The sequence below is a fragment of the Rhopalosiphum maidis genome, chromosome 2 (genome assembly GCF_003676215.2).
Source record: "Rhopalosiphum maidis isolate BTI-1 chromosome 2, ASM367621v3, whole genome shotgun sequence".
Taxonomy (NCBI): domain Eukaryota; kingdom Metazoa; phylum Arthropoda; class Insecta; order Hemiptera; family Aphididae; genus Rhopalosiphum; species Rhopalosiphum maidis.
The window spans coordinates 53,162,029-53,234,117 of record NC_040878.1 but is presented as its reverse complement, the minus strand read 5'-3'; the positions used below and the strand labels follow the sequence as shown (position 1 = coordinate 53,234,117).

The 72,089-nt window shown below is 27.8% G+C and overlaps 2 protein-coding genes across 3 annotated transcripts in view; both read left to right on the top strand.

Moving 5' to 3' along the window:
* Positions 1–2,339, top strand: part of LOC113554843 — a 5,317-nt gene extending 2,978 nt beyond the window's left edge. Inside the window, exon 4 of the mRNA XM_026958904.1 lies at positions 2,260–2,339. Coding sequence (XP_026814705.1) covers positions 2,260–2,339 — 80 coding nt within the window. The remainder of the gene's footprint in view (positions 1–2,259) is intronic.
* Positions 2,340–30,682: 28,343 nt separating this feature from the next.
* Positions 30,683–56,468, top strand: LOC113551414 (gastrula zinc finger protein XlCGF57.1-like). Of its 2 annotated transcripts, XM_026953649.1 has the most exons (5): positions 30,683–31,000; positions 44,320–44,481; positions 46,139–46,615; positions 53,253–53,498; positions 54,291–56,467. In XM_026953649.1, the coding sequence occupies exons 2-5, from the start codon at positions 44,320–44,322 to the stop codon at positions 54,993–54,995; spliced, it is 1,590 nt and encodes a 529-aa protein (XP_026809450.1). In that variant the 5' UTR covers positions 30,683–31,000; the 3' UTR covers positions 54,996–56,467. The 2 variants fall into 2 exon arrangements, with proteins under 2 accessions (XP_026809450.1, XP_026809451.1); XM_026953650.1 differs by lacking the exons at positions 30,683–31,000; positions 44,320–44,481 and adding an exon at positions 45,808–45,957 and having other exon boundaries at positions 54,291–56,468.
* The last annotated feature ends 15,621 nt before the right edge of the window (positions 56,469–72,089 follow it).

Here is a 72,089-nt window from a genome sequence, read left to right as displayed (position 1 = left end):
GTCACTTCCTCTTATCTTAATAATTCAATCGTTAGATAAGAACAAAACAAGAGATGGCTTAAAGTATGTGTGCGCCATGTACAGTTTTATTTACAGTTCATTGGCGTGATTAGATATTACCCTCCCCGTAAAGTAGATTCACTTAAAAAGTAATATAAAATAATATCACTTATAAATTAATGATTAGTTTTAACCGATAATTATAATAAATTCCTGTTATAAATTGCAGTGTATATTTTTTATAGTTGCATTCTATTACTAATTATTATTATTATTATCGTATAATGCTGTTATACACCATTTTTATCCGTCACTTATATTATATAAAAACCTAGAAATCTCAATGATAAATTATTATAATACTATAAATATATTTGTGATTTGATGTTTGATTTTTGCACATTGACAATGATTGTGAGGTAAATATTTTCTTTTAGTATATGAAATTAAAAGTGCTGATGTAAATTCAAATCAATTTAACTGTACAAGAAATATTAAAAATATAACTTTTTCTCGAAGTAATGACTTATAATTTAAGGAAAAAATATACATATATATTTAAAACTAACTGAGAAAATGACTGTTAAAATATTATTATAAACGAATCGCCTTGTACGAGTAGTATATAATACATCCGCTGCAGTACCGCCAGCACAACACCCGAATGGCCGCTATGCGGTCTTCGGTCGATTTCATGTTATACGCGCCGTACCTACATAACGCGTCCATATCAGACGTATATTATAATATACAGTCCGGACAGAAATTATTATTAATACAACATTATCATTATTAATATTATATTATATAGGTACTCGGCGTCCGTGCCGTTTTGTGTCGGGCCGGCCTGCGCGCGGCACAGAGCCATTTACGAAACGATGCCAACGATATACAAGAAGATCTCGACCGAGGAGTATTCGTTCTCTTTTCTTTTGCTCCGTACGGCCGTGGTAATAATATCATTAAATTCTATGCCCACGCCCAGTCCATCCGGCGTGTGTGCATTACGGTGCACATTTCATATATTATTATGCTCCGATCGACCGATCCGCTGCAGCTCGCGCGCAAACGTATTATAATAATATAGTCTTGGGGAACGACGTGTGATATGATGATAATATTATTATATTCGATCGATTCCGTTTCGGTCCAGATCGACCAACTAATTGGGCGCGCCCAGTACGACGCGCGTTACACAATGTCGGCTAAATAATATTTATTATTATTGAAATCCCATATAATATGATATAAAGCGGTCTTATATTATAGTTGAGTGCTCGAACTCTGAATATATTTTAATTTTGAATTCAGTGTCTCACAATTTTCGATATTATTTCATTTTGTTTTTGACCGTCCCACATTATGAACGATATAACTATATGTTAGATGTTGGCTGAGCACTTAACACTATGTATACGAGCAAGCCATATTCCATGTTTGTACTTAACACATTTATACTGCAACGCAAAAAATTTCTCAAAATTCAGAATTATACAGCGACGACGGGATATAAATTTACAAGCTGAATTAAAAAATAAAAACTTATTTAATATTAACACGTATAGGATACACGCTAGTATACGTACTTGAAATGGAATATTTAACAGCAGCGGGCCAAATAAAGCACAGTAAAATAAAATAATAACACCAATTAAAAATATATATTTTTAGGTATCATAACCTTTGTTATTTTGCAAATGTAATGCATATACGTATTTTTCTTCTACTGTGTATAGATATAAAATTCTAGCATACATATTATTTTTGAATATTTGAAGTTGCCACAGTATAGAACTGTATACATTCTTCTACAATTCTAATTTACGTATAAACATAAATATTTTTTTTTTATTTTAAGAGTTCATACTGGCTAAATCCATTAAATGTATTTAATTTGATTTTAAAAGATATACTTTTTTTATTTATAAATTCAAACTAATTTAAAATAGTTTTTTTTATTATTATTTGATAATATTTTTAAATATTTCCTAAACAATTAATTCGGCTTTTAAAATTACATTTTTTAGTGGATGTTTGGTTTGGCAGTTTTTTAGAACATTACATTCATAGACCTGATGTTCGTGAAGTCATAAATAATATACTCTCCTCTCTCTCTATCTATCTCTCTCCGGTACATGTACTCATTTCTCTATGCTGCATAAATTTCACACAACATTCTTCCATGTTTACCCAGAAATAAATCAACAATATTCATAATAAATTTAATATTGATTATACGTTTTATTTATTTTTTAACAGTTTGTGAACAAATCTTCAATTCCATCAAGATGCGACTGCGTATTAAGAAACTCAACATAGATAATCCATGCAACAACTAAAATTGAACCAGTCAAGAAATACATGTTTAGGTTTTAGGTATACGTAATAAACATTTTACAGCACAAAGCTTTAAGTATAATAATATGATATATTTCACGTCGATTTAACGTCTTTAAAATATGCGTTTTAATTTTTAATTATATTCACAAAAGTTATGTACAAAAACATATGCACAAATAATAATATTATTTAAATGTATAAAATATTTCTTTAAATTCGTGATTTTCAAAATAAAGGTAAAATATGAACTATTATATTATATGGTATATTGTGTCGACTTTGCGCACACCTTTTCACAGAGTCTATGTTGAGCACTATGTTCAAATCAACGTGTCGTAATGTATGTAATAGTATGTATTATAGGTATAAAATACCTATACACTGAAATTAGTTATTCTGTTACAGAGTTTCAAACTCGTTACACGCGGTGCATAATACCACCACGTTAGAGCATACAAATCAATATACTTAATGAAGTACCAGATACGTGCGAACAAAACATACATTTTAAAGAGTAAAAAAGTTCTTGTAATCACTGTATCACTGTAATTCACCAAGACACGTTTATTTAAAGTTGTAGACTATTGGACTTAATTACATTTTTTTACCATAAAATTCTCATTACGCGCAATTACGCGTGTTTCAGAATAAAAATTAGCTCGGTGAAATGTACAGAAATCAAATAAAAAGTCTAATACGTATTCAAAGCAGTCAAGGCAGTGATTAATAAATGTACTGATCAGAAACATAAACAATTAATATCGAGCAATGCTGTTGATTAATATTCATATTATAGACAGTGATTGTTTATTTATTAATCCATTTGAATGATGTTTATTTCTATTTATAAAACACAAATGCATAAAATATATTATTTATGTTAACGGAAATAAAAATGTACAGTGGTGGACATAATAAATGGTTTTCGTGTTCAATGCAATAACAAATAATTATAACTATTAATTGTCATCTGATTTTCATTTTTATACAATTTTTATAATATAAAAAACCTATAACAGTTGTATGTGATTTTCACGATAAATGTCCGTTTTACACGACGAATTGAATGAGAAAAATGTAGTAAGGTCTAACCTATCGATACGAGCACGTACAACGCACAATGTATAATATTATACTGCATCGAAAAACAAATTTGTTTATAAAATAAATAATAATAACATAATAATATTTACATATATTATGTATATAAGATGTGTGAACATAATTGGAAACCTTGACTTAACCAATAAACAGTCTGATAACCAAACGCTTAACTACATATTATGTTTTCTTTCGTTTCGATATTTTATATAATTAAAAAAGCGAATGTCAATAATAATGTCTCAAAAATCATGAAAATCAAATTCAAAATGCTAAACACCCATTTTAATAACGTCGTGTACATTCAATTAAAACAGCGTTAATTACGAAGAAAATGTGTACGTGTATGTGTTTTATTCAATATATATATATATATATATATATTTAGGTATATATTTAAAGTATTTAATTAACAAATAGATAAAACCACTAAACGATGTTTATCGTAATACTATATCCCAAATCGGAACGCGGACATGGAATAAAATATTTACTTTTCAACTGAATCCATACAGTCAGCATATTACTTATTTATGCAAAATTATACCTCTCCCTAATTTGTTCTATTGATACAAGACACGACTGTGAGGTAGTATTTACCTATAAGGGAATAGGAAATGCACTGCATATATATGGTACAATTTATAATTATAATCATAAATATTAATAATCCATTTGCACCGGGCATTTTACTTTTTAGCCGTGCGTTATTGAATACACAAAAAAAAAACACGGCCATAATATTTTACATTATTCAGCTGGTACAACTCGCTGCAATTATACGAATAAGTGATCAACGATTCGTGGAATTCAAAATGACAGTCATAATTCCGGTCATCAAAAACTAAATAAAGGTAATCATATTTTTTTTCGATGACTATTTGTATGTGTAATACAGCAACAACCTACAAAATCCACAGAGCTGATTAAGTAGGTACATGTAACTTATTAGTTAGTGATCATCCTATAAATATGTTGTTTGACTTGTGTAGTTGGAAAAAATTACTCATGGGCTTAGCCGATTGGCAATCATAATTCACGAGAGATTTTAATTTTTGTTAGCTGACAAATAGTAATAATAATAATATATGAACGTGAAAACAGTTTATTTAACAAAAAAAAAAAAAATGTTCTGCTTGAAAAACTTTCTCATTTTAAATGGAATGTGAAACTGAAACCTAATGATAATTTTGTACGATAAACCTCGTAATTTGTATGTATAATATTTAATATGAACGATTGACCATGTACGAGTAAACCGACCTAAATGACTATTATTTACATGACCTAAACCGAAAACAAATAGGTACAGTTTATAACAATATCGATCACGTTTTACGATTTGTAGTCAAAAATAATTTAAGCGATCAACTAAACACCATTATCTAATTATAACGAGATAAATAGATGATGTCTATAACCTTTTAAGTATATTATTATAGGAAATACAACAATAACAAATAACAAAATCATTCTCTTGCATTTTTTACACGTCCTAAATGTTGACTTTATGAGAGTTTCGCAACATATTAAAGATGTGTATAAAACAATAATATGATACTTTTGAAACTCATAAAGTATAAAAAAAAAGTTATATAATGGTATACTACTCTGTTGTACATTCAATGTCAAGTGGGACACCCTAATGGACGTGTTAAATTTAAATTCATTGTATACGAAAAACGATTTAATGTGGAGACAGACTGTCAGCTTAGGATATTTTATTGCTAAAACTATAATTTATTCAGACGAGTTCTGAAAAAAATATAATAACAATATTGTTTTGGTATAATGCGGTTTATAAGTTGCATTTGAAATAAGAATCCTGGCTCATCATTTCATACCTATAAATAATATATATTTTAACACACTGTGAACAGTAAGGTATCGATAATATTATAACTATTTTAACTTACTACGTTTAAAAATATATTATATATTTATTATTAAGTAATAATACATCCACTCTAATCTTTATATATATGCGCATAATATTGATCGTTTAATAATATTTATAAAAGTATCGTTGGCCAATTGCCATTTTATAATGCTTTGAATACCACAGATTAGTATATTTTAAGTAATTTTGCTTATTTAATAACTACATTAAATTATTGGTCAACATGCTTATATTATATTATTATTATTATTATTATAAGAACTCAATCATTAAATAAGCACAATGTTAATATGAGAACAAAAATATTAAAATAAAATTCTCTATACAGCTATGAAATTTAATTACAATATAATATATTATATTGTTGTTTAATTATAAACGACAAAAATCGTTTTACTTCAAAGGTATTTAATATACTTTAATAAGTCGAATTTAATTGGTCGGCGCATGGCTAAAGAGGGATAAGTCAAAATCATTACTTTTCAGAAAACAGAAAATGTCTCATTTCCGTACTAACTTTAATAAGTTTTTAATTTCTTAGAGATAATTTAATAACGTAAACTGCGTAGAACATTTTTTCTACCGGATAGTATCCTAATCTAATTAATTTGCCAACTTCCTTTTTACACCCACGTTGCGTCGTACTGTATAGATGCACACTTGAGTGTAAATCAAAATGCCCTTTCTGAAATGTATTATACTCTGCAATATATTGGACATTGATCATTAAACGAAATCGAAATAAAACAATATTTTATTTTAGAATTGTCGTAATAATAAAAAAGATAATTAAAAAAAAAAAATACTAGTCTTTTTTGGATGTACCGTGTACATGATCTGTATTGTAGACTTTCCTTTTCGAATAAAGCACTTCAATATAACATTACAATTTACAGTATGTACATGTATGTAATGATGATGAGATTATTCCAGACGAAAGTTCAAAAATCATCTCGTTTGTCGACACCCATGAGTCGCGGGACCGCAGCAGTATTTACTATTCTATGTCTCTATAGCTGCCTCGTTGTATCAACCGTCGCATGGCTTATCTGCTTGCACATTGTGTACACAATATATGCACGCGCCTAACGGTTATCGATACCTGATAGAATGAATTGTACACAATTGAATACCTATTTACGGGTAAAATAACCACCAATGATTAACCGATTGACGAGTAGATGATGTTAATCAAGAGACTTAATTTTTTAATTTTTTTTACGTTTCTTTCAGAACAGAAAAAAATATTCCTATTTCCGCCGATCGGATCATTCGACCGACGGAAGCCCGGGAAAACTAAACGCCCCGTCTCCCTCCTTCACTGCTAGCTTCACGGATTTCCGACGCGGACGACGTTGCTCGCGGTGCGTCGAGTCTATAACTACGATGGCCCAGTGACTCTCTCGGGATAGATTCGTTATTATAATATTATTTATGTTACTGTAGTACTTAACTCTGCTGGAAAACGTATTCACCTCACGCGTGTTATTATTATTATTGTTGTTATCGCCGTACACTCCGCCGGCCGGGCACAATGCCCGTTATCAATGTCTGCGGACGACTGTGGATTCATGACGCGCGAGCGGTATCACAATAATAATACGTACATCGTACGCCCATTCTTTTCTTTGTACTTCGTTTTTAACGCCCGAATATAATAATGTTATCCTCCGCGGGTAGGTGCTTGTTTACTGTTATAATGTTGTACACGCGAGATCGCTGCAATGCCCCTCCGCGCTCTCATCGCGTATATCAAAAATATAAACTATACTACGTAACTATACGATATAGTATTATAAATATTATATTATTGTGATTTTACTATACATAATATTATAACGTGATCCGTTGTGATGACTCGTGACCGTTGTCGGTACCTATTCGGCTATCGACATTTTGTTCAGCAAATAAGATTCGACGCTACAGTAGAAACAATGTAAATGCAAGTATATTAGCGTATTGTTATACCGACATGACGTATAATATTATAGACGCACACGCTGCAGACACAATAAACCGCGACACGGACACAGTTTGATTCGGCCGACCGTAATTGATTTTCTATTATACTCATCGTGTTATTATTAATACCGGTTATATAATATGTGTTGTTTGTCGACTAATGAGATATTATTGTTGATCAGTCATTTTTGTTCTTATCGAAATGTAATCCATTTCAAAAGGATTCGTTGAAATAAAAATAGAAATCCCGCAAACCGAATAAGTACAGTATAAGCACGTAATACGAAAAAGCTTTTAGGTGCTAAAGTAGTGCACTATTATTGTTTTCTTCAATCCTGACGTCTGTTTGACTTTATTCTTCCGTTCTATTTGCATATTTATTGTCGTGGAAGAGTGTTGAGAATTATTTACACATCTCGTACATAATAACATTTATAGACGTGTCAAGTTCATAGTCATATGGAAGTTTTTTTTTGTTTTACAAGTACACGTACGCGAGTCAGAAGTGTGGCATATTTTTCTGAACATAGCTAAGAAGTAATTGGTTTTACACAACCAATATGTGTATTTTTTTTCGTTCATAATAATTTTAGTACTTATTTTGCATATACGTGATAACTATATATTATTTATACGGATATAAGGAATGTTTCAAAAGTTTCATAACTATTTCTTCTTTAAAGAAAAAAAACTTAAATTCTTGATATATTAATATGTTATTCATTACATTATTATATTATTCTCTTTAAGCCTTTCAATTTGAACAAAATATGACGAAATTCGATTTTAAAATGTTTTCTTGTCATTTCAATTTGAAATTCTTAGTTATTATATTTTTTGAATGAAACTTCTTAATCACATACAGCTTAATTAGAGAAAGCCATCGACCATTTTTGTGCCAAAGCGCCGGGTGACAATGAGAATAATTAAAACAGAACTTGTACGGTAGTCTCGTCTCGTTCGAAAGCAACTCTTGAGTTCTAAACATGCCCGCCCAGAACTTTTTTCATTATTGTGTATTATCGCTAAAAAACACGTAACTTGTTTTGTTGAATTCGCATCGTGCCTATGCATCAATTATTTAACATTTTATATAAATATCATACAAATTATTGAATAATATAATATTACATTATTGTAGACAATCGTATATAATAAGATTATTGTTATAAATATTATATAATGTATTTGTCAGAGCACATTACATAATTCGTTGTTGTATAATATGTTGTACTAGCTATACAAAATATTATATTTACATATTTTTATGACGAAAGTTTTAAGACATTTTTACTATTCATAATAATTGCTTGCACGTTGTATAAATTGACGAACATGAGAATAATATGAGAATATTATGAGATAGACGACGTATTGTCTACGTTATCGATTCGAATGAGAAAAAATTTCGAGTTGATTGCTCTTTCATTTCTTTCGTCATAAATCACAAATTATAAAATATACAATATGGTACGAATATAATGTAATACTTTAATGGCTTAGCTGTGTACAGTCATTAGCCAAGATTAGGTGCCAGTATTTTTATACAGACATATTTTATCGGGTTGTATGTTAGTCTGTGCTGTCGAAAACACAATTATGTGAGCTATGGGCTATACAAAAAAAAAACGGTATGAAAATAGAGCAGTTGATAAACCTCTTGTTTGTATTACGAGTTCCATTTCCAAGTGATAATTACTTTTTTCTTTACGCCATATATAACATTGTTATGCATTGTTTGGTTTATAATTCACAACCAAATGCACATATAGGTACTCTGAAGCTATTCAAGAAATAAAATATAAATTCGAAAAAAAATTAAATGTTTACTAAATATTTCGACAATATAAGTCTTCTAAACGGTTTTGGCTATGATAATAATATTTCAGTAACGCACAAATACAACAATAAATTACCATCACACGGCGTTATAGATAGGCAAATTAAATAGTTCATTAGATATCATACTTTCAGTATTACTCCTAGGCGAATACCAATAATATTATTATGGTTTATTTTTGTACACTGTTCGGTTTGATTTTTGTTTCGATTATTGGTGACTTAAAGGATTTTTTCCAACGATAAATATGAATAGTTCTGTTGATAATAAATGGACAGGTATCAAAGACGCGCACCATACTTCAACGTATAAACGGAACGGCGATACAGCAGATTACCACTGTTGTAGCACACTGCAGTAGTTGTCAAAACACTGACCCACCGCTGTCGCCGTTTTAAGGCTTTATACCTGTACAATATACAATGCCGTTGACCTAAGTATTTCGGGAAAACGTTGTATCCGGAAACCGTGGATCGCGGGGCGAATCCGTGTCGGACATCAGCCAAAATCAAATGCCCGTCAATGGCAACAACAACAATAATCGTTTTGAGCCGTTCGCGGCTTATCCACGAGCATCCAGCTATATCAATGACTTGTTGTTGTCAACACGGTTTTACACCTCTCTGCGGTGGAGTTCGCGTTATCGCCGCACCATCGGATTCATTACAGCGCGTCGTCTGTGTACGCTCGCAATGTTATTATGTTTGTTTGGCTGCCGTAATCATATTATTTGATAGATATACAACCGATCGGCCCTTTAGTGAATACGGATTTATCCGCCAACGCCCACCGGTGGTTATAAGGTTACGTTTCACGAATCACGATACCCGGCGGATCAATCGTCTGAATAGATCGCCGATCAATCACAAAGACGGCTATATTTTATCTTATATCAATTAAGGGGTTCAGACATTTTTCTTTCAATACTCAAAGAAGATGAAATTCCACGCCTGGCTTATTAAACTATTACGACTTTCTTATTACGTTTAGAACAACGACACAAAAATTGTAGTTAAAACAAACTTCTAAAGATTTAATTTTAGTCATATATTGTACAAATTGTAGTCATAATATCAGCGTTTGAGTTTGAAGAACAACACGACTCAACAATTTCAACTAAATAAACAAACGTAAATAAATAAAAATCCACATTTATTAAATACCCGTTATTGGCCCGTATTGATTGAACGAGGTAAAATTGTTATTTCCATGAATCTGTATTGCTTATGCCTTATTTCGTAGAATCATGTAAAAATAAAAATGTACCTAAACATAATTTATTTTTAGTATTTCCATATCAACCCTTGTATTGAGCCATTCAAAACGTTCACATCGTATCATTCATTTTTCAGAATTTTCCTTACTATTTGAATAAAGGTTATACAGTTATATTATTATCCTATTTTATTATTAATTATATTATTCGTTTACATACAATTTTTAGAAAGTACTATTGCTAAATTAATTTCTTAATAAAATCGCTATTTTTTTTAATACGAAATTAAAATGTATAATTTATCAAACTTATTTATATTTTAAATTACTTTAAATTTAACATCGCCAAGCATAAGTTTAAACGCTATTGACTTTTTTCAGATGAAAATTATTTATAAAAATTATAGACATCAACTAAAGGCCTAATTAATCGGTTTATCCTAATATAAACTTACAAATCATAAACACTCGAAATCATTCTTCGTAAGCAATGATTAATCATTGAATTTAAATCTAACATTTACATTATAGTGACTTACTCAATAACGAAGACACGAGGTACACTTAATACGTAATATGTACGGCAGACTGGTTACATACTTTTCCCTTTTTTAAAAATTTATCATTTTATATAGAAGTTTTATTTTTTGCTTACACTTTTAAGAAGAACAAAATATGTCAAATTGCTTTATCTTTTGAGTATGTATGTGTGTATGAGACTGAACATTATATTATATTATTATTGCAGTATTAATTTTAATTCCATTGAATTGTTATTTTTTTATCGTTTATGAAAATTATAACACATAAAAACATTTTTAGATTCTGAGCGGTGCAATAAATTTTAAAATGATGTGATTTTTTTTTTGTGGACAAGTACACGATATAAATTGTTGAATACTATGATTTTCGAAAATATGGATGATTTTTTATTTAAAAATTGGAACTATGTATTTTAGAGAAGTCAAAATTAAAAATTCTCAATACTTATTTTTATAATTGGAAAATAAAAACAGAAAATTAATGAATAATACAATTTTTACACAAATCCAACTTTCGACAAAATCGATTTTATTTTTTTGGATGTAACTTGAAAACAAATAACTTTAGGAATTTGAAATATTCACGAAATATTTAAATTTTTTACTATTACAAAATATTTCGACTATTTTTGTGGTATTAATTAGCATAAGAAATTTTCAGCTTATTAGTTTTTCAAAAATTTTAAATAACCTTTAACTTTTCGAAATTTTAATTTTTTTTTTAAATTAACTCAGCGTCTTGTCTTCCAAAATATTGTCATTTTTAAATTTTATAATAAATATATTTACTTTAAAACCAAAATTGAACGAGTTCTACTCAGACTGGGAAAACGCGTTTTGTTTATGTCGTGTGTGTATAAGACGGAAACAACACGTCATACGGGTACGACGTCCTCTTTAATCATGAACTCTCCATTGTAGATTTTAACGTATTATATATCTTAACATGGCGCATGGTGGAAAAACTGCGTTAGGTTAAGTCAAATGATTTTTGTATAAAAATTACATTTTTAAAATAAGCGACATCACAAATTTTGGTATGGGCAGCTACCCACCCTGCACATACGCTAGAACCACCACTGCTTGCCTACTTTTTAAATATTTATTTATGAGCGCACGAAATATGAAACAAATAGTAAGTAGGTTTAAATAAATCAAGTTATGTTAAGTTAAGTTATGTAGAATTGGTAAAAAAAAAAGTATACATTTTGCAGTTGCACGGGAAAACAATGAATTATATAGCTTTGTTTAACTCATAATATGTCTATGAAACCGTTTTTTTTAGATGTTGATATATGGTAACGTAATTATATTATGTATCGGTTAATTGCTAGGGTCAACCTAGGTAAAGCGAAGAAAAATTTATGCCACAAAACCGGTAATGTAGCCAGGAGCAATCTAAGAACTCTATAGAATAATAGGTCAGAAATAAATGCCCTAAAACATATCTATGACACATTGTTACATTATCAGAAACATTATTGCAAGTTAAAAATTATTTAGCATTACAAACGTTATAATTGTGAATGACAAATTGACTTCCTAATGATAATACTACAGATCAATAAACTGAACCGAACAGCTTATAATAAATGTGTTCACATTATTATCTTTAAGCCGGGTTAACACTAAGACGAACATTGTTGTCGAACATGTTTGTTCAAAATGTTTATACTAATAGAAGCACATTTGGGTTGTACATATAAATAATTGGTTGTAAGCTTATAAAATTACAAAATATCTGTTTTTTGTTTGTTATTTGTAGTAGGTCCCCAACTGTTATCAATGTAGTATAAAATTAAATGCAAAAACAAGATTTTTGTGAGACTAAATTCATACATTTATTTGTTTATCCATTAATTATTAGAATATACAACAATTATAGCAAGTATTAAATATTAACTATTGATATTTTATGCCCATTGATAAATTAGTATTACCAGTTTAAGATTCAATGGTCAATAAACATCGTATCATTATTTCAATTAAAAACAAAAGTTAGACGTTTCAGTTACAATAATATATATTGTAATATATTCACATTGATTGTTTAAATGTTGGATTATGAGTATGAATTCAATATTATTATGTGCAATTGAATTTATATTTTGTTTAATATATTCACATAACTTTAAATTATTAATAACTCCGGCTACATAGAATAATTATATTTTATTCTAATAAAACAATATTACTAAATTAATAATGATATAATATTTCATTTAATATTAAGAGTTTTAATTTAAATCGCAAAATCAATTACTTAGTTACTTAAGAATCGTTAGTATTTCAAAGTGCTTTTTCCTTGTTGAAATCTTAAAAGGAATTAATTTTATTTATCATAAGTAAAACAAATGTTAAGTTGGTATTAAAGTTGTTTAAGTATTTTAATAAAGTAATATTTTAAATAAAAATCAATTAATCAATTCATTTTTAAATAAGAATATAATATGATTCATTAATATATTATAAGACTATTTTTTTCAATATTTAATATTAGACGTGTAATACTATTGCATAAGTCAATGAGTACGCCCCTGTTTCAAATTCAGAATCAGAATTCGCCACTGATTAAAACCCACTTTGCTAATTTTTCAAATAATACTTTGTAGTACTATCATTCTTAAAAAATTAATATCGATATTGTAAAATCAAAAGTATTCAATGTAATATTCATTACCTATAAAATAACGTTGAACAAATATTTTACGTGTAAAGTTAGTATGCATCGATAAAATATTGCAGCAGTTTATAGGATTTTGTCAGTTCAATTAATATAAAATATACTATTGCGATTTCTTTTTAATTTTATACTTTATATACTTTGTACATACGTCCTGTAATTCTTTAGATTTAGAAACAAATATTAATCATTATAAAATATTTTTTTTTAAGTAGGTAATTGATAATTTTTTCTTTCAGACGTTTGAAAGTATTATTTTAGTTTTTGTTTTTAATTTTTGATAATCTGCTAATCGTAAAACACACATATCTCAATAAGTAATAACTAGCAGTATAATATAAACAATATTTCTACATTTTTAAGTCTGTTTCAAGTTAAAAATGTTGTGATTTAAATATACAACAATTATGCAAATTGATCTTATAACCTTCTTAATTTATTAAATGTCATATTTATACATATTTTTAGTGCAATTGCTTTAACCTCATGGTAATTATAACTAAATATTCATTAAAATATAAAAATTAATTAATTAATTTTAAATTATAAATATTAAAATCACTATATGAAACAAAAAGTAACAAATTATAGGTATCAAAATATAGACGTCAACACCAATTATTGTGTATATACATTTTCTAAAGTACCCACGTAATTTAAATGCATTAAAAAAAAATATTTTTTACCTTCGATATTATTAATACTGAGTAGATACTGTTTTAATTGTATACATATATATATATATATATATATAAAAAACATAAATATGTAGATTTGCCTAATTATACATAAACTATCTGTATTTTATAAAATAATATAGGTATAAATATATTTAACCATAACAAATACACTATAAATACATTTTACTATTTGATAACCATTTTCAAAAAAAAAATTTCAACGAAACTAATAATTATGATTATGAAATACTTAATATTTATATTCTGTGCATATATTATTATACATGTAATTTTTTTTTCTTGAACTAAATAATATTGAATCAATTTATGTCAAAATATTCGATATTTAGTCATCAACATTTGCTTAATTTTATTTTGTACTGTACATAAAATCATATGACTTATACATATTTTAAATTTTAATGGAGTAATACATTTTGTTTACAAATAAATTCAAAATAATTGTTAGTTGAATCTATGGATCCATAATAACATTATTTAAATTTAAATTTGTTAAAATATGCATATTATCAAAAATATGATATTAATGAATAAAATATTAATTATTTAGTTAATTGGTTGATTAAAAAAAATGTAGGTGTACCGATATAATTTTTTCCGTCATTTTTATCAAAATATAATATTAATTGTAATATAGAGATGTTTATGTTCTGAACACATTTTGATATATTTAAGTTTTTTTAATAAAATATATTAGTTAACGAATAATGTTGTGTTACAGGGATGGCCAACATAATGAATCGATAAATACAATGATACTAAGAGCCAAAATGTTTATAATTACATTTTATATAATTTTTTACATTTTTATAAATGTTTAATAAAAAAATTAATATTTATAAAATTAATAAGTAAATTGAAATTGTTAAATTGTTCTTGTTAAAAAACAAGAATTTATTTGAAGTTTTTTTATAATCTGATTTTATTAGACTTAATTTCTACTAGTAAAGCTTTTTAAAGTAACTCAATACTCATACAGCACAACTTACTGTGAATGCATTTTTTCTTAAATAAAAAATATAAAGCTCGTTTTGCTGTCCTAATTGAAGTATTCCCGAATTTCATTTGATTTTATTTTCACTATGGAATATTTTTTTTTTAATTTGGTGCCACTATAATATCAATACTTTAAAAAATTATAAATTTTTCTCCAGTAAAAGTGTGTACACTTCTCTACTATACACCATTTATAGATTTATTCACCGTTTTTATTTTATACAAATTTGAAAATTAGCAAAGATAAAATAATATTTACGGTTCACAATAACGCTCTTATGTGGAATATTTGTCATATGCATCTAGTATAGTTGTATTACTAACTTTATAATACTCAAATCCTATGTTCAGATGATAAGTAAAAATATTTAAATATAAAAAAAAAAACTGCAACAAAAATAATATTTATTGTTGGAATTCTGATACGCCGATTGAATTCGATACAATATAATATGTATTTTCAGTTAGATTCAATGAACAATACAATTAAATTATAGCGGAAACACAAAGTAATAAGGGGAAATGTTGTCTTCAAGTTTTCTTATATTTTTAAACTCAATATTCCTTAAAATATGAAAACCTCGATATCTGCTATTCCCTTAAACGAAAAATCAAATGTTATTTTATAAAGTGAGCAACCAATTGTCTAACTGTAAATGCATAAAATCAATACATTTTTTCATATTTATAATAAATTGTAAAGATTTTAATTAATACTTAATATTTTAGTCTATAAATGATATGTATAATGTATATATAAAACGTGTATAACTATAATGTTTACCAACTTAGGACAACTTACATAAACATTAATAATTGTTTTTTTGTATACCAATTTTAATTGTAGCGGCTCTAAAAACTTTAATATTATCTATTTATCAATAAAAAACTAAAATCAAATATATTTTTTGTAACTATACATAGCTAATATAAATTAAATAAAATATATATTAAAAAAAAATATATATATATATATATATATATATATAAAAATATTATATACATACAGAGAATATATAGATGTATCTGTATCTAAAGTATGAATTGTATGCAAATACCGAAGTATCGGTTTAATTGCGACAGTGATAGTTCTTTTAAGTAATATAACGATCTAGTTATTCCTAGTTCTGATTATTAGGATTTGAACATGATTCATTAATAAATATATCTATATAATTTAGTGAAATCAATTTTAACTTAATCGTTTGTGAAATGAACACAGTACCTACGTCAAACTTAAATTCAAATATTTGTATACAAATATACAGTCCCTAAATACACCAATAAGGATATTATAAAATAAGAGCTGAAGATCACGACGTAGTTTAAATTTTGGGAACTTTTAATATTAATTTAATATAATAGTGTATTATTAAACATCATAAAAAGCACTTTGCTATAACGTTCATGTCTAATGAAAATATTCAAAATAATAATCCGTTAAAAATAATCACCTAAGAAAAATATATAATAATAAAATCTGTATATAATATTTAGCTAGCTAACAAAAAAATTTTAATCATCATTAACCTTGATCTTATAAAAAAATTTTATATCTGCATCAGTTAGTCAGATTAAAGAAATTAAGTTTCAATCCTAAATTAAACAATTATTTCATATAATAACAGGAATCTATAAGTATACCTATTTACTAGTTTTGAGACAAATATTTAATCTAAATATTTCTTTCAAAGAAACTATTTGAAAATTAGGCCAGACACGTTCGTGAAAAACACTATAAAATGAAATTATAATTTATTTCAACTTTTAAATAAATAAATAACTCTAATAATTTTATTACGCAGTTTCAGTATATGCATAATTTTATATATATATATATATATTTATTTATTTAATACACTTAGTTCACAAGACACAATTTCTCTTGTATAAAATAGGCAAATAAAATTTATATATATATACGTTATCATAGCTATATAATAGGTATATGTATATCGTTATGCACCCACTAAACACTATATATATAAATACATTAAATCGTGTTTTGTCTATTTATTAATCATTACTAGTTTTTAGCCTATTGAAGGTTTTTACCTTCTATCTATGCTCGGATAATATCATAAAACTCAATGATCTGCCTTAGGGTTAAACGTTTTGAAACGCGATAATATTAGTTTGTATTGCTAAAACAAACGTATGATTATTTTAAGCATATAATCAAAACTTAACAGCCACATACAGAATACATTATACCTATGCGTGCAAATTATATTGTAAATGTGAAAAATACTCTAAAAATTAGGTCCAGTCATCTTACCTATTAGTGGCTAGTCTTGCTCCGCTAGCATTTACACCGTATCATAGTTCATATAGTATCTTCTATAATACCTGTAATATATTAAATCGTTTTCTAACAGCACACTCAAAACTTTCCGTAAGTCTGAAAAATATTTACACCTCATTGTTTATAAATTATTTATAACCAACAAACAAAATATACTCTTGGACCGAGTTCGATTCAACGTCCAAGATATATTAAAATAAATATTATTCAAAGTGGAGTAATGGTACACGCACTTAATGTACATTTGTTTGTACATTTTTCATTTCAGCTGCTAGAACAATAATAATATATTGTTCAATGTATATGTATATGTTGTATATGTATAAACATATAGTCACTTCACTTTACGTATTACAATATGTTAATCAAATAGAGAAACGGCAATTTTGGATGCATTGAGATAATACCAGAGTGGTTCTCAAGACCTCAACGAATTTAAATATATGTCTGTAATATTTTCCAAACAAAAAAAATAAATAGAGGTGCTTAAGTAAATATTTAGTTATTTGAATGGTTCTTTCACACTATACTAAATTACTGTTCAACGCAAACATTTCCTTTTATTGTATATTGTATTAGATTATTTACTGGTAGGTATACATTTAAGTATAATATTCAATTTTAGTTAACTGTGGTAATTAACGATCGATAATTAAATATTAAAAAACATTATTCATTGAATACTTCTAATTATCCTCTACTATTGTTTGTCGCAATAACATCAAGTATAACCATGTATTTGTTATTCATAATAATCATTTATATTTAACTTCGAATAACTTAAATAGTGCTTACTGCAGCGTTCCATTTAAACATTTTTAATAAATTGCACGTTATTTTTATGCCTATAAAATTAAGTAATCGATGACTAACTCAATCCTTAATCTTTATTCATTCCTGGTACTTGATAAATTATCCATATACTTTATTCGTATAGATTATTAGCAAAAAATAAAATTATAGATAAATAAATAGCAATTCAATTTCTAATTAAATCGAATTTTGAAATTTTACGCGAAAAACATAAACATTGTATGGTAAAATTAGTAAAAGCTAGAAATTTGATATTATTTTTAATACAAATATCTTTTGGTACTGTAAACTTGTATAACACTAAACTATCGATTTCCAGAATATAAATTATGTTTTAGTATATTGAATGTATATTATGCACTAGTTTTTATAAATTATTATTGGTTATTACAAAATGTCTACAATTTTGAACGAATACTATAAATAACATCCTGTTTCGAAGTGCATGCGATACAATATTATTGTATCAATCCAGTTTGGCCCGGTCGTTTAATTTTACGACCATGCATGATACGAGTATCTTGATAATATAGATAGGTGCAACCTAAGAATTTTTTTTTAAATTTAAATTGTTTTACAATATATTATTTATAGGTTATAAAATATGATTGATTTCAGTTAAATTATTAGCTACAATAATAATATTTTAAAATATCTTCGTCTCAAGTAAAGCCGACATCAATTTTAATAGTATAGAATTAATTTTTTTTTATTATTATTATTAATATATATATAACGTTTAAAGTGTAAGTTTTTAAACTGACATCAACAAATATACCATATATTTGTCTGGAAATAATTAAATATTTTGCTAATAGTTAAAATTTGAAAATTATGCCAATAATGATTTGATTGATGAAACTAACACCAGAGAGCCAGATTATCAGACTTTCAAAGTAACATTTTCAACTAACTGTTTTATCACATTACTTCCATAGTATTATTCTAAAAATTACATAGTAAGTATGTACAACAAAAATGTTTTATAATACAATAAATGTATTCCACAAACTTTGCTAATAATTCACAGTATTGTGAAAAATGTAATTTAAAACGATTTTTATAATATGTACATCTAGGTATGTAATACAGGCAATACTATAGTAATATTATTACTATTATTACTTTATGTCGAATGGTAAGACTAGACGATAGCATGATCTAAAATGTAAGTATATAATATTTGACAAAATCTAGCAACGCGAGTGGGTATGCAAGTTACCTAACGCCAGTGTATCGAATGTGATAATATTGTAATGAACATCCATTACACCCAATGATTTATCACAATACTTTTTTTTAATTGACATGATTGCTTTTTTTTATTAACAAGTTTTCCAAACAACTATAGTAACTCAATACATAGAATGTTTTTCAAACTCAACTAACATTGTTTCAAACATTCTCAAGTCCTGTTGGACAATACTTCAATACTAGAGTAATACAAATATCATTACTACATCCTCTTTAACCAAACATATAAATAATATGTACCTGATACTTGACTCTTTTGGCCAAAATTAAACCATAAAATATGTGTTATCATTTTTCGCTATTCAAATTTATTATTATTATTAATCACAAATGTATTTATCCTCAAAAAAATATTATAGTATAAATTATAATTTAAGTTCTTATCTTTAAGTTACAATGGAAACTTAATATAAAATTTAATTTTAATTTTTAAATGTAGGTACCTATTAAAATATTAAATTCGAATTTTTTATTGAAACCAACGCATCTGCAAGCCTAAAAATACGAAATCAAATATATTAAAAACATATTATTGAACTTATTGTTTGTCAAGATTAAAATTCTATAAGCAAATACTCAAGTATACTTTTATATAAAATAAAATAATTATTACAACAAAATGTAATTTAAAAAGTGTACATAGTCAAATAAATTCAAGTCTTGAAATAAACGGATACGATACCTTAACTGTAATTTTATTTACGTTATAATTACATTTATTTATTTATTAGCTAATAAACTTATAAATCAAACACTACGCAATTGTCCATATAATTTTGATTGCACCATAATTTAAGCAACAGTTCCATAAAAAAAGTTAGAAAAATGAGTACTCCGTGAAGTGCATTAGTTTCCATTATATTTGTTAGCACAACATCCTGTTTTTTCTCTTTTATTTTTTATTATTTGTCAGATAAACAATTTTTATATTTATTAAAGAATTTATGTGTTGCAGATTGCAATAACTTATTGTTAAAAACACAATAAAAAAATGAACTTGAGATCATTCCAAGAAAAATACTGTTACTATAAAATAGAAGTAAATAGAATACTTACGATTATTTTTAATGAACACTTATTGTCATATGAAAATATTTTGAACAAATACATGAAACAATATAGGTACAACACACCCTTGTTATAATATTTTATACTTCTTTATTAACACGACCTTATATAACTAAGTATTCTTATCATTATTTTTTTTAAAGGGCATATTTTAACTAATAAATGTTGTATTAGATTTAATTCTGCAGTAATAATAGTTTAATATTTGTTAGGAAATATTTCGATAGTTATTTCTGCTAAATCTAAAAACAAAAGGGCATTACAAAACCTTGATACGATATTATAGTAATTAGTAATTAAATTATTTAAATGAGTTGCGCGATATTCTAAATTACATTTATGTGAAATAATATATTTTTAATATAAACAGAATAAATATATATTTATAAATCACAACCACATATTATATGATAATTTTCAATCTGTAATTAGTATGAAAATATTACATCTATGTATTTTAGAAATCATTAAAAATTACGTTTCTAAATAAGAATGTATATATTTTTTACGCAGTGGGTAATATTTATTATTTTAATATAAATGATTAACAAAATAATTTTATACATACCAGATGGAATAATAATATGATAGCATGATTATCAGTTTTGTTGACTTTAATGTCTTTTTGTATACGTTGACATTTTTGTAGAACATATAAATAATATTATTATACCAGTATATCAAACAATATTATTAATAATTATGAACAGAAGCATGTGTTTTTTTTCTATTTGACATCACTTTTAGGAGCAGTAAATAATCAGCAGTGAGGGTTTTTTCTCTTAAAAATCTAAATTGGATTTAGGTATTTATTATTCCAAGTTCAAAAGTAAAAATAAAAATCAAATAATTGTTTAATACAATTCTTATTTCAAAATTGTTGCCAATGTTTTATTTTTATAAAACATTAAGCTTTGTTCCAGGGTACCTTTATTGTTGATGTTTTGTTCCCTTTGTTTATTATTAGTTTACATAGACATTTAGTAATTTTAATAAATAAATATAAATTTTCATCTAATTAAAAGTTAATAAATACAATATAAAACTTACTTTTCTTTTCGTATAGTCGGTAGTCTTACAATATTATGATAACAATTTTGAGAACCACGCCCAATGGGCCGCGTTAAACAGGTTTTGATTGCTTTAGTTTTACATAAGTTCATTGATTTTATCGAATACATTATTTATAGTTCAGCAAAATTATAAAATGATTTAAATTAATATTCCCCACAAACCGGATTAGACCATCATTTGACCAAAAATCGTATTTGTATTTAACTATTTTTGTGTATGTACACGTACATATTTTTAAATATTATTATAATCTATATAAAAAAAACAATCAGTTTGATACATAAAATAGAATCATGTTATGTGTGCAGGGTTGGTCTGCTGTCTCCAATTAGTCAATTTTATAATACCCGGAGTATTATCTGTTAGCTGTCATTTAAACTTTCAGACATATTGTAATTTTACCCATCGCAAAACCTATCCTGTATTGATTTATTATTATTAAATGCAAGTGATCCTGTTATATATGTATACAATTTTAAACTGACAGGTCGCGGTGTATTTCACTATTTCGAACTTATTTAAACGTTTGTGAGCGAAAACAATTCGCTTGTTATTCTATTACATTCACGGTATTGAAATTCATTACATATTAGAGAATTATACACGCACTTGTGAAGATGCATCACAAAGACAATTTTTTAAATTTAGCATTTTAAAAATGGCTCAAACGGGGATTTGTAGGCCCACGAAAATCGTATATTTTTTGATATATATGGGTTTCTATTAGTTACAAAAAATAAAATAATTATTGTAATTGAATAGAATGATTATAGACTTATATTTTATATTTTCTCAAACCCGCCCAAATTAATGTGTTAAAAATACGACCTTACATTTAACCAAGTTAAAGAAAGGATAAATTCACTGGCATTATTTAATTTGTCACGGGCAACATTGAGCAAGATCAGCAGGCTAGTATATTATAATAATATACCAACGTGATATGTTTATAATTTTATATACATACAAGGTGTCCCATAAGGATTTACCCATTGCGATGTCTCCTGAAATAATGGAGATATCATAGTTCTAGTTTTTTAATAAGATTCACAGAGACAAGAACTACAAATATTTCATGTTTTAATTTTCGTTTATGTTTTGGTAAAAAGTTAAAAAATATATTTTTTTATTTAATTATTTTCAAAAAATTGAAGATATGGCTATCTTCAATCTTCGTAGAGTTCATTTTTCTAAAAATATTCACGTTTCAACGTTTTAATTTCATTTTTTCCTGATTTTTAATATTTTTTCTAATTAATTTGTATTTCTCACGGGACACCCTGTATATATAATTTAGTATAATATATATGGAGAAAGGAGAATTTTGGTACCGAGAGGTAAGATTAAATAATAAATAGACAAATAGACTATAACAAAAATCAGATATCTATCTATTATCGAATATTTGCGTTTGACAATATTATAAATCATCATTGTAAATAGAAAGTTTTGGATTGGTTTTTTTTTTTTGTGGGAGGGAATTATATTATGCACTATATAAACTTAAAGGTATCGTTAAAGTTATAACTACTGAAAACATTCGTTACACACAGTACTCGTATGTAATAGTATAGTTCCTTACCTACAAATACACAAATACAATGGCATTAGGTATGTTTACAACATATTCCTAACGTTCATGTTTTTCGTGTTCAATGAACAAAATAAGAAAAATGTTATAAAAGTAAAAAAGTTTTTAATAAGAGCTATATTATTTCTGTATTGATTTCAAAATTAAATTTTCGTACATTTTACCTTTATATATATAGTATATAAATATATATCACTATAGATTAAACTAAAATTGTATCATTAAAATATTTTATGTCATGTAAAATAAATACATTGTATTTTAAGTTTTAACGCAATAAAAATATATTTAGAACATTTAACGAAAACACGTACTGACATATCAGTATAATGGTGTTATTATTTTTGAAAGGTATATATAATCTATGACAGTAAATGTAAATAGAATTCACTCAGTGGTGACACTTGTTTCTTTATATTATTATTATTACTCATTAGTTTAACAAGTAACCATTAAATAAATCTTAAAATGCATAAATATATAATTTTATAAAACGTTCAACATATATATTAAATTATTTTTTGATAATTTTTAAACATAATATACGTATAACCACACATTATATTCTATATTATTTTATTATTTTATGAATTTATACTTGCACAATATTTTTAACCACCGTCGATCGTGTATTAAACAAAACTATAATATTGCATATCTCTTTCGTGTTTCTGTTTAAAAATCCGCTTTGGATATTTTGAAATTGATATTATTTATTTCAATAACTATACTTTTATTTTGAGAAATTACGACTAAGTAAAAAGAATTTCACTTAATTCAAACTTTGAAATGGTATATTTTTTATGACCACAGTTGGATTGCATTGGATTGCAGAGATCGTTTAATATTTTTTTTTTATCAAATCTCGAAAGAATAAATTATGCGACGGGCGTGCACACTTTTGAACAAAAATAGTGAAATACGCTTAAGGAGAAGACGTTACACGCTCATAAATCTAATATACTCGTGGTGTAAGACTCGAAACCATAGGAGGGCTACAACACTTCGATAGTAAACAATAAGCGTCAAAACTAAATGTTTGAACTAAAAAAGGAAATGAATTGTGTAGTATAAAATCATCAATATCCCGAGTACCTAGGGACTGCAGTAAATTTCATGCTAGATATATAATTGTTCAATACATTATATAAAAATTAAAAATTCTAAACGTGTTAACAAATATATTATCTGATTACGACAGAGTGGTGGGTTTCAAGAATAATTATAACATTGGATGGTCATTGTTAATAGCCATATTAATTACGACTAAACATATTTTACCAGTAGAGTATCTACGATAGGTTTTAAGTGAGTTACGTTATGCTGTACTGTAGTGAAAGTATCTTAACAAAAACTCTATTTTCCAACGAACTTGTATCGTGAATTTGGTTCAATAAACAAAAATATAGTTTTTATGCGAAGAATGGCAAATGCTATCATGTTGTTGTGTCGAATTTATGTGTACGAAAAAAAAAATCATTCTGCTATGTTGTATATGAATAATTCATAGGCTTAACAGTTTGTTTTTTATGAGAAGCATATTTTACACGTTATCTTAAACGACTGTATAGTATCGATATTAGAACATGCCATTAATAAGTTAAAGTTAGCAAATAATCTGTATTTCATGCATTTTTCATTTAAATTAAATTAAAAGTTAAATACTTTAATCACATGTATAAAATATTTTTTTCAATAATATCTAAATCAAAATATAATTACTTATTTTATATCGGTGTTTGTTGCTCGCATCATACAAAATAATTATTCAATCTTTCAACTAAACATCCAAATACAGTTAAGCCTCTGAATAGGCGAATATTTTTGGTAACCGAAATTTCATGTACTATTCAGAAGTAGGTATCCGATATTCTGAAAGGTACATTTTTAAAATTTATAAAGGTTACTCAATGTTTTAATAAAATAATTATTATTATATATTTAAATAAGTATAAAAAATATACAAAAGGAGTTCATATACATGCATAAATAAAATTCAATTTCGTGTGAAAAATTGGTTTTTAAACGACTTTGTTATCGTTGTACACTAGTGTAAGCGCTTTATTCTGTCGTTGTCTTATCATTATTTTTAAATTATGATAAAAATAGATGTCCGCTAATCAGAAAATTTGCTATTTAGAGATTTATCCATTGAAAGACGATGAAAATGCCCCCGCTACCAAAAAAATATCTGTTATTGGATGGTATCCTTTAGGGGAGGTTTCATTGTATCAACTTATATTATATTATATGACTGATATTTTTGTTGCTTCCAAAGTTTATGGCCGCGTATTATTTAATTAAAAATAATTGTAAACAATAGTCCGTACGTATTAGGTTACACAGAATGCACTCGAATCATTATTATTAAACAAAAAAAACTATTGAGTTGACTAGTGACTATAGTGAACTAAACTGAACTGATATGATGTCTAATCAATTTGGTCGGGACGGTGGTGGTTGGTGAAGTTTGGAATGTGTATGTAACTAACAAAACTAATTTAAAATAAATGCCGAACAAAATTTGCTAGCCTTAAACTTTTATAGTGAAACTTTACTCGTATATATATATATTATGATATAGTAATGACAACGATTTTTAAATAATTATCAATTATCATTGTTACTGTTACTTTGATCATTATAAAATTATTATTAGAGCTGACATTTTGATTTAATGTGTTACTTTTTCTGACGTTCAGCAGTAGTTACATAAGTGGAAAATGTTTTTAATGATTTATTTATCTTATAAATTTATGCCTGACGACTTTTGTAAGTTAAATAGTACAGTTACATATTAAGAATATAATAACAAGATTGAAGAATTAAATAATATAATGTACAAGTGATACAGATTAAAAATTAATATTATAGGTTATTGCTAACAATAAATATTATAAATACGAGAGTGTAGTAATAATTAGAAGACATTAATAATATAATAATATGTTAATGCTATTTTTATTTTTTATTTTTTATTATTATTTATTACAACTTTTAAGACATTTTCAAGTCTTTTTTATAATTTATATTTTTGTAATGAATGCACATTATAGTACAAAATGTATTGGTTTAACATTATATGTATATGTATACATATTTTATGATCTTTAAAGGAATTGTATGCGATTTTTTTTTTGAGCATTAGCACAGTCGTAATAATTATTATTTGCTTCATTACTATTCATAAAGGTATCTATACTGTTATTAGGTGGTACGCTTGCGCGCCGCGCAACCACCACATCGTCATAGACGTCGCATTTAATTGGCAATTCTTTTTTTTCTTCTCCCCGTCGATCGCGATCCACCTCCGGAGAAGACCGATTTTTCTTTTTCTGGAATCAGCCGCTCGACAACCGGTTAACAACCCATAACTAACGAGTCGCGATCTCCCGCAATAACGACGAAAAACCGCTCACGATACAAACTCGCTAATAGTCTCCCGGGAATGTGCTCCGAATGTTAAAAAGTTTTTTTTCCACCCCGCCGTGTTATAATTTATTTATTTACTTTTGTCGTTTTTTTTTCGAATAACCTTTAGGCGCGCGAATGGTTTGGTCCGCCTTTTTTTGCGATGTAGCCGACCGCTAATGAGCCGCTTCGGATAGGATATAGAATTCATAATTAATTTCCGACAATTCGTGACGATCGCCGTAATAATACGACCATCATACACACTGGAACCGCTGCGACAGACCACAACGGCGGAGACGTCCGCGCGCTATCACTAATTGGATAGACATTCGCCTCCGCCGATATTCACACACACACACACACACACACGCGCACGCGCGCTACACGGTAATTGGGTGGAAATAATTCAGCTATATGTTATTTATTATATTTTTTTCAAACTTTTTTTCCGCGTACAACCCATCTGAAGTACGCCGTATTGTCGTCGTCGTCGAATGCCGTACACAACCACATATTATGTACGGCTATAGCGTACGGAGACGATGTTCCGCCGAATAACCGCTTAATAACGACCTCTGTATAATATGGATAATATGATGAAGTATGTTTTAGCAATAGTATAGGAGGTGCCCACGTAAGATGTACCTATCTATTAAATATTCGAATTTCTATGCATATACTTACACTGACGGTAGTTATATATACGTATATTATTATGTTATTACGGTAGTCCATGTATTATTATTATCGTATATGATATATGCAACAACACGCCGACACCGATTTTTTCGACTGACGAGAACGAATATTATACTGCAGGTGACCCTTTATTGTTTTTATATCGCACACTTGTACAACTAACACGGAAAAACGGGAAAACACTATGGATCGTTCTGTATATTATTATCCTGTTAAATATTGCCGAAACAGTCATTCAGCACTTCACAGCTGTAATAATCGCTCGATACTGCGAGTCTCTTCAGGCTGACTCGGTCCAATGATTTATTATACCTGTATGTGTACTATTATATAATATAAATCTGCATTTTTGGCACATTGGTGCGCGATGTTTGGCCGAGATGAATGACTGCATTAACGAGAAAATACAAACAATATCTATATGTACGATATATTTTAAAAAACAAGTAAGTTAATACAGTACATGCATATTATTCAAATCGTCTCGAGGCGTAACTATTCGAGTGATGGCTAAAAAATTAACCTTACCGAATTGGTGGTGAAGCTACGTCTTGAAATGTATATTATTTAAAACATTTAGATTTTATACATATAAAACATTATACGACGAAACAATTATCTTCAAAACGCTATTCAGTATAGGTTTTATATAGGTTTATAGTCATAAAAAAAAGGAAATTATATTGGAATATTGGAGGTTTTATCGAAAACAAATATCATTAAACAACAATCATGTACCGACGTGATCTATGTAATTTTTAATTTTACATGAGGTGTCGTATATGTTGAGTTTTTTGTTTTATAGCCTTTCCAAATAATAGGCCTAATATACATAGAGTAGAATGGATGAACGTAAACTTCTAATCTAACATAATACGTGGAAAGCTATCGGCATTTATATCATACTATACATTTTTTGAACTTCAATTATAGTTATTTAAGTTAAGCTTTAATTTAAGGGAATTGAAACGGTGATTTTCTGTCTTTGTCTTACACACGTGGAACATATTAAAAATAGCAATACGCGCCTGACAAAAATTTAGGTACTTCTAGTTGTTCGATTTAAATTATGTAAAGATGATTGAATTGGTATACAAGTTTACTTTGCATCGATCAAAACATATTTTTAATATTTTTAATATATTTAATAATAACAATTGACAAATTTATAAAATTTAAAATATTTATTCTCATCAAAATATTTATTTTAAATAATGAAACAATCGAAAAAGTGCTTCGACCGATGCAAAGTAAACTTGTATACCAATTAAAACATTTTTACATATTTTAAATCAAACAACTAGAAGTACCTTCATTTTTGTCAGGCATATAGCTATGTTCCTCGTGTGTTAGACAAAGACAGAAAGTCACCGCTTCCAATCCCCTTAATAGTATATAATTTAGTTAACCCTAATTCGTCCATTATTCTCTGTACTATATACTATGGTTTAATTCAAGGGTGACACGGTGTAATAGAATTTAAGGTGTTTAACTTAAATACAAAAAATCAATTTAGAACAAATTAAAATTTAATTTAGATAAAAAATACAGAATATACATATTATAGTTTAAACTTAAAATCATTTATAAACACAATTACGCGAACATTAATAAAATAATAATACGAATAACCTATATGATTTAATTTTAATAATTTCATAATAAAATTGCAAACAATATATTTTTGAGAAATTTTTAATTTAATTGTTTGTTATCACTTAAAGTAGCTTTATAATACCATGATCATTATAATAGATTACAATTCAGCCATTTACATTAAACTATAATATTTTAATGTTGAGTTCTACTACGACTCGGTTCTCGATACTTGCATTCGATGCAATGTGTATTATACTTAACTAATTAAATACGGAATCCGTATACAATATATAATACAATGATGAATTGATATAATTAAAGTGAACCTGGTGGATAGAGAACAATGCACGCACATCCATTGTTTTTTAATCGAATAGCTAAGAAGAAAAATTATTCATGTATGAAAAAAAAATAGTAACTATACTTAATGTAAAAGTTGTTTTTACTCAGTGAACATACGATATTTTTGAGTGGGTACGTCGATATACCATATTTTTGCAGTTATTATGAAAGTATTTTAAAATATTCTTGTACCTATGTCCTATAAATATATTTAAAAATAAATGTAAATTTCAAATAAATAAATATAAATCTGTATAAAGTAATTATCTTTACTCACATTATAATGTATTATTTATAAGTATACATTTAAATAATGTTTTATTAAATATAAAGTGACGATTTACAAAAAAAAAAGTGATTAGGTTTTGTGATTAGAATATTTGCTAATGTAATTAAATTTAACGACATAGTTTATACTGTGTTTTACAAAATCGTTTCATTTAGACTAAATTATCAATTAATAGTTCCAGTAAAGTGAATCTTTGGTTTTAATATCAATGCTATTTGATAATACAAAAGTGAAATAGTATTTAGGATTTAATAATAGGCAGGTATAATAAAGAAAAGCTTAATCATAATCTAAGGAAAATATATATTTTTTTAATAGTTTAATATCTTATAATATGAAAAAAAAAACAATTACAATGTCACTGAACTCTTAAAGATTGTAAAGCTTCTGATATTAAACGTTCTTTTATTAAAAAACATTCGAATTTTATTTTGAAGACGTCTATTAGATTTGATAAATTATAGTAACAGTTCAAACTGCTCCAAACAAAATAATTATACAGCAAATGGCCTGATCGAAAATCGATAGATTAATAATATTTAATATGTAATAGGCAATAACGATCGAATCTATAAAGATGATCCGTTGTCCAATGTTTTGCTGTCGATTGGAAATGTATACCTACGTCATATATATATATGTTATTAATCATTAATCGTATGGTACGCAGACGTATATAAATCATATCTATTTCGTCACGTGTCCATTATTCACGTCCAAAAAGTTTTTATTTAATTTTAATCATTGAATTTATTACGATATATATTTATATATAAATAATGTACATACATCACCTTGTGTATATATACTGACCAATGTAGGTTGCGATTTTTCATCGATCGTTGTTGTGGTCCCGCCCATACGAACCGGTTGCATCTCCGGGGTGAGAGGGGAGCCTAGTGCACCAGACCTAAACCCATGTGCAGCTTTTCGCACACGCTCAGTACACACGAACCGTGTCCGTTCGCTGTCGATTTACACACATTCGGGTAGATGTGGTCCGATGACGACGACGAAGAAAACGACAAAAAAAAACAATAATAAACAATGTCAACGGGGTGCGCGTATAATAAAAATATATCATAGTGTTGTGTGCGATCCGCCCGTGTCCGGTATTAAACTTCGATAATGTTTATTGTACTAAACTATAACCTATAATCTATATCGAAACAGAATATAATAATTTTATAGTGTTCTGTAGTTATTGTTTACAACGCCCGTCGACGCCGAGAGCCGTGCGAGGAGGAATTAGTGCGCTTCAAAGGACCTGAGGTGAGTCCGGCGGGCGTTTAAGTCTCTTGAACACGAAAATCATTATTTCGTTATTCTATTATATTTCATACGTATTATTTTACGATGTTACACAGCGCCTATTTGAAACGTACCACGTAAATTTCGTTAACATTCGCGTGTCTCGTCCACAAACCAAAATATCGTTAAATCTCACAATCAGAACAATGGCGACCTCGTTAAACCAAAATATTCCAATAATTTTAATAAACATAAACTCCATTTTTGAAACGACCATAAAAAAAAAATACTTTATAAAAACGTACATAATATATATTATATATGTGTGTGTATGTGTGTGTAGTACTTACTACACGTGCGAAATCATTCTCGTTTTAGTTCGCATAGTAATAAAATTGTGATTATTTATAATATACACTCCCTATAACATTAATTGACATCATAATATTAATGGGAGAAATTTTTTTGTTTTAAAACATTGGTATTTTTGTACATTTAATTCCGTATAAAAAACATTATTTTATTATAATGTATAACATCGTTATAGTGCATCGTTTAAGAAAAATTCTTAAATAAATCGTATACTTCATTTATTTTTAGTTCAATTGGACTAATTGCAACTATATAGCTCACGCTACGTGTTTCAATAACAATAATTATCTAATTATTAGATCATATATACGAACTATAATAAACATAGATTCTCTGGCCGCTTTAATTTTCTAAACCCGACGGCAATTAATGATATTGAACTGACAAGTCACAAAATCATTACACATTCAATTATAATTATTACTACTATTATAATAAGTCCAAAAGTTATATTATAACAACTACTTTTTTAATCTACGTGTATTTTAATTATATACCATAATTTGATAAATGCTGTCTTAGCGAAGTTCTTAATTATTATCGCTGAACTATTCTTAAGTGTCTTTAAATAACACTTGTATTTAAAATAAACTTACACATGGTGTAGTTCACGGCGTAGCGTTTAAATCTCCATACAGGTTTTGTTGACCACGATACATTCCAAGTATCCGTATCCTAGCATTTACACAAACCGTAAATTTGAAATTATGCATTATTTAAAATAAAACTTATGCAGTAAAAAATAAATTATTACCAAATCGTACATTGGGATTAAGCGCATAATTTTTGATTTATATTTTATTTACTCATGATCGATTTGTTATGTGCATTGTTGGTAGTTTTAAATGTCAATGAGATATAATATTATAGAAGTTTTTAATACTTTTTATTAACTTGATAATATAGTTCAAAATGATAGCTTTGTCCTGGATAAAAAAAAATTATCATTCATTTAATAACAAGAATTATATTCTCTTACAGCTGTTAATATAGCACATACATTAATAAATCACACGTGTTTTAAAATTGTACTACACTGCATATCATACAGGATGAAAGGATCAGCAAATATTGAATTCTAATAGCTATATTCTTTCAAACTGGAGAGTCTAAAGAGTGCGCATACTAATAGTTTGGATTAAAAATTAAAATAAACTACATATAGAAGCCTAAATAATATAAAACCATTTCCATTTAAATTCTAGTTAGTGTAATTTAAAAAGTGTCGAAAAATTAGAAATAATTCATTTATAAATTTGTACAGATACCTACAGGTAATGGATACAAATTTCGATCTTTATAGAAAGTTAACGAGTCAATTTATATCTTGTAGTTGCGTCAATGTTATTAATATTTATCGCTAAAATACATAATATTACACTAAAATTAATTTCTAATAACGAGATAATAATATTTTAGATGTATATTTCTAAATATACATTTTATCTAGTGTGCATCTGTCGTTTGTTTCGTTTTTTCAGTCTTCAATCTCAGCATGCCATACTCAAACGATACCTTGCAATAATTATAATTCAAAATAATTACCATGATATTACATAAAACAAAAAAAACAAACCTGAGATATGGTTAGGGCCGAGATCGTATGCAGTTATAGAGTGTAGACCGAAGGGCACCGAACATATTGTTAACGGTGGACAAGCAAAGCGCTTACATAATAAGCAATAATGTACACTGTACACAACTGCAAACCGTTATTGGTATTTATTCGAACGGAATTTCGTTAGACTAACAAACTCATTCAAAACGTTCTTCCTACACGCGAGCATATTATGCACATCGAACTCGACCGTCGCCGTATACAAATTATGGCACACGTTACGGTGTCTGTATAAATATTATTATCATATTATTATTATACAAAGTGGCCCCCGCTTGAATGGAACACAAAACCAGTTTACACGATGACGTTATTTAAAAAAATAAACTACACGTAAAATACGACACAAAATTAAATGTGTATATTATATATTATTATACACATATATTGTATATAGCACACGTCGAGCCTATATAATAGAAAGGCGATTTTATTTTCTTACCAATTTCGTGCTGTATAGTTCACTATTTGGCTGCGATTAAGGCGAATACGGTTAACCGTATGTGTATGTAAATTTTGCCACAACAAGCCGGTCCGTATAGTTTATGTATAAAATATGAGTGATAGTAGTTATACACATATTTATTATACCGGGTGATTTTTTTCTTTATAAGAATTAAATTATTTATATTATATAGATAACCTATTCGAATTTTGTTTATGTTTTTTTTAGAAATTTCTTACTATATATTTTACTAATGTACATTTTTTGAAACTATTATAATATTAATATATTGTGAAGAACATTAAGCTTATACCTGTGTTTTCTAAACTAAAAAAAAAAAAATACTTACTAAGCTTTAATTGTATACTCTATTAGCTTTAGTAGTAAAATCCAATATACAACATATCAATCAAATGGTATAACCAAATATTTGAATTTTAAATTTTCGAAATAATATATTTTAGCACTTTAAGAAGCTTTCGATATATTTTCGTCTGTTCCAGACATATATATATTGTATTATACCTAGTCAAACAAATAATCGATTAATTGTAATTAATAATAAATTATATATTGAATATTAGCTATACAAGAATAGAAAAGGATTAATTACACTTCATTCCATTCCCCTGGCCAAAATTTTAAATAGCTATAAAATGAATACAGAATCAAATCAGATATCAGATCTACACACACGCTATTGTTACATAATAGCATATAATATTATCAACATTTTATAAAAAATATCTCAATGAATAAATATAAGTAATAAGCATATACCTAAATACTAATTATGGGTTGCTATTAAAAAATCGATAGTTGTTACAGCTCTAATCAGCGAATGAGATGGCGCGGGGGATTTATTGTGAAAAGCAATAATTAAAAGCAAGAAAAAAATTAATAATAGCGTTACTTCCGTATGTGCATATACTATGACCTGGCCAGGTTTCAAAAGAATCACCCGGTATAATACGATACACGACTGAGGCAAGTCGACATCACGAGTGAAACACCGGCTCTCTGGTGTCGGTGAGCTTGACGGGTGGATCGTGGAGAGGGAGTGGAGTTATCGTCGTGGGAATACGTGACAGGGGAAAGTACACGTGATCTAGTGAAGTTTTTAGATTTTTTTTTTTTATGTTTTTATGCCCATACGAATTCCCACATCTGGGAAGAAGCGAACCAACTATACGCCAGATAGGGGAAAATCCGCATCGGCAACCGGTTCAGACAACACGACGACAACTACGCGAAACGAGTGTCGCAACGTTTCCCTCGTTCGGCTCGGCAATGATAATAATAATATAGCCACGATGTCGTATAATATTGAAACGCGAGCGCGCCGTGCAAAATATATTATATTATTATATACACTTTAGACGTGAAATCAGCGTCGTGCGTTGACCATATATACAACGTCGTCTATACAGCAGGTACCTATCTCAAAAATAAAACGTAGCGTTTATTATTGCGTCAGTAGATGATAAAAATAATATGCTTGGACACGCTTATCCGTTTTGTGATCGCATAGTATGGTGTACATAATAATAATAAAAAAACAATAATATACAGAGTGAATCATCAAACATGTTGACTCTCCGTGTTTTCCTTCAATAATACATTTATTCAAATTCTGATTTTTTTTTTGATTTTTCTAATTTTTGATATGAGCGTATTTTCAATTATAGTCTTTTTTCAAATGAGAACCTATTTTCTTTCCAGTAAATTGTTAATCAAAAATTTTGTTTTTAAATTGTTAATCGTATCACAATCAAAATTCGAACAAATAGTGTCTGAGATAATATGATTTATATTAATTAGATACTATAATTATATTATAGCTATATTATCTAAAAAAAATGACATTTCTAATTTGAAAAAAAAGATAATATCGCCTCAAAGTACTTCTCAAAAGCAAATTAAAAATAAAGTTTTTAACTATACTTGAATGTTCTAAAAATTAAAAATAGAATAAATTCAAAAAGGAAAAACTGGGGTGTGCGTAATTGACTAATTACCCTGACGCGCACACAATACCGAAGTAACGGAAAATCAAAGATTTACCACAAAGTCCATAATATAGATATATTATGCGCGTATGAGCTTATAGACAAAATAATACATACCCGAAAGTCGCTGTGATGATTAGAAATATGTCGGTTTAAAAACGAAAAATAAATAACAAATAAGAAAAATTGCGTATATACGATAATAGTAATAATAATATCATAAGAAAAAGTCATTAATAATAAATATATTAGGTAACGGATGACTTTAAATTAAATTTCTGTCAACATATTTAATATAATATTATAGTACCTTAGTACTACAACTGTTTACAGTACGTACTTGATTGGTTCCAATTTTGGTTTTTTCGGGCATTAAACATAGGAATTTTTTTTACGTATTTGGCAAAGTAGAACTAAGGCTTTTTCATTTCTTTTGAAAATATTAGTTATTGATTATTTATTTAAGTGCTCTAATTAATTCAGCGTGTGGCGGTTGGTTTTAGGAGTCCCTGGATGAAATGATTCCGTGAGTCTCTGTTATGATATGGCAATAATATGAAAATTTTAATCCTAAAAGTTCTCGTGAGTCGTGATACAATGAAAGCGAAATCCATCAAGAACGCGCTTTCGTAAACTTCGTTACCGATGTCATAGTTTGGATATTGTAGTCATGTTTTCCAAACTGGTTATAGCAATCATCATTCATTGTTTCATGAATATTTTTCCAAACTGTACATTTTACAAGTGCCATGTATAATATTTTGTACTTTTATAACTTATTTTAGGAAGTATAATGTATTGCAATAAAATATAAATTCACATTAAAAATAAAATAAAATTTTTGGTATTTTTTTATATATTTTAATTTTTAAATGTATATTTAATTTACGTGCCATTTTTGTTCGGAATTAATTTATTTTAAATGCATTTTTATTGTACTTTTAAGATATTTTTATAATAGTTAAACAATCAATTTTTTTCACTTTTTAATACGATAAAGTTTAAGTCTTAAGTCTTAGTAATTACTGTCAAACGATAGTTTATTTCTTAAATTATGAAGTGAATAACATTATTATTAATAGCTATTTTGTACGTGCCTAAATATATGAGTAATAATTTTAAATCGGTATTAAAATACATCCTTCTAAATTAAACCCCCCACTTATACAGAATACGTAATACTTGTTTTTCGATTTATTTTAGTGAGTGATAGGTACATACAAACATAAATCCGTCATCTAAAAGTATAATTTATAAATGACGTTACGCAGACTGCTTTAAAGATAAAATTAAACATTAATTTCTACGTTTTACATCATATATATGGTAGCAGTAAATCTATCTTTTATTTCAAATCGAAAACAACTTGATAATTTAAACTTTAAAAGGAATTTTCTAGCAGACGAGGTTAATTAGCTTGCATTGCATTCCCATATTAATTTTATAGTTCCCCATCGCTAAACGAGAGCCAATTTTCTTTTCCATGCTCCTTTTATCTAAACCTACTATTTATTGCACTCTCCCTAAACTCTTCTGACGTGACTTGCAAATGAGAACCCCATTTTTCTTTTCGAGTTTTAAATTCTATTTCAACTTTCAAGTTTACATTTTAAAGTATATTATTCACTTCATAAATTATGTAACATAATATTATTTTATTGGGCGTTGGTCTCTATATTATTATAAAATAAAAATAAAACAAAAATACGAACAATGATAAAATACCCTATAGAATTTCAATTAAAACAGAATATGAGCCATTTTTCATTAATTAATTTATCCGTCTAGTAAAATGTTTATGCTTTTCAACTCGTATTTATTAAAATAAATAACTATCGGTAACCTATTATACAACACATATTATAATATAATAACAAATTCTTGAATGTATTATGTATCAAAAATGTGATATAATATTTAGATCGATTTTTAAATTGGACATGTTTATTTAAGGTACAAACATAGGGAATATAAATTATAATGTATATAATATGTAATATATATATATATATATATTACATATTTATTTTATTATCTATTGGTAATAACAATAACTAACATATTACACAAATCCCTGTTTATGCATAATATTACTTATTTGCATTAATGTGGTCGTAAAGATCAAAAGCGTATAATATTCCGATTCTGGCCCTAAATTAAAATTAAATGTATAAATAAGTTATGCACATGATTAAAAACTTGCGTGGTTTTGATTTTTGCAAAAATTTAATTTAAGGTAAAAGTAAGAAATTAATTCGATTTATTCAATATTTTGAAACAACAAAGTGTAGGCAAAAAATTACCATAGTAATGTGCATACTTTTTTTATCAATATGAATATTTCATGACGTAAGTAAAAAAAAAAAAACATTATTCTTATCTAAAGACACCTAGACTTTAACTATAAAATAATAGTAGATTTTTAAATTTGCTATTTAAATATTTAACATAGTTCGTGTATGATAATTATGATTGATACGTAGATAAATCACACATCAATTACACTGTAGATATAGACGGATTTTTCGAAAACTGTTATGTTAAATATATTTTTATAAATATGAAAAATAATTTAAAAAAATAACTCTATTTTTGTTAGTTTATTTTGGTTTCTAATATGCTTAAATATTCTTTTATATAATATAAAACGAAAAAAACTCATCCAATGCCGATTTCGCTTGTCCCAACTCGCGATTGGAGGAAATAACCGATATTGACATAATTCTGAAACTATATGATCGTAAACTGTCACGTACTAAAATAATATAAAAGGTATAATGTCATCTTGATGCGAGCAGTCGCGAAATATAATCGATCGGAGCGACGCAAATATCGCATGTGGATTTGAATATTAACTTGTAATTCTCAAGTTGGGCGGCGAATTACAAAGACAACGAGATTGATGGACAAACAAAACTGTTGTTATTCACTTCGAATATATTGGTATAATAGTAAATTGCGACGACAAAAATCAGTTTTCCGTTTTATTTTTTTACGTAAAAAAACCGTTTTCGAAACAAGTCACTCTTCCATAAATTTAGAAAGTCGACCGGAGTAAAATATGAGGTAAAAATAAACAACTATGATTGCATTTTTTTTCCCGTTTCGCGTGTACACAGAACTTGTGCGTTTGGTGCGGCGTGGTTGTGTGTTAATTGCATTAACGTACAACCGATAATAGCGCTATAGCCTATAGACCGGTTTTTCGAGCAAACGGTTCGCGTGTGTCCCATAACAAGTAATCGTATAATGTAAGATATACACCATTTTTATATTATAACGAATCTATACGCGTAGTTTAGGTAGAACGTTATATATCCTGACTGTAGTGAGTTAGCACACATAATATTATTATTATTGTTATCTCGTGTTGAAAACTATCAAGAGACTTGAGAATTCTTTGGGATTTCTTTGTGCGAACGAATGGTGCACCTCACGACCAATTTATTATAATTTTCCGTTCGTGTTTTCGATAAGTACACACGCATATTAGGTATCATGTTTTTTGTCAGTTGTACGTTTTCCTATAATATTCATTATTAAATTAATTATAAAATGTAATTATAAAGGTAATTTAATTTTTTACGAGATTTGGTGATTTGCAATTTTAGATTTAGGTAGAATACCCCGCAAAAGCAATTAAATTTAACATAAAAACTTTCGGCTATCTACAATACTTTCAAAATATCAAGTATTAAAATATGGATGTACTCATTTAAAATACTTATAAGTCAAAAGCTTGTATTATCTGTAATCGATGACAATACCTAAAAAAGTATCTCAAAGCATTAAAATGTATTTAATATTTTATTAAAAAAAAAAATTCTTGACTGAGAAAATTATATTGATCAGGAAGTATTTAAAAAACTTATGTAGTGTTTTCATTACACATAATATATTCCATTTACATTGTGTCCGTTTGTATATCAGCTATAAAATACACAATGTCAGCATTTAGCCTATAGGCTAATAGGGATTATAATCTGTTTGAATATTTGATTTTAATATTACTAAGGTAAAAACAATATAAAGAAAGTAAGTTGTTTTGATAATGTTAGTTCAAACCACCGACCTTATAACATGTGATTTTTATTATATTAGTTATTATTTAATACAAAATTCAATAAATAATAAATAATAATATATTATTTAAATTGTTTTAAGACTATATTCATACTCAGTTCATACTCAATACACATATTATAGTGTTTAAAATATTTTATTGTATGCTGGAAAAAAATTTACGAGATTGTAAAATTCTTTTTTTTAGATACACGGATGAGCCAATTATCACGGTTTTTTTTTTATCATTTATAGATTTAATTAGGTAAATCATCAACGAAGAAAATGAAAAAATAACTGAAAATATGTACCGTATTCCTAATGTTTTTGTTAAAATTTTGTAATTATGTATAGCATATTAAATTTTCATAATATATAATATTATATAGTATATTAGCTATAGGTATTCTAAGTAAACATCAAAATAACCAGAAGTAATTAGTAAAAGTTTAAAAACTTATAAATCATAGCGCAATAAGGATACCATTAATTTATTATAATGATTTAAAAATAATTTAATATATTTTCCTTGATATCCTATGTATAATTTATAATTTAAAAAATGTATAAAGTGATACCAATGCCTATAAAGCCATCATAATATGCATGCTAAGGTCTTATAAATATTTAAATATTTTAAAACTATATAATTCATGAAGTGTTCAATCATAATCTCAGATATGTCTTAGGTAATTATAAAATTATTATTATACGATTAAAAAATAAGAAAGTTACAATTCCGATGTTTGTAAATTTTATTATAATATTTTTCGATATTTTGTCCGAGGAATATATCGTTAATCAATTCAATTAAATCAATTTTTTTTTACACATAAAAAAACCTTCAGAAAAATACTCGAAGCAGTCGTAGAAACAAAATAGATACCTATTATAAGAGCGTAATTAAATTACAGTGGAATAGTATCAACAAATTTATGTAGATATTTATAAAAATATATTTAGTCGTACATTAAATATATCGCATAAATAAGAAATACATTTTAATAAATTATTCTAACATCAATTAAAATCCAACTATGGCAAACACCTTGACTTGAGCTTAATTTTATATTTCAACTAATTATTTGGTAGTGTCAAATTATTTATATTTATAATATTATAATGAAATAAAATTTACTAATCAAAAATTTTGTAATTCCTAATCTGTATATTTCAAAATTAATAAACACTTAATGTTTTTTATAATTTAAATAATGTATTTTTCACTGTATCAAATGAAACTTTAATAAATCTGAATCATTTGTTTTGCTTAATGTTTTGACATAATACCTATTATATTTTACCTACTGGCTACTCATAATTTGGAAAATGCATCATGTATGTTTGACATATAAAATAAATTATTTTATATACTTTGTAATATTAGTGAGTTCTGCGTTTTGTCCACTGCTCGCTTCTTCGATCGCTACTTTCACTGTGAGTTTTATCCCCTATAAAATATTGATTTTTTCTTGGATATTGTCTTCTTTTGATACGACTATTGTGACTTATTCATCACCAGCTAATTTGTTATAAATTATTGAATAATTCGTACTACTCGTACACATTTAGAATAAATTTCTATCAGAGTTATCTTTAGCTAGGCATGTGTCTGACAAATTCTCAAACAGGACCTCATATAAATTTTGATTCAGTACCTCAATAATGTCAATTTTTAAACTACGATGCGATGTTTAAAGAAAAAGTTGCTTAAGTTTATAGTTTAAACTAAATAATGGCTTGACGTATTAAGTCACAACATTTAACTTGTAAAAACTACAAGTTAAATGTTGTGACTTAATACGTTATTTGACATAGGCTTTACTTATAGGTGTACTATATATTGTCTCAAATTTAATTCAGTATTTTAGATATTATTTGATTTATTAAAAATAATCTGTTTAATATAATTCTAAATCAACTACTCAATCAATTAAAGACATTAAAACGTTTTACATAAATTTATTTAAATATGCAAAAAATAAATAAAACATATATATATATATTAATACCTATAAAAAAATATTATAGTGTAAATATTATTATGATAATATTATTGCTTTTTTATTTTTAAGATATTTTTTTTTTATATAATTATTATATGTGTATATAAACTATACACATACTATACTGAATTACGGAATACAAATAAAAGAAAATTGTTTGTTCAAATACTCGTTTGTTCAGAATCCTAAGACATTCCTATATATTTCAGTTAATGAACTGTGTCTATATTTTAAAACATTTGAACGTGATAACATAGTAGAATAAATTTGAACTATTATATTATATGAAATATATAAACATTCAGTATACCTAATCTATGCTGTAGAATAATATTTGATAAAGCCTTATTTTTTTTAAAAAATTGTTATGTGATCCAAATTTTAATATATAACTAAAAAAAAGTAATCAACCACGTTATTTATTCCAATTTCTCAATATTTAAATTTTAGTTTATATTATAACAATGTCCTGTTTGAGTAAATATAGGTACTTAAAAAATAATTAATAGAAGTGTATTAAAATTTATATTTTTAATAATAAACGTTTATATCAAACTTTTAATTTTCCATTGTTACATTTCAAAGCTTATTGTGAATTATACCTAATAAAAACAAATATCTCAGCAATAACAGTAATAATACAACATTGATTGCAAAACGTCTAATGGCTTTTTTCACGAAATGGCAACAAATTATTTACAATCTTCAGGTTTCGCGTCTATCATTTATCGGTTGTATAAGTACTTATGAATTCAACATTTAATTACAGTAATTAATTAGATACTTTTTTCAAGCTCCCTTAGGTTTGGTTTCTCTCAAGTACGTCCGTCTGTTTCCAAAATATAACAATAGAAAAATATTGTAATTGCCTATTATCGATTTTCACGTTATACAGAAATGCATACTTCGTCAATCTATATCACTTTTAGTACTCCCAAAGCTTTTGAATGCTTACTATATTTTCTGAATATAATTTCAAAATAAGCATAGCAATTTACAATACGAAGTAGTTATTACATAATTAAACGATTTGTTAAAATTCAATAGAACCATTAATTTATTTTACTTTTATTTTTTTTTGGTTCATTATAACAACTAGGCTATAAGGCCCATTATTGGCCATTAGTTATAATTACTAAATACTTAGATAAAAAAATCACGATTATTTACAGTACCTATTACATTAGATACATTTTATTTTATTAATTATATTGTTACTTTGTTAGTTATAAAAAATTAAGAGTTAAGAATTTTCTTGTTTATCATGGTTTTGACCGAATGTAGTATTATTAAGAGTTTCGGTTATACCGTGGTTTATTCGATCAAATCCGTCGTGTTCATATCTTTGGCAATTCGTTAATTAATGTTTTATCGTGAATATATGATCACATGCTTCTCATCAAGGTTGTTTTTCTTAGGCCATGAAAAATCCACGAGTTAGTCTGGTGTGTACAATTTTTAATGGATTTAAAATAATTTCTTTGTTACTTTAAAAATAAGGGTTTTCCCATCTAAATGATGGCTTCTTAATTTGATTCAGTTCTGTTTTTTGATTATCCCAGAAAAATTATTTAATTCAAATATAATGCTATATTTATTCATTTCTCTAAAAACACGTGATAGCATTTCTTTTCTTTTCTTTTATAGTTTAAACCCATTCGACAGAGCACGAATAACGTCAGTGTTTAAATAATTCGTCTCTTATTAAGATGACTCCTATGAGATTATACCTTTTGTTTTGGTTATTACTTAAATTATTCAACATGCAAATTTTCTAATACTGTTCAACTATAAACTCAAATTAAATTTTCTGTCGTATTATTGTTAAAGCGCAGACATAATATGTTTATTACTTGTATGCTAAATTTATAAACATACAATAATATTCAATATACCTCTAGCCATGTTATCTATAATTAAAGAGACAACTACAGGTACAATATTATATTCGTGCCCTATAATATTTGTTCTTAGTCATCGTTTAATACGCTCGTATACTTACTATAGTAACTCATATTATACTAACTCATGATTATATTTAGGTGTATAGTATATAATTTAACCGTGATTACATGGTAATTTATTTTCATTCTTAACGATGTCGACTAAGGGGCTACGAACTTACAAATTATGTATTCCAAATTTGAACACAATTCGTATTATTTTCTTAAAATATAAATACTTTTATCACTTAATGCATCCATATTTTTTTTTCAAAAACATCATTCAAAAACTTAACAATTTTGTCTGTTTCACATTTAGCGTCAAATTAAAAAAACATACCAATTATGTTAATAAACATGAAACTTATTAAACCAATCATAATAAAAATCGTAATTTCGGAAATTCATTTGACTCATGGCTAATTAATTGATCATTAATTAAATTTGATAATATATTTAATTAGTTTATACACACGCATATACCATTTTTTTACAGTTAATTAGAGCAACAAAAAATATCATAGTTAAAAACGACAGGATCGTTTATATCCTTACAAAAATTGCAGGTGTTTGGTTGTATCAAGTTTTTTATTCTTACCTTGTTACGATTTAGATTTAGTAGTTTAGTAAACTATTAAATACATTTTAATGTACCAATACGTTTAATTTTTATATTAAGTTCTAATCTTTATTGCTGCATTTAATGTCTCCATTCGATACATACTAGTAAATAATACAATATTACAATTAAAATAAATTTTTCTATATCTGTAAAAATAATAATTTAGAACCAATTAATTTTAATGACAATTATTTGTTTTAATTATAATTATTATTATCTGTACTATTTTTATATTATACTACCGTGTAATTTAATTTTTCCAGATGGGAGACGCCAAGTACGATAATCACGAAAACAGACTGATGTTCAGTTTACAGCAAATGATGAATTCTGAACATTTCGCAGACGTCGTTATATGCTGCGCCGACGGATATAAATTAAAAGCCCACAAAGTCGTACTAGCGTACTGCAGTTCGTATTTGCAAGTAAGTTAAAAAAAATACTTAATTTTTTAATTCAATGTTTAATATAAATATATAATCATTAGTGTATTTAACACCAATCTTTTTGGTTCCATTACTATGGTGTGTAAATGACACTATGTATATACCTACCTATTCGTACAGCCATACCCACCCATTTTTATCGTCGAGGTCAGATACACATATACTTACTATGGTGTAAAGTCGACTATTTTTTAGTCAGCAACGGTTTTGATTTTCACCAGAGTAAACTGGTACAAGTTCACTGGGTACAGCTTACTGATCGCATACATAGAAATTAAACTATTATAAGGTTATCGCTGTAACGAATAACGACTATGTACACGTGTGTACAAATTGATACGATATTACAATATATTATTATTTAATAACAGCGTACCTAGAGATAAAATCATTTGCCGACGTATGTATACCATTATTATTATAACAGCTACAATTACCAAAGAAATTTAATTAACCATAAAATATAATATTCACAATGTACTATGTAGTAACATTTCGTAAGACATTGAATCTAATCAATGTAGACATTATACTATATGAAGCCCACAAACTTAAAACTGTTACCGCACAGAACAATTACTGATACTGCTAATACTGATAATCGTATTACACGTGGCGTTTGTATATTTAATCAGAGCTCCACGAAAGAATTTTTTTTCGTTTTTTGTTGTGGTATTAAACAAACAGTGGACATGTGGAAATATAATAAAACACTAATTAAATTATAATAATACACAACATAATATTATTATTGTACCACTCGTTTATGTTTGTTTAAATACCTACGTAAATACCCACCGTAATTGTAAAACATTATTCGGCGCGTAGTGCGTTCGATTACCGAAATTCCATCCGATTGTCAGTCACCTACTAGTCGAAAACCACCAGTGAATAAATTAACCCCCGCGGTGACGTACCGTTCGAGATTCGCTGCCTTAAAACAGCTGGTATACGTCATGAACTTAGAACGCATCATCATATACATGTGTCTGAGCCGTGCCTGTTGGATTAATTGCTACCATAGCGCGTGTATCGCGAGTTTATAGGTCATTTTCCGATTCGACGGTGGACTTAGATTTATATACTGAACCCATAACACTGTACGCGTAATCGACACCATTGAAAGGCACTGCAGCCGAGAAATATAAATGAGCGAAAACGAATTTGGGGGAGGGAAGAGAACGGATTTCACCACACGAAGTGGATTATTATCTATCGACAATCGCGCACGCGTATCATCCCACTCCTCTAACACCCCGCCCCACTGACCCATTCATTTTTAAAGCACCGGAGACGAATCTGATGTCAATACATACGGACGCGATAGATAAAACTGAAAAATAACCATATAGACCGTGGGACATAACCTGCGTAAGCCCGTACTATACTATATATGACGTGTATTAAAATACCTACAAAATAATATTAATAATATTTTATTATTGATTGATGTAGGTACGTACCCGCAGTCATAATATTAAATAAATCGCTACGAATGGCTTATTCGCAAGCTCTCGGTCGGCGCTCGTGATCCGACCTCATTTAACGCTAATATCATGTTTTATTAATATATTATAATATAGGTGTTATATCGTATTATCATTTAAGTAATCGTTGTCATGTGTCTCCGTTGCAGACACTGTTCCTCAGCCATCCTGGACCGGACGACAGCGTTACGATCATCCTACAGGACGTTGGGCACGAGGACGTGGGCCGCGTCCTGGAGTTCGTATACACGGGTGCGGCCGTCGTCCCGGGACACAGGATGGACGGTTTCGTTACGGCCGCTGGAGCCCTGGGAATCGGGCCGCTCTTGGACCCTCGGCGGCATTTGGAAATGTCCTCGGTCCAGCCACCGGCTTCCCATTGCCACCCGTGTTCTCCAACCACAGTTGTAAACGATCCTACACCGCTGACGACAACGCCGCCGCAGCAACAGCATCCTTATTGTAGGGTCCGTCAGCCGCCCAGGACCACAGGCATTCTGACGCCGTCGCCATGGACCCAGAATTCCCGTCCACCGTGCGCCACTCCCAGATACTCGGCTCCAAAGACCGTGCAACCTGACTCCCTAGTGATTCCGGTGCACCCTCCGACAGCAAATTCGATTCAGGTAAGTTGTAATATTACATGTTATCATTTTCGGGCATTTCTTAATACCGTTACTTTAAAATACTATAACAGTTATTGCAGATTTTGAAATTTCACTTATGTCAGTAATATACTATTTATTTTCTATTATGAAATTTTCATGAATCCCCGATTAAAAAAATGTAAGCAAAAAACACCCAGATATTATAAATATTTACGAAGTTTGTATGTCATATGTAATGTTGAATTATTCTTAAATCTAAACTTACTTTAGAAGGGAGAAAACCCCTTCTCTGTTTGGTATACACAAAATATTTAATTTCAGCATAAAGAGAGAAATTGAATAACTAGATAATAATCTGTATATTGTATAAGTGTGTGTGTGTTTGTGTGTGTGTATGTTAAGGAATAAAAAAAAACACTTTTTAAAATTTACGAATTCGTTTAGCAGAGTATCTAAATACGAAAGTACAGTATAGTGCAAAAACATTTTATTTGATATCATTAATCAAATGTAAAAGTTAAAGTAACAAAAAATGTTTACAGGATATATTTTCCATATTTATCACAGAGTCAAACTTTATCTACTCAATACTTACAATTTTTAAGCTGGAACTTTTTTTAATTTAGTATGTGGTTTCATAGTTGTAAACGAAATGATAAAAACATCGTTTCTCTCTTTTTCTGACTCGTATAGTTCTACAAATATCTAAAACTAAAATGTGTACCAAAACTATGACCTATCTTATTGTAAATGTGTAAAGATATACAAAATATAATACAGTTATAATAATTATTATATAATTGAATTGTTCTGATTATAGTTATTAATTTATTATGAACATAAAATAAAATTAAAATCTATCGATTTATGGTGTATCGTGTATACATAGGTACAATTGTTTCCTTGTAATCGCATTTTAGTGTCAAAACTCGTTTAAGTATCAACAGTTATTAGTAATTTCAATTTGTATAGTTTATAACGTGAGATGTTACACGTGAATTTTTTTAAATTAATTCACTAAATATAATATATATAATTTAACCACTTAAAATAATCACTCGATTACACGAGACGTTGTCAGCGCAATTTTTTTTAGTATTAGTTATTACAGATTTCGTTTGAATCTCTATAATTTATAGTCTCTCTAATACAGCGATTATTACTTACGACCGGTCGTTTAGGTCGTTATATACAGAATACAGATAGATACGCGTCTGCGGTCGATAATACTTGATTTCTATACTGTCCGACGTATATGAAATAATATAATTTAGAAAACTCGCATTTACATTGATGAGTATACGTTTTTACTTATTTTGTGTACCAAAATATCACGGGTTTGAATATATGTTTTATAATTGTTTTGAAAAGTTTAAATTATGAAACATACGAAATAAACATGAGTGATGGTAAAAACAAAAAATTACATCGACCCATTTCATCAAACCCGTATCAAAATAAATTGTTGTGTAAATTGGACGGCCAATGTAGATAGGCAGACGGCTAATTACCTGTATATAAAACATATTATTTGAGTTTTTTCCGTTATTAAAACAAGTACAACAACCGATGAATTTAAATCAAAAAACTGAACTAAATACGGCCATGTTTATTATATTTTAATGTTCAGTTCGGAAAAATATTTACATATTTATGATCCGAATATAAATTTAGGACCTCAAGTGATTTAAATGTAAACGTATTCAAAATTCTCAAACAACATGTGTAAAAGACAAAAATGTTTACTAAAAGAGGCATATATACAATGTGCTACAGAAGCTGTATAACATATCCTGTAGTATTCATGCATATGTGGTTCACTAGTATACCTACTTTATATTATTACTTGGACGACGACCGATTTTGTGAAAATATGTATGGCCTGTTATAAATTCAAGTCCCGGAAAAGTAATCATTTTTTCATATGATAAATCGACAAACGCAAAATGTATTAGAAAATGGTCTTGAAATATACGTAGCAAGAAAAATGACTGTAGTAGGAATCCACAGTTATGAAATATTTTGTGGTTGCTATTTTACTTATACTTTTCTACTACTTATATTTCAGTGTGATACGAGACGTTCATATATCAGCGGCTGTATTGTATAAGTATTTATTATATAGGTACGCGCACGCGCAGCGGCAGCGATGACAACATGACGGTTAATGTTTTGAAAGACGTAATTGTAGAAAGCTCGGTAAACTAATAAATTAAATATAATAATGTGTATTACACTTTCAAAAACAACAAGCCCGTTGAGAGATTCCAGATTCTACCTCTTAACGTAATTACTGCACAGTAATAACAGTTTAGAGGTATATTCCAATTAAAAATTCACAATAATATAACATAATAGGTAATACCAAATAGTATTACAATAAGCAAATAACGCTTAGTATTTTTTTTTTTTTTTACTTACCAAAGATTTTTGATAAATGAGACCACTCGATTATGCATGATTTGGCAACGTTGATGCAAAATTTACAGTCTAAGATTTCGATCATCGAATGGATATCAGATCTAATTAAATTGTAAAGGTTAATGGTTAATAATTATAAATAATTTTAGTTTTATATTTTAAAGTGATAACTGAAATATATAATATTATGTACATGGTTTTTACATAAAGTTATTGGTTGGAAAAAAAATAATTAGTTTAAACTGAAAACATTGTTTAACAAAGTAATACCTAATTTAAAAATACACATTTGTCACAAATAATTTGTTAGCATATTATATTTATATCCTGATGCCAATTTTCCAAAATTTCCACAGTTCTGTAAAATTTGAAAATTATATTATATATTTTAGTTACTATTTTAATTATAATACTTTTCACTAATCTACATGCCTGGTATCTATTTTGGGTTTATTTATTATATTAAAAAATTTATATCACAGGAAAAACACTTAGAGCTCGTAGGATTACCGTATTTTGATAACTGTTCTATAATCTGGATAAAAAAAGCTTTCTACAGTACACATTTAACTCCGATTTTTATTTAATTTTTAAAAAAAAGCTGAAAAAAATGTCTTTTTTTAAGACTTATTATAATGAATTATAATAAAATATTGAAAAGCGAAGTTCAATATGAGTTTTATAATATTCTCATCTATTAATTAAATTAAATAATTAAATTTAGTTGATTTTATAGGACTTGGTTGTTATAATTCCCGTAATATATTTTTAAAGATAAAATAACATTAACACAGGGCACCAAGTCGACGTAATATGCATAACTATTTGTATTTTAGTTATTTAATTATTTGACAAACCAATGAAAACTACTGGCATGTGACGACATGTAAATTTTCTGATAAATTAATTGATTTAATGAATTTTAATTTTTGTTAAACAAAAAAAAAAAATAGGAAAACCAGAAAAACCCGAAAATTTTACTCAAATCTATAGCAGCTACACTCATCAACAAAATTGATTTACTTATTTTGTTGCAATACAAAAACAAATAACCAGATATTTTGAATTTTTAACATATGTTTAGATTATCGTTTTCTATACAGATATAATAGTATAATTTCAAACTATTTTAATATTTTATACTATTTATAGATATGTTTTTTTAGTTTATATTTAAAAATATCGAAAAAAATTTCTTACTAGGTCAATACACTTGAAAATTTAGTACGAGGTTTTTCATAAGTTGTATAGCTATTTAAAAATATCAAAGATAAATATGCATTATTATTTTTATATATTTTATGAGTATTTGAAGTTCACATTTGAACAAAATTAGATATTAAAACGAAGAATAAAAATTTCAATTATTTTTATGCGATATTATTCGTAGAAACTTGAAACTCTTGCATACATATATTATTTTATTTTATATACATAATTATATACATTTTCAAAACATTTAGATTAATTAATAATTATAATATGCATATTCTTACGTATCATGAATCTATTCACACCGTACTACTAAACACTGTATTAACCAAAAAGTTAATATCAATAATAATAATTTTTTAAATGCAATGTTTTCGAAATTTAAAAATTAAATTATATCAACCTACCATATTACTAATTGTAAAATAAATGTCTTCAATTGCAATATCAAAAAAACATAATAAAATATATACAGTTGTAGGCTGACAGATCGCCTTCGCTCATAATCGTTTTTCGTATACAATGATTTATCATTGAATTCAAATTTGACACATATATTACAATCGTTTATTCAATAACGACTGACGAGAAACACTTGACACCTACTGTGTAACAGAGTGGTTACCTACCTACTTTTCACCTTTTTAATTTTTCTTTATTGATTGGTAGCTGTCGATATTATTATTATTTAATATTTAATAATTAATTATCGATTCAAAATTACACATCATATTAGTAAGTCTGCAATAAATAACCGTAAATAACCGTAGATAAGTGACAACGATAGTACAGTTTGAAATGTATGATGTCGCAGAGAAACAGGCACAACCATCAACGGAAATCGAACATGGCAACGTCGCTTTAAATACATTACGCTCAAGGGTATAACAAAAAAGTATATTCTCAATCGTACCTATATCAAGCTTTACTTGCAATATAGTAATATTATACAATTTTAATTTAGTATTATTTATTTTTAATTGCAGTAGAATTAAAACAATATATCGATTTTATTTACTGGCGTCTGGCATAATATATAATTTATTTTCCCTTATGCTTATGAAAACTTTTGAGAAATAAATAAAATCTTTTCTTACAGGTTAAACGATATTCAGATTTGTACATACTCATATTATATTCTTCGGAACTAAATTTATGTTTAAAATTATACGAATACCTACTATACATACCTATAATACATACAACTATTCAAATTATTTTAGACTACCAATGTATGTAATTAAGTATTTCTTTTCGTTGATAATAATAATAATAATTATTATTATTTTAATATTTTATAATTACTAAATAGACCAATCTTTTCAATACCTAATCTAGACTGAGTCTCTAACGTCTAAATATTTATGTTGTATGAAGTAATTACTACTATTAATTTATCTGATCTTTAATATTATGCACACTACAGAAGTGTATCCCGATTGTTATATATGAAAATTTGTTAATATGCTAAAGTATGCATTAACTAGATAACATTTAGTAACAAAATGTAAAACATACTCTTTACTAAATATAAGCTAGTTAATATACAATTTTAAAATCAACAAAATCAAATTATTATTATTTTTAAATTATTAAGTATACATACACATATATATATATATATATATATATATATATTGGTACTGAAGTATAAATTAATGCACATATAAATATATAACACAATCATATTTTGAAAATTCTACAATACAAACCTCTCCTTTTTTTCTAAGGTTAACGTAATTATTTTAAGCATAAAATCATTCAGTAAATATTTTTTATTTTACGTCCAAGAACCGAGTGAAATTGAATTTCATTTACATCTACATTCTATAAACGCACAATTTAAATATATGTAAATATAATATGGCACAAGCGTGCAATTAACATTTGATAATCGACGTGTCCTGTGTAATAACAAGTGATGTAAAATGCAAATCAATGAGTAGAGGCATCTAACATATTTTGTACGTGTGTTCACGATGATTTATTGTTTTGTGGTTTGATAACCATAAACATTAAACACACACACGCATAAAACGGGTGATTTTGCGTAATGCCACCGTCGCGCCGTGTCGAGTTAAATCGAGAGTTGTCTTTAGAAATTTTAACTCATTCTGTAATGAAAATAATTATTATCGAATTACCCGATTAACAACATAAGTGTACATAATTATATACTATACACACATCACAGCGTCAATGTGCAAATGGCATAATATTATATCCTAATGCAGCGTTTTGCGAATCAATAATATATATATATATAGGTGTATGTATGTGCGTACGAGATTGGACTTAAGATAGTACGTTAGGAAATAAAAAATTCAAAACTGGCCTTTCTCTCTACATACTTATCTTCCGACTCCGGTACCATCGTCGTAGGTATATAAATTACAAATGTATTTCGTTTAAGATATTTGGATAGACTCCGATCGTGACTGGTCTCCGACGTCCGTGGGCGATATTCCATATCTACGACTTAAACAAAAGCGCGTTGATACTTTCACAGTGTTTGTATTTTATTTTCATAATTGTTACTTTTATTTTTTTAAATACATTAAATTAAATAAAGCGTGGCTAGAAAAGAGTAAAAACTATCCGCGTAGCGTATTGTATAGTATAATATAATGGATAAACACAAATCGTATTGATACATCTGCAATACAAGTATATAATATTTTGTGATACTTTTTTTACGAATTTCGGATAATACAATTATGGGTGTAACGTTAAAGCACTTAAAATGGCTTCGATGTTACAACTACTTTACGTATATTTATCATATAAAAACCTGTATGACTTATGTATATAATATAATGATGGTGTTCGCCATTATACGTAATTTCTATAGCCCATGAATCATTTTACCCAATTCATACACATAATTGATACGTTACCGCCTCTGCTATTAATCTTGTCAATCTTATATAAACTCCAAAAATTAGTTTTAATGATATGTACAGTGTTCTATTTCTTTCTATGTGTTAATTTTAAATAATTCTAAAACCAGTTTTCTTTTTAGGTTACGGAAATCCAAAGAGGACCGCTTCCTATTCCGCTGCCACCGACGCCACCGGAAGAGCCTACGATTGTTTCGATACCACCGTCACCGTCAACCGACAGTGACAGAGACACGAACCAAAAACTAAAAGTTACCAGTGATGCTAACAATAATGGGATCCCGGAAAAAGACCGAAATGCGAATCAAACAAAAAGTCATATTTGTCAAGAATGTGGAAAAACTTTCGTAACCAAAGCATCTCTTAAGGTATAATTTACCACAATCAATTTATCCAACTATGTGTGGAATTACACACTAAGATTTAAATCTAAAATCATTTAAACTTTTAAATGACTAATAGGCACGTATTCTTTCTAAAAGTTATATAATTAAACATCTAAAAAGTGCGAGTCGGTAACCGTCAAACCATTAGCCAATTTACGAGGTAATCGGGTAATCTATTATTATCTATTGCCAAACATTTTGAATTAATAATTAAATATAATTTTAGAAATATTCAAACATTTCTATATTGTTTACGATTATATACACATCCCATAGAGTATCGTCATGTGATGTTGGCCAAATATAATTTGTTTCTTCCAAATCACTATTATGACGCTTAAAAAATAATTAATGTTATTTATACGGAAGAGAAACCAGAGACTGTCATGGTTAAAAATCAAAATATTTTCTAGGGATAGAAATACTAGCAAAATATTTCGTGATACAATTTTTTAAAATTCTACAGTTGGCGTGTTAATAAAAACATAAAAATGTTATACGCAGTGAAAAGTATTTAACTAATTTTTTTTTTTAAACAAACCCAGTCAACTGAAAATTAGAACGTAAAAATAACCTCAAATTGTAATAATAACATATGTAAACACAGTCATTATAGTAAGAACACACGATTAGTCTTAAATGTTATAAATATAATAGTACAAAACGTATGATTATAATGACTGTGCGAAATGCACAAAGCTTACTCCTTTTCGTCGACCGTATACAAAAACAATTACCTACGTGTTTTATAAGGTGTCTTTTTTGCCGGTACAGATCCACCAGAGGACCCACACGGGCGAAAAACCGTTTGTGTGCGAGTCGTGCGGCAAGCAGTTCAGCCAACTACGCAACTACAAATATCACAGGTCCGTACACGAGGGCACCAGAGAGTTCTCTGGCAGTTGCCCGGAGTGCGGTAAGCTATTCAACGACCGCGGTTACCTGAGCTCGCACATGAAGATCCACCGGAACCGAAAGGAGTACGAGTGCGAGTACTGCACGAAGAGCTTTAACCAGCGGGTGGCGTACAACATGCACGTGCGCATACACACGGGCGAGAAGCCGCACAGTTGCCACCACTGCGGAAAATCGTTCACCAGGAAAATGTTGCTCAAACAGCACCTGCGCATACACACCGGCGAGAAGCCGTTCTCGTGCGCCGTTTGCCACAAGCCGTTCGCCGACCGGTCCAACATGACGCTGCACATGCGCCTGCACTCGGGCGTCAAGCCGTACGCGTGCGCCGTGTGCGCCAAGTCGTTCACCAAAAAGCACCACTTGAAGACGCACATGAACTACCACACGGGTGTCAAGCCGTACTCGTGCGACAAGTGCGGGTTGAGCTTCAGCCAGAGCAGCAACATGAGGACACACTTGAAAAAATGCAATGCTATAGCGACACCGCAGCCGACGCCACCACCACCACCACCGCTGCAAGCCGCCGTCGCAGTGGTATCACCGGCCGCGCAACACGTCTGAACGAGTACCTACGGCCACTGCTGCGTCTCGTCCGAAACGCGTGACCGAAAGACGACGTCGCCACTCGCGTTTTTCAAACAAATCGAAACGGTTTTCATCACACACTTTCCGATTCGGCCTTCTTCCTCTTACTACGCTCGCAACGGATTTTCGACCACAAACTCCGTCGCTCTGTAGCTATTATAAACGTTATTGAAATTTATGATTTTGTGTAATATATTATGTGTATAAATTTTATATTTTGTTCTATCGGATCGATATGCAGAAACGATCAAAATCGATTTAAGTTTTAGCCAAATCGTTTATCGAAACATGTCATCACTATCGTACACACTGCGGGCCGACCCTGTCGAAAAAATAAAAACGCGTAACCCACAGTATCGTACGATAGTGTTGATAATGCACAGCTGCAATGTTATGAAATGAAATATTATTATAGCAATTACAGTGAATTACTCACGTATGATTACGACCAGGTACCTATAATTGTACGATAATTATTGTTAATTCGCGCCTTGCGATTTCCACGAGTTAGATATACTCAGCCCATAAACTTTCTACGAAGACGAACGATCGATGACCGGTTGACACGGTCGCGTGAAATATTATTATAAGTGTAATGCGATAATAGTAACGGTCAGTTTCGAAATGATCCGAAATGAAGAAGTGCCCAGAATCATCAACTAAGGGGGAGGGGTAAATATTATAACTGTATATGAATAATAATTATTAATTTAAACAATTAGATCGTATATACTGTATTATGGCTAAAACATGCGTAATATAAATAATTATCAATACTATAATTACAAATAATATGCATTTGAACAACTCTATTCAATGAATGCGTAATTACATATTATTATTATATCTATCAAGATTAATAAAATACTAAAACCGTTTAGTGCAATCGATGACTTGCAAAATCTGCCGGCGTATCGACTTCACGTGCGAGATTTATTTTTCGATGTGCGACATGATGACGTTTTCTAATCACTTAAGCAATTTGACCGGATAAGTTTTGCTTGGCGAACGACCAGTGTGTATCCGTTCGCTCTCAGTACCAGTGCCAAGTTGGTGATTAATCGTCACGCACGAGTAATACATAGTAATCAATAATAGAATCTAGCTGGACAATTATTATTTGTCGACCGGGTCTAGGCAGGTATTATTAACTCAATCCGAGGACCACGAGATTCCTGTGAGATACATTGTTTAGCCTCGCGTATCGAAATTAAATTATTTTATTTTATACATAATACAGTACGAATGTATGATAATAATAATATTCTAAAATGTATACAATAGTATTTGTTATCAAAATGCACAACATTTAAATCGGACCATCTGGTTTACGCCAGATTAGAACTGGTTTATAAATATCCCAATGTTATTTTCCTGTGTTGGTATGTTATGCACAAACAGTAAAAATCTGTATTATATTTTTAGTAAGTATAATATAATAATATATAATAGTAAAGTATGATTATTGATTAGTATGAAGACTAAATCTAGGTTTGCCTAAATTGAGTTACTATGTATTTTAGGCTCGAATATTTATAGTATTATAATAATTATTATTATATGAACTTTTTTTATGTAAGTATGATCGTATGATTTAAATAAATAAAATAGTTTATTAAATTTGATACGATTCTTTTAATTTGATCTATTGCATTAAATTCTATTAAAATTGGTATCCAGACTTTTATGTTGAGAAAATAATTAAAATAAAATGCGCTAATGCAAAATTTTTAAATATTTAACTTAAGAGGACGTTATACCCGCATGTGTTAATTTTTAAGCAAATTACGAGCATTTTTAAGTTTTAATATTTTACATAACTATAACTCACTTAAAAATTAAGATATCAATAAAAACCTAAGAGATGGCCTAGATAATATTATTACCTTTAAGTTTGATAATAGGTAAATTTACTCTAATATTAAAGCTAACATCACAAGGTTCTGCTGATTCAAATTTACTATGATCTACATTAGTAAGACAGAGACAACACATGCGGGTATAACGTCCTCTTAATATAGTGAATTCTTAAAAGTCAAAAAATAATACCAATGGTAAGTATTTTTTGACTTTTTCAATTAAATACTATACATTTAGTAATTTTATTCTAAACTAATTATAACCAATATTATGAACTATCTACGTTTCTCCGCTGCAATTATTTTCATACCATGGGTTACAAAAAAAGTTATTTTTTAAATTACCTTTTTAAATCATGATTATTATTATTTCATTATTTTTTATTTTAATTTTTCTATTAAATTATTTTATTTTATCAATAGTGATATACTAAATTGAATTGTTTTTTACCGAAAACAAAGTGTTTTTTTGATACTAAAACAAAAATAAATGAAAGGAAAAACTGATTTTTCCAACCACACTTTTTCAAATATAACTAATATTGTAATGGAACAATATATAATGTAAAAATAATAATGACTACCTGACTTTTTACTATGTATATAATATGTATAGTGAATAAAAATATTATTGCAAAGCACGCTCCGCCGAGGAGGAAGACAGCGCGCCATTTCGGCAAACCGATTCTATACGAAATCGAAAGTGACTAATGACTATGGTGTCTATTATCATTTAATACTATATGTAAAGTGTAACATTTTACAAGTGCATATAACATGTATATTTCTTTAGTATGTTGTTTCAATCGCACACCGATCGTGATACGATTATAATCAACATAGTCTTACGAATGTTGTGCCGCCAAAGTCGGCGGTCGTCTGAAAAGCTGTACACGCACCGGACTGTCAATTCATTTTTTAACCGATTTTCGATTCCACGGCGGCGGCATCCCAATAAATCATTAACACGGCGGTTTGTCAAACGCGATTTCGGCGGCCCCGTTCCTCGTGCCTGAGGTCGTAAATACGTCACCGTTTTAGTACGTCTCTATTTACAAATCAGCGGCCCGCAACAACCGGGGTACACAAGTCGTATCTCGTACCAGGGAACGAGGTATTACCATGACGCAAATTCAATAACCCGTAATTATTATTTTCAGCTGGAAACCGCTCGCTGGTACAAGCCATTACGCGAACATGACGCGGTCGTAAATCTATAAACGGCACGTATGCATACAGGCGCGTATATACATTACAAATATCATACGTATGCTACAGGTACGACGACGAGCCTCGGGAAACTGCGTAGGATTTACGAGCTGCGTGAGTGCCGTCGGAACGAGATTTTTCGTTGTTTATTACCGTCGACAATTATTATTATTATTAAATGGGCGCGTAACTGTATACACAGCAGAGATCGGGCCGTGTATTATACCGACCGGTTTTCGCGCGAATAGCACAGTGAACTATATAATATTATAATACACGTATTTTGTATAACCTATACGCGCTTAATATGAGGAGGTATGTGAAACAGTAATTTGTCGGTGTTTCGGCTGCGACGATTGCGGTTACTGAAAGTCCTCCGAATGACCGAATCGTTCACGAACTGATCGAACGTTATATTTTTATTGTTCTATTCCCTGAACTCTCGGGCCCATTGTAATTGTGAACGGCTGCAGACAGACACTATCGCCATGATATAACTTTAATATAACATAATTAATCACGTTCTAACTTAATTTTAACTTAAATCAAAATAAACGATTGGCTAAACGAAAATACGTAACACTAGTATTGCTCTCCGAATCTTTTGAATATTTTAATAAATATTACTTCTACTTCGACAACTCCGAGCAATTACGTTCGGCTTGAAGCTATCGAGTCTCGATTCGGTTATCTTAGCGGATTCTTAAATTCGAACACGCCCTTTGTCAACCATTGAATCCCTGAGCAAAAACCATTTTTTCTGTTTAAAAGTAATTTACAAATGTCGAGATAAAACAACTCTATAATCGAATTCAGACGTCTAACATCTCTGTCGATTTGAGAATTAAAGCTATTCAGCTTGTTAGGTTAGGTTTAGAGTCAGTAAGAGACGATAGGTTATACGAGAAGCGAAGAAGATATAAATCGATTAGCGTTAGTCTCGAACTAAAATACAAATAAGTACATCAAGATCATTAACACTAAAAATATAAAGTGGCAAGGTACATAACATTATGCACATTTTTTGAATCTTTATACATTTTAACATTATTTTTAGGGTTTAGGCGTATTTTAAAACTAAATAACTAATTATACATTGTCTAATTTCTCTATTAGTAAAACATGTTCCACCGACTTCTCCTGTATAATTAGCATATTAATTAAAGTACTCATATGCAAATATAGTAGAAACTTATAACTTACAACAGATAGTATGTACCTACTGTATAAAAAATTAAATAAACAACAACTTTTTATCAACAAAATAAGTATTTGAAATAATGTTCTATTCAAAAGTGTTTAAAAAATATTTTTTTTTTTTTTGCAGAAATTTAAATGTTTAAATCTATATTACCAGGTCTTATCTAAACTGATTGAGAGGGAAAATAATTTTAACATATAAAAATGTGTCTACGTAATAGGCGTGTCTATGACCTGCAAAATTTAAAACACTAAATACAATTTCATATATTAGTTATTTATTTATCTAAAATTAATTTAATTATTATTAGATGATAAAGTTTATTTCGAAATATGAGGGTCATATTCCCGAACCCTAATCTAGTTGATATTTTTTTTGAGGGGTCCATTTTATGATAGTATATATTACGATAAAAAATCGTGTTTCATAAAATTAAATTTTCAAATATAAGTGAACTATATTCCAATATAAAAGATTAAAATATTTTTATTAATTTTAAAAAGAAAAAAAAACATAAAATAATAATTTATCTTAAACAAAATTCCAATTAATGGATTGATAAAGGCTGATCAATCTTGCACTATCTCCTTATAAAAAAAAACTTAAGCCACCGATATAAATATTTTATGGTAATTAAAAATGATTAAAAACTTATAACTAGTACTATTATTTTAGGACGTTATATTTAGTTGAATACATAGTAGAACTGATTTAAATTCAATTCATGCCTATTATGTCAGTACAAGCATTTCATCATCAAACTAATAAATAATATTATTCATTGAAACAAATATTAGTGTAATTTATTAATTTAAGAAAATAAATATAAAATAATTGCAATTATACGATCGTTCCTCAATTCATATATTATCTATATGAAAGGTATACTAGATTGTAGTTTATATATTTTGTAACAGACGTAAAATTAGTAAATACTAATAATTAATGTAAATTACTAAGTATAATTTGTTAATATTTACTTATAAGAACTTATGATATAAAAATTTCTTTAATTCTAAAAAAACTTTTAACAGCCATACAGTACAATAATTCTATTGTTTAAAATATTTTACAGGAGATTTTATTTTTCAAAGGAGAGTAATAGTTACTAAGAAAAAATTTTTATTATAGCTGAACATTATAATACCATTCAAATATAGAACAAAACAAAGAATCAATGGCTTTACAATGATTTTTATTTTTTTTTTTTGTCCTATATACTGCATTTTTATTGGTAAAAGTGTCATTCTAAAATGTGTGTTGAATAACAGCTGGTATGTGAGCATCTACATTCAATACACAGTTTATTACATTTTTCAAATATAACGTTTTTTATATTTTCTGCACCCTTTTTAGTTTTTAAGGAATTTGTGAAACAATGCTGATCAAATAGCTATAATAACAATCAAAATACCATAAGTTTTAATAAAACATTTTTGCTGCTAATTTTCTTTAAAAACATTTAAGTGAGCTCAAATTATTAAAAATATAAATGCACACACGTCATATTCATACTTATAAACGTCTTAAATATATTGCAGTAAATGTGTATAATACGTTTTATATGAATCATTTAACACAATCTTTCATAAAATATAAATTAATATTATTATGTGTAATATGTACCGATTGCGATTTGTCCAGGATCCATACTTAAATTTCTACTGAACAATTTAATCTTTAAGTTGAAGCTTTTTTATTTAAAACCTATAATTATTAATATTGTTTAAATGCATAGCACTATAGTTATTTTATCCACGAGTCGCTACTTACATATTACCGCTTAAACCATAGCCAGCGTATGATTATAACGTAATATAAAAGCTGTTATTATCTCACAAATTCACCATTATAATCCAAACCTTATGATTAGAGTTATGATAGTAATAATTTTTATTATTTTTTTTTTTTAAGATATACTTCCGAACTATGTTTTATAGTATCATATTATACAATGATAATTCCAGTGTTTATTGCATACAAATGCAATTGATAGTTTGACATAATAATAGTAAATCCGTCACAAGATTAAACTATTATAAATCATAATAATTAAATCAAACTAAAGGATATAATTATTAAACCACATTATACGGGGCATTTATAGAACTACCTCGATTTTAGTAATACTTAAATAAAACATTAAAAATTTGATAAGGTTAAATTGTTGAAATTTTTAATATGCACCAATAACTAGTGTAATAGAAGTAGAACGTATTATTTCTTTGTACAAATATATTTTAAGTAATGAAAAATTTAATTTTAATGAATATATTTTGGAAAATATTTAGTTATTAATTTTAATTCAAAAAAGTAATACATTCATCATTTTTTTTTTAAATTAATTAAATTATAATTTTAAATTTTAAATCTTTTTATATGACTTTTGTATTTTTACAGTGTAATTTATTATGTATTTTTTTGATATAATTATACTATTTTTGTGTATTTGTATGCAATTAAATCCTATCTATTTTTATAACATATATCCCCCCCCAATCAAAAATTCCTGGGTACGGCCACTGTATAAAATTATCAAATAAAATTATTTTACAAAAATGGTCAATCGCATAAATTTAATATCCAGTTGCTTTCACTATACATGTGTGAAAGTATCATTCCACAACTACTCCGGGACAGATTTTGCAAAAATAATAAAAATCGTTTAATGATATTTTATATGATTGTGTATTACTATGATTAGTCTTATCTCGTCATTTTGTCAATAAATAAAATTTATAGCATATTTAATTTAGTAAATTTTTGATGTTTTTTAGTCAATGGCTGACAAATCCGTGGCACGCAAAAAATAAAAATATTAAATTTTATTTTATAATTTCATATTTTATTTTTAATATAATAATAAGACCACAATATAAATGCTTTTTCTTTATCGTTTACATCTTATAAAAATTAAATTGAAGGTTTTTTCTTCAACTTATTCATACGAATCAATCTTTTGAGAAATAAATTTCATAAAATCTGATCTACTAAACCGACTAACGGATGAAAAGTTACGAATTATAAACCAAATATAAAACAACTAGCATCAAGTGACAAAAAAAATCACATCTAACAAATTAATAAATACTTAAGTATAATACTATAGTATATAATATTAAACATTAGTATTACTTATAAGTTATAACGTATTTATTATTTATTAAAAAAAAAAAAAAATGAGAATTGATTACAATTTATATACAATTAAATACAATAAGTAATAAGTATAAAAGGTTATATAACTTTATGACTTGAATGAAAGGGGTCCAGTGATACTACTTCAACTTGAATGGTTTTTTAATAGTGCATTTTTTAGTTATTTGTTTAAATCACTAATGATAACTAATTATACTTTAAGTGGCGAAGAAGGATTATTTGGCAGAGTAATAATAATTTACTATATAGGCAAAGCTGTACTGTACTTTTGGGTGTACCTTTTTCCGAGACTCTGTCTAGCCAAGACTATGGATATAACGGGAAAGTTGAATCAAAAGTATTATAACTCGAATAAGATTATAACATTTTATTTTAATATAGTATAGGTATATCAGATACATCATACAATTTTCAATTCAATATATTTTATATTCATGCATTATTACGTGGCATAAAGATGAAAAGTTGTGCAATGTTCAGATTGTTGGAATAAAATTATCGCAAATCGCAAATACACCTCGATGTCATAGCTGGTAATTCTATGGAAAAAGTTCAAAATAATGAAAGAGGAAAACTTATTACTTGAAAAAAAATTATTCGTCAGATGGTGATTTCATTGGAACTTAATAACATTATTATATTTATGTATCATTTTAATTGTATTTATTCATAAATAAAAATTAAAATTATCAGACGGGTAGGAGATAATCAAAATCAATAAAATATCCAGTAATTTTCTATTGTGTTGTAAATTATGTATTATGTATTAAACAAGAAACTTCAACATATCAATATGGAAAATATAAGAGAACTAATAAATATTTTATTCTTATTTTCAGTTGCACCACTATGATATGCTTATTATATAACAAGTTTGACACAATCATTTAGTGACCCGGGTACTCAAGCACTAACACTTGAGAAAACCCTGAAACTTTACGATAAAGTAAAAAGTTGTCTACTGATGAAATGGTTGAAGTAGATAGAAATTGGAGTGGTGTATTACAAAATCATCTAAATCAAATATGAAAACAATTAAAATCTACTACAAACTTTTTATAAACATATATCTCCGTACAATACTCGTATATTAAATGAATATCTGTAAAAACTATAGCAAAGATGGCGAACCTGTCACACGTGTATACCAGCTATAAAATCGTATATTTTTAGTATTTTTGTTATTTAATTTTTAGAGTTATAAAGAGTTTCGTTCACATAAACCAACTTTACTTTACATTCCGTACATTATGTAAAAACTAATATTCAAGGTACAAAATGTTTGTTATTGAATAAAATATAACTATTATAGAAATAATTGAACTATATTTGTTTGTATAAATATTAGAAAAACAATCGACATCTTTGATGCCGTAACAAAAATATGTAGATATCATTGAATCCAGTAAATCAGAATCAATCTTCAAATATACCTACGTGGACAACTGCGGTTTTGTTTTTATTACATACTTTATTTACTATGTACATTAACGATAAGTTTTAATCATTTTTTTTTCTTCAAATTTTAAATTACATTATTATTATTATTTTAAGATAACTGTGTGCTGAAAAGATGTGTCTCAGTGGTTCGCAAAATCGATTTCAAACGATACACTTTGCCGTTGCTTGATGAATTTAAACTAAATTAAATAATAATATATGAGATCTACTTAATGCAAAACACTAAAACTGGTACCACGAACGTATGCAAACAAGCTTATTGGCGAAGGTGCAAAACCGTTTGAAATCAATGATCAGCGCAGAAACGCGTAAATTTTACGCTGTTTCACATTTATATTGTACTATCTTTAGATCCTGTACGAAGTTTCACGCGTGAAAAATTAAATAATGTCACTTAAATGTAATTTGCACATATTTTTAACACATTCATTTGCGTGGTTTTGACCAAATATAAAATGCAGGTTCAAAATTATACTCAATTATAAGAAATATTTTATTTTATTGAACCAATGGCAACTCTATACAAACCAAAAAAATATTTGTTTTTCGTAAACACACATATCCCTATGCAAGCCCCTCTTTAAAATTCAAAATTTAAAAAATCGTGTTCGATGTATTAACACAATATACACATCTTTAGGTATGCTGGTGTACGATTTTTAAGAGCAATGAATGCTATAGGCTTCACCGAAAATTCTGGTAGTCATTATAAATTTTCTTTTAAGTGTGGCGGCTTTGGGTCGCTCTCATACACACACATATGTGCATATACTACAGTATACACGTTGCATTTTAATAAATATAATTTTAATATAAAATATAAATATATTACCTTAGCGGACGCTAACGGTCTCATCGACGCGTCGTTTGAAACCGTCGGTACTTTATGGACATTGTAATTACATTGCATCATTGATATAGCACTGAAATTCTTATATTTTGTATAATAATATGATATGTAGTTAGAAACATTTGAAACTTTTTTGACGAAACCTCGTCAGCAGTATATACACGATAGACGCATTAGACACCACCGTTACACGCACTCGTGGAGGACAACAGTATAATTATTGTTATAGAACGGGACGCGACGTGACAGACGCGAATAGAAACGATGTAAATGGCCGCGTTTTCCTCATTTTGACAGACCGACCAACGGCGATCATCGTGGTTACTCACTCACGAATATTATATACCATGTTCATACAACGTTTAGATACCGTGGTCACCGAAAATAATTTATAAGCTCTCTGACCATATTTTATGGTTTAAGTCATTCGCCGTTGTCGGTTGGAATAGGATACTACAGGTAACCGCTGACCGTTTTTCCACGTCCGACGCGTCGCACTAATGACTGTGGGCCAGTTGAAAATATTAAATTTCATACGGTTTACGTTTGTTTGCAAGCGGGTAACCGAGATAATTTCCGCGTAGTCAATCCGAGCAAAAAGCGATCACCGCAGTTATTTTTTTCGCGTAGACCAGAAATATCAGTTGACACATGTTTACACGAACACAATCACTGTAGTTCAAGCATTAAAGCGGTATGCAAGTTCTAAAGTTTACACGCCACTTATTAATCAATGTTAGACTTCTCTAGTAAGAAACCATTAAGATTTTCTATATTTTATTAATATGTAAGTAACTAAAAAAATAATATTGATAATCCTTAAATACTATTTACAAAATATAATTCGAATTTCTGTATTTGCGAGAAAGTATCAAAATATTAGAAGTAGGTACAGAGTACATTAAAACTATTATTATGTTTTCTCCGACTATGGATGCACAAATCTTGTTTTATTCGTATTTCTATTAAAAAGTAAAGCCTGTTGTACCAAGCTATGGCTATACCTTCATTTAAACTACCTTCCTCTACCAGCAATAAACATACTATTTACAAACTATTTGTTTTATACATCGTAACTCGTTTCGCGTTTGAAAACCTTTTTGGGGTTAAATGATACTATGCCAGTTTTCGATAGTAAATAGCACAACTCTTTTCTGTAACTGTCATAATAATAATTATGGGGATTCAATTTTTCGGTGCATCCGAATTGCGTGCAAAGAAAATAAACATAAATTGGAATGTCCTAATTGCATGCCGTCTCTTAGAGAGGTCTGTCCGAATGCATGCCGTGTGTCTACCTATTACCACTTATAAGTTTATCTTTATTTATCATGCACTTACGTGCACAACTTAAACTTTATTTTTGATTTTTCTATTTTTTTTTTTTTTTAAAAAAATTTATCATAAAATTTGGTGAGTTTTTTTTTGACAATATACAATATAGTGCAAGTATATATATAACTAGCTGTCTCGTGCACTTCGTTGCCCATACAAAATGTATGCATGTTAAGTTTGGTTGCCTTATGCTAACATTGAGCGTGAGGATAAATACTATTTTTGGTTTTCTGATTTGGTGTATAGATAATATTTCAGACATATTAACTTTATATCAAATATGCACTTAAAAATGTCTGTTTTTTTTTATATATTTTTAGTATCCTAGCAACAAAAAACCTTTAATGATAAATATGTTATATATGCACGTAAATATTTCTATGTATTTTTTTTATTCCTATAACCTAACCTACGGCCACCTTAAAGTGAAATGCGGGAGCCGAAGCGGACAAACGGGAGCCTATACGGATACTTCGGGAGTAGCTCTAATACATTTTTATCTTAATAATATTTCATATTAATATAATAATGCTTTAAAAATATTTCAATCTAGAAACTAATCAGTTATAACAACCATATCATAAAGTGTTTAAATTCATGGTTTTTTTTAAAAAAAAATAGAAAAATCAAAAATCAAGTTTAAGTTGTGCATGTAAGTGCATGATAAATAAAGATAAACTTGTAGGTGGTAATAGGTAGGTACACGGCATGCAATTCGGACAGGCCCCTCTAAGAGATGGCATGAAATTCGGACAGATCCCTCTAAGAGATGGCATGAAATTCGGACAGATCCCTCTAAGAGATGGCATGCAACTCGAACATTTTTTTTGCATGCATGCATGCATGCAATTTGGATGCAGCCCAATTTTTCTCTTTACGCTGAAATACTGTAATATGGGTACAAAAATGCATTAATGAACCTATTCAATTAAAAACTCATAATATTCATAAATGTTTTAATGAAACTTATAAAAAATATTTAATACTCATTTAAAATCGATTTGTTAATTTCATAATTTATTCATCCGATATTCAATGTAATTTAGCATATTTTACTATTATTTAAAATTTTTAAAACTATAAAAATGCTATTACTCAGTAATAAGTTATAGACAAGGAGTTAATCGAATATAATATCATAATCTTTAAACTATTTATAAAGCATCGTATACATCCAATTACGAAAGTACCACTTACATTTTGTATAAACTTTAAATTTATGTGTAAGTAATAAAATTATTGAACATAATTAATTTTTCTAAATTATGCTTCAAAATTAATCTCATTTATGATTATTTTATAAACTCTAATTACATCATGAATTTAAATAATCTTATTTATTCTTTTCAAGCCGCTTACATATTTCAATTATGTATTTATATACTATCTAGTTAAACTTTGGAACTCAAAAATATATTATATTATACATGTTTAATCAAAATTTCAAATATGCATTGTTTAATATAATAGTAAGAACTATAAATTGAAAAATACTTAGTAATAGTAAGCTCCTCGTAAAATCTTTATAGTGCCTTGCGCTTACATGCGTATCAATATTTTCAATATCTACGGTCTTATGTTACACTCTTAACTTATAAATTAAACAGTTCTATTGTATAATAAAATTAAATTACCGTTGATATACCATAAAAATAAAATTTATAAGACAATCGATGCTTTAATAAGTTAATCTAATTCTCATTTAGACCACCATTTCAGTATAAGTATTTAGTAATAAAGTAAATAAATACGATCATAATGTGTATTGTGTATAGCTGAACGTTTCGACGAACTAATCTAACAACAAAACATATTTTGTTTCTTACCCCACATATTCGAATATTTTTGGACCAACTTTATCCAAAGACAAAAAAATAACATTTATCATTTATTATATTATTATACTCCTATAATACTTTCAACTGGCCAAATTGTTTTTTTTTTTTTAAACTTATTACACACATAATGTTCGGTCGGTTACAACTTTACAAGGTATATCTTATCGATATAATATTATATCTAAGGCTGTTACCCACAAACACGAAATATGACCTAAATGCGACCCAAAAGCACATAAAAAAATATCCTATAAACGCAAAAAAAATTACCTTTTTCAACAACTCATAAACGCAAATAAATTTTACAAAATTAAAATGTATTTTATTAAAATCATATTCATTATTATTTTGAGCTTTTTTACAATGGTGTTAAAATTTAAAATGAGTTAAAAAATAAAATTAGAAATTATGTTATATTAAATTTAGAAGTATAATGACTAATGAGTATAATATAATTTTAAAATTAAGTTTGATATTTGAATCCCACAGTTTTTAAGCAGTCCAAAGTGAAAATATTTTAAAATTCTTCAAATACGATACACTAAACTGACTACATCACTGTTGTATTTTAAATATAAACATACTATGTGTTTGATGACTATAAATAAAATGAGTGTCAATTTTTTTTCTTAAACGTATAGTGCAACGGCCAACGAGTACAATATTGTATCAGCCCACTATTAAAGTACAAAAGTGCAAAAAGAATTTATGAATTTATCGATTTTTTACTGGAAAATAGACAATTTGCGCTTTTGGACATCACCAATATCTAATAGTAAGTTACCTATACTAACTAAAATTGGTTGTTATTTAGGCTTATTTTATTTAATTTTAAAACTATAAAAATTCCATTATAACGTTTTGAAAACAAATTTAAATGTCTTATAAAGTCAAGTAAAATGTATTAATCAAATTTCATAAATAAATAATTTTACTTTGAATCAATCCTAACTTGATTAAACTAATGTAAAATTTCATAGTAAAAAAAAATAATTACGAATATTAATTAATTAAATAAGATATAATATTTAATGAAATATAATAATAATTTTCAAGAATATTAATAAACAATACTATAATACAGTATAGTAATAATTAATCCCGAGAATATTTGCAGAACATTGCTGCAGATTAAATAAATCATTCGTTACGTCGCGGAGTGCAATAGTACCCATTGTGGCGGGTAGGCACATAGTATCGCTGACATGTTAACATAATATGTGACTTTCAAGGGGTGTGGAGAGCCACATGGATAAGCGAAGAATCGCATACACTATAATGAATAATGATAATTTACTTCGCGCACACTCGCACGACAACACGTACGCGCGTTTAATATTATCTGGTGTCTGTATTGAAGTCCTTAAAAACGGTCCGTTGGCAATCCCCTTAACTTTGAGTTACGTGAATACATAAATCATGAATGAACATATGGGAGTATATTGTAAGGTACCTTACTTCGCGGTGATTAATAGTTCCGTTTAGTATGATGTTTTGACATTCGATAAATATTTTTGATCTTGGAGTTGAAAGAATATTATTTTATGAGTTACGACAAGCATATAACTCGTTATTGTCGTGATAACACGCCAGTGCGTCTTTTTGTTGTTTGAAAACTTTATTCCGAGCAGGTATCATAACCATATCATAAATTACATTTATTTCAGAAAGGTGCTTCTGCTACATGCCGTCTCTATTGCATTTTGTAGTAAATATTAAGAACGTCCGCACGTAGATATAACAAAAACTTTGTAGATGTGTTTCAAAGTTACAATACCTACTAACGACTAACGAGTGATAATAATTTTCTTACGCACTAGTTCTCTTTAAGTGGCAATTGGTGTCTATGTAATGTCGAAGCTGCAATAATCTATACTGTAAACTCGTGTACTGAATTTCCAAGTTACTTACTTTTACAAACACAAATTCAATGAAATCGAAATTGATTTTTTTACATTCTACATTAATAGTTCTGATATCGACATTATGATGTCAACTAATGAAAGTTAGCAAGTGTTTACAATTAATCGATAGGACGATAGCAATGTAGTAGATAAAAAAAATGTCGGCCTCTAAGTAAAAGACTTGCGGGAGTTAAGCTCTTCTTTAGTAATAATTTTAGTCCCAGAAGTGTGTTCCATCTACATTTATAATTTATAATTTATAAAAACTGTGAAACCCTCCAAAACAACATATTAAAAATATATGGTGGCATTTATACTAAAAATTTATGACGACTGCGGAGGTAACTGCTAATAGAATCCAATGAGCTATTTAATACACCAGCACAAAAAACTATATACCTTGACCAGGAAATTTAAATTGATAAAAAAAAAATAATAAACAGTGAAAGAAAATCAACCGTAACATGTTATTGCGCTTGTGGCTACTTAGAAACCAATAGTAACGCAAAAACGAGGTGTGTGGCACACGCATAAGATCGATTCAATGTGTATTCTGTCGCTCGGGGAGTCGTCTCTGGAGAAATATGGTATGTGTTTTATTTCTAAACCATTACGATAAAGGAACCTGTAGTAACACGATTAATAAAATTAAAAAAAAATAATAATAATAATAACGATAAATATTAACAACCAATTAACAGTGTCAGAGTAAAATATGTTTATTTCGACGGATACTAAATTATATGGATGCCTACGTTACTCACTAGACTGGTGGTCATCATTCAGTTTTTTTATTTTATACCAATCTAACAACCTATCTACTACAACTATACACTCCAATGTGGGAATCAAATATGTTAATAGCGAATACTTTATATTACTTTTACACAAATCTATTTTACTTTTACTGTAATATTTGCAATACTAAATTAATTAATTATTTACAGAAACACTAAACGCCAATCAAATTGACCAAAACCACTGTGAGAGTTATTGTTGTAAACAAGTTTTTTTAAATGTACAATAAACCAAATACACGCATGTTAGTGACCGTGTTTTTATTTTCTCTTTTTTTATAATAGACGTATGGCATAAATTCAAAAACAAATTCAACGAATTTACTACATTAGTCGTGTACTCGAATAAAGACTATTTGTCATTAAAATACTAGCCTAGAATCATCATATTTTCTAAATTTTCTGATAACTAAATAATAATATTTTATTATAATAGTTGTTTTTTGAGGCCAAAGGCAGTAAAAAGTAAAACCTTGTATAAACATTTCTCGCCGCACTAAACACTATACTTGATGCATGCTTTATAATATTATTTTATAATTAAACTTATATATACCTATTACCTAGTTAAAACATGTTGATTGCAGGTGTTTTCAACATAAAAAAAAATACATCTGAAACCACAGCAAAACATTAACAATGCATATTACATATTAAGATTTAAATTTGAAATATTAGATTATATTTTTAAACGAATAACCTGTATTTTTTATAATAACGAAAATATATATTTATTGAAACTATTTCGAACGATCTTAATTACTAAATATTTATATGGAGCTATCAAAAATAAATGTTGAAAAAACACATGAAATGTTATAAGACTCGTACAAGAATAAGACCAAAAAGATTCTACCATTTACTTTAATACGAATTTCTGACCGTCACATATATTTTGTAAGTGCCAATAACTAATGAGTATAAATTTGATGTTTGATTAACGATATGGATTATCAAATAATTGTATTGTTTAACATTCAAATCTGAACAACTAAAACGTAAAATTCCAATATCAATTAATTTTTTTTTTTGTAAATATTCTTTAATATTGCTTGTTATGAATCATTACTAGTATATTGTAGTATAAACTATAGTTACTGAATCAAGAATAAATCTACTATAATTATATCTTACCTATAACTTTATTATGTATCTACTTATAAAGTGAATGAAATTTAACATAAAACTATTATTTACGAATAATCGTGTAATTATATATTTTTTATATCTCGCTTAATAATATTGGTAACTGAAACATATTATTGAACATAATGTATAGTTAGATGCAACTGATATTTAAAATAATAACTCTTTTTTCTTTTATTTTTATGAAATTTATAAGACCTTATTACATGTTACGTGATTTCTAGAAAGTAATTAGCGCACTATTTTATATTTATATCACTATTATTCGAAAATGTAAACTATTTATTATTTAATCCTTCTTCTTCTTAGAT

Excerpts from the sequence above, each read along its gene's own strand:
- LOC113551414 (XM_026953649.1), top strand. The coding sequence starts at position 44,320 with ATGGGAGACGCCAAGTACGATAATCACGAAAACAGACTGATGTTCAGT. Across the intron at positions 46,616-53,252 it reads CGACAGCAAATTCGATTCAG|GTTACGGAAATCCAAAGAGG; the intron begins GTAAGTTGTAAT and ends TTTTCTTTTTAG. Across the intron at positions 53,499-54,290 it reads TAACCAAAGCATCTCTTAAG|ATCCACCAGAGGACCCACAC; the intron begins GTATAATTTACC and ends TTGCCGGTACAG.